This window comes from Nicotiana tomentosiformis, chromosome 11, assembly GCF_000390325.3.
Source record: "Nicotiana tomentosiformis chromosome 11, ASM39032v3, whole genome shotgun sequence".
NCBI classification, from domain to species: domain Eukaryota; kingdom Viridiplantae; phylum Streptophyta; class Magnoliopsida; order Solanales; family Solanaceae; genus Nicotiana; species Nicotiana tomentosiformis.
In genome coordinates this window covers 64,591,512-64,663,600 of record NC_090822.1, presented here as the reverse complement: position 1 = coordinate 64,663,600, position 72,089 = coordinate 64,591,512, and the positions used below count along the sequence as shown (strand labels likewise).

The following is a 72,089-nucleotide window of genomic DNA, read 5'->3' as shown; positions in this document are numbered from 1 at the left end:
AAGGCTTCAGCATCATCTTTGAGTTTTTTGGCCCTTTTTATCTCTTCAGCAAGGTCGAAACCTCGAGCATGTATCTCCTCGAGGGTCTCCCTTCGAGACCGACACTTAGCAAGTTCGGCAGCCCAATGTGCTCGAGTGTCGGCAGTATCCGCTGCCTTTCTTGCCTCCATTTGAGAATCCTCGGCATCGGCCCGATACACGGCAATGGACTTGTCCGCCATGACTTTCGACGACTCAATTTCTGCCTTGGCCTCAGCAAGCCTTGTTTCAAGCTCCTCGAACCTCTTGGCCTGAGCCTAACCTTTTTGCTTGACGCTTCGAAGCTGAACATCGGCCGATAATAAATTGGCCAAGATGGTTTCTTTTTCTGCAGCCAGGCGGTCGATAGTCTCCTTCCACCGGTCACATTCGGCCTTGATTTGATCGACTTCTTCCCGAAGCAACCCGATCTTTTCAACCTTTTGTTGCAGCTGAGATAACGAAGGGTTAGCTTCCACAGTTGGGTCAAACCCATACTCTAACAGAACGAGGCTCACCTGTTTATCTAGTTCGGCCTCTTCTTTACGAGCCTTAGCCAAATCTGCTTGGAGGTCTTTTATAACCTCGTCCTTTTGGCTGCAAAGAAGTCACATAGCATCTCTCTCCCCCGAGACCTTCTAAAGCTCAACCTCACACTGGCTGAGGTCGACTCGAAACTTACTAATGGCCTACACAATAGGGAAAAAACACAAGTCAGGTTTAGAAAAGAACGAAGAAACCAAGTGCAATAAAAACATTACCCGAGAAATGAAACGTTGGGCCTCTTCTAGGAGAAGAGAAGCGTCACTAATATTGGAGGCATCATCGACTCCAGTAAAGCAATCCCGAAAAGGGTCCCCTACACTAGAGCCTCCGTCTATATCGGGGGTCTTCAATTCTCGAGCTTCCTTTAACGCATCCTCAGAAAAGTTCGGAAGAGAAGGCAAATGACCCACTATCATGGTCCCGAGCGAATCGCTCGGGATACTATGATCGAGACTCGGGGTATCGGAACCCGCCCCGACCGGTATAGCCGTCATCGGCTCAGAAGGTCTGGCGACCTCGATAGCTTTCGCAGATCGGATCACCAAAGCCGAAGCATCATCTTCTTCTTCTCTCAGTCGTTGGACTGAGTCCGTCGAAAGAGCGATTGCCTTCCTCCTCACCCTTCGAGTTTTGGGTTTGGGGTCCTCAGACCGAGAGATAGCTTTTCGCTTTTTATCTTTCCCCGGTTCCGGGACCGGGGACTTGGTTCCTTCCTCACCACTCAAAGGCCTCAAAACGGCATCCTTGGTTACACCTGCATGAAAGGAAGTCGGTAACGAATGGAGCATAAAAACCATTTCGAAAAACATGAGAAGTGACCCTTACCGTGATTCTTAGCCTCCCATCTACCTTTCGCTAAATCACGCCAAGCGCGTTCGGCATAAGAAGAAGTCGAGGCTAACTTCCGAACCCAATCCTCAAGGTCGGGTACCGATTGTGGCATCCAAGGGGCAGCTGTATATCGAAGAAAGATATCAGATAGAATCAGAGAAAGACACGAAAAGCAACGCCTTATGAAAATCACTTACGGTCGAAATTCCATTCCTCGGGGAACGGCATTTTCTCTTCCGGGATGAGGTCACGGGTCCTCACCCGAATATAATGGCCCATCCAACCCCGATCCTTGTCTTCGTCGATGCTCAACATTAAACCTTTCAATGCCCGACGATGGAGCCTGATTAGTCCTCGAAAGATTTGAGGCTGATACAATCGTATGAGGTGATTTAGGGTGAAATCCAGCCCCCCGGCCTTGTTGGAGAAGAAGCGAAGTAAGATTACTATGCGCCATAGAGAAGGATGAATTTGACCGAGGGAGACCTGATATCTTTTACAAAAATCAATGATCACTAGATTGACGGGACCCAACATGAAGGGGTAAGTATAAACACTTAAAAACCCCTCCACATGAGTGGTGATGCTCTCTTCGGAAGAGGGAATTTGCAATACAACATCGGGACCTCAGTTGCAGTCTTTCCTCACAGTCTCGAGATTGTCCTCTGTTATCGAGCACTTATACATCAACACGTGCTCACATCGACCCAGAACCGACGAAGGATTTTCAACCTTAAAATCGAACTTTAGAGTACACGGGCCAGGAACATACTCGTGGGGAGGCGGCTCTACCGGTGCCTTGTCGCCGGACGACCGTGAAGAGGAAGCTTTCTCCTTCTGAGGTACGGTTTTTGAAGTTTTTTCCATTGACATAAGAAAAAGAAAAGCAAAGGAAGATGAAAGGCTGATGGTGCCAAACGCTGGTGAAGGTAGCTCTACGAGCGGCGAAAAAGGCTAATGATGCCAAACGCTGGTGAAGGTGGCTCTACTAGCGGCGAAATAGAGGCAGAAAGAGTAAAGAAAATTTGGAAGATTGAAGATATAAAAGTGGTAAATGATAAATGGAGGGGTTATTTATAGGTTTATACCATGGAGGTTCAGTATCAGCGGTGGCCGACCACCGTCTGACATGCATTAAATACCTTGAAAGACTAAATCGACGGGATAGCTATCACGTACGTCATGATCGAACCTAGTAAAAACGTCATCTTATAACCCGATCGAGCCGTTGAAAATCATATCGCTTCTCACCACATTCTTTCTGATAAACGAGGGGACTATCTGTATACGGTCGAAATAGATTTCGGCCCTCGTACGTTTGATCGAGTTTGAATGGTAAGCGACCGAAGTGAGACTTCGAGATGAGTTCCGAAGATAGTACAAACAAGCTTCGAGCTCCAAGACCGATCGAGGAGTCGGCTCAGTATCATTATCGAGCCCATGACCAAATCGAACTGCAAGGCAACGTGAAGGTAGTCGGAGACGCACAAACCGATTGACACTCATCCCGAATGTCGAACTCGAACCAAGGCCGAGGGCTCGATCCAATACCGAGCTCGAGCCAGTATCGAGTTCGCAGACAAGAGCCGTTGCAACCGCACTAGGGGGGAGAATCTTGGCGGGAATCGAAGAAGAGACAATTCATCATGGGTTCTCTACTATATATATTTTATTGTAAATAAAGTAAGATCCATATACTATAAAAGGGGAAATCTCCGTAAGCACAAAAGGGGGACATTGCAAGAAAATGCTACTTATCCTATTGAAGAATAAATCTCTTGAGCTTGTTTTACTCAGCATACTCACTCTCCTTATTCAATAATTCATATCCCGTTTTTATAGCCAAGAATCTAAACATTTCTACTTCTAGTACGATTTATGTCAAGCTATATCGCATATCCTTAGAACTACTGATAAATTCAACTATATCCGATTTTCCGGGTAAACACAACTAATCAAGAATCACATCTTCGAAAGTTTGTTGCCTTCGTCAAGGTACTTCCGCAATTGCAGATTTCATTGAACATATTCTTTTTCCTCAAGTCTGTTTATTTACAGTGTATTTATGTCAGTTTATCCATCATTCCCTTGCCTTTTATTCGAGAGTTTTTGGTCTACAATCAGCATTATTTGCATATAATTCTGGCATCATCTCTAGGTATCATTCTCCGTGTCATAGATTTCTGACGTGTGGCAAGTTGTTTTTAACTAATAAAGAAGATGCCCATGGCGTCTTAATTGTTTTTAGAACTCCTATTAGAGAGGATGAAGTAAAGGATAACATTAATTTTTTAGGTAAAGAATCTATATAAATCACTGTCAATTAAATTTCAAACATATTTCAATATTTTAGACATAATATTTTAATAAGGGCAACAATCTCAAACATATTCTACATGAGTTATTTTTTTATTCTTTACAATTTGATGTAGTAATTATTATGTTCTTAAAATTTTAACTAGGTAAGTATATAGTCTTCCCACAATTTTATTAGTAAATCATTCCTTATTTGAATTAGGTAGGATATTCTAATATTTAAAATTTAAAATTTAATTAAACTTTGTTTTATAATAATCGTAAAAAAAAATAGTAACTAACTTCGAATTGATGCAAAAGCATTCAAACATGAACCAGAAGAATTTCTTTTCATAATACATGTTGAACTTATATATTCCTCAATCATGACTGGCAACAGGATTATCGTGATATGGTTACGTAATATGAAAATTCCTGGTGAACACAGTAGAAACTACTTTTCAAATGCATTAAGGGCATGCACGCCCAACGTACCCATATATTTACGGTAAAAATATACTATTGATATCATGCAGGTTATTTTTATTAGGAACAGTTTTCTATGCTGAAATAAAGTACAAGTGAAATTAATAATGTGGATTTTTCATAGAAAATTACAAATTAAAAGGTTGTGAATCTGTGCTACTATCTATCTATTTTTCTTTGGTTATTTATTGTAATTGTTGAATAAATTAAGTCATATATGAAATTCGCCAAGTCCAAAATATCAATAACTGATAGAGATCTCATTATCCAACTTCATATTATTTTTTAATCAGATTAGTATATGTAAGTTGTACATATTAACTTTCCTTCAAATTGTAAGTAAGATCCCAACTTCTTAATAATTTTCTCCATAGCTTTTGATCATGTTTCTGTCACCGTTATTGTATATTTGGCTCCTTTACTAGTTGCAATGGATTTAAAAGAAGAATAGAAGAGTTTGAGACCGAAAGAGTTTGTTTTGAGATTTTTACATACTTGCTCCCTTTTTAAAAACTATTCTCATAAATGATAGTAGGCTTTGTTTATTTTATAAAACAGCACATTTGTTTTTATTTTTTTTAGCATTTTCACGTTGGTAACTCCATTAACTAAGGGATCCCTCTACATTAATACATTTTTTACTTCATTTTCTTTTCCCTCAGTCTTCCATAATTTCTTTTTTCTCTTTCATAAATAACACTTACCCAAATATATCAAAGATTCTGAAAGAAGAATATCTCAAAATTAATTCCCTCGGCACAATGAGAATTTTAGTATTTTTTTCTTTTGTGTTTTAAACTTTTTTCTATACAATTTTATTTTAACTCAAAATATACCTTTAATATATTTCAAGTATATTATATTGTGATAATTTACAATGTAAATATTCCATCAATATGTCATTTATATTTTTTATATGTATTTATACCACATATATAACTTATATATATACATCATAATACATTATTATATTGATATTATTCAAAGTATACTGCTAGCATATACCTTACATAAAGTTTAATCTAAAATATTAACATGCCACTAATATGTATATAGAAGAAAAAAATATGTCACATACAGTTTATATACGGATAATTTATACAAATATGCATGTTATATTAGTGCAAAATATAAATGGCATATTAATAATATCTATTTAAATATAAATAAGTGTATAAATAACATATGCATATATAAATGATTTTTGCTATAAAAAAAAAACATGATTTATAATATACCATAAACATACATTATATATTTTTTCACGAAATATACATTGGAATATACAAATATATAATTTTGCTAGGATTAAGTTGAATAAAAAGGTCCATGTATAAAAAGGAAAATAATTGTTATGGAATGGATCGATGATATATATTTAAATATAAAGACGTATATAAACAACATATGCATATATACATGAATTTTTCTAAAAGAATACATAATTTATAATGTATATATACCACAAACATACATTATATTTTTTTCATGAAATATATGTATTTTATTTCGTCAGAATATAAAGATGTATAATTTTGCTACATTACATTATATAAAAAGGTCCATGAATGGAAAGGAAAAAATCTGTTATGGAATGGATTGGTTTCTTACGAAACATAAAACATGTTATGGAATGGAGAAAAAAATAGGGAAAGATATTAAATACTAGGACTGCCTCTTGATTCTTGTTGATTTGAATTGAATTAAATCTGTTATATGTATAAATATTTTACTGCCATATTTGTTAATCATTAATTAATGCTAATCTTTTATATTATATTTTTAATGGTGTGCTATTAATGAAAGTAGCCCATTTGTTTTTCTGGCAATATAGAAGAATAGAAGAGTTTGAGCCAACTCTAACTAATATGTTATAACAGAAATATAAAGAGATTTTTACCTAGGTATACTATAATAGAAACTTATTTACCACTTTTATTTAGATTCCTTATTAATTACTTTGTATATCTATATTTACAAGTTATATACAAAAATAAAAAAAGAAAAAAATTCAAGATCCCTTAAATTTAGCCTATGAGTTACGTGACACACACCCCCATTTCCAATAATCCCTACATTTAAGATTATGTTCCTTTTCCAAAGGATTTCAAAAATATTTTCCCTTTCTTAATAATCACCCAAAATCTCTCTTAATTTTTTATACCCACTGTTATCCCCCCAAAGTGCCGATTGTTTTCCTTTTCCAAAGTTTTTCAAACCCAATTTTCCTCTTTCTTACTAATCACTCAAAATTTGTCTTTCTTATTGATACAATGCAGACGAAATTCGAAATATTGCTTTAGAATCAAGTTGTAGGTAAGTTTTGAATCTTGTTTTCTTTCTTTCTATATAAAATCTTTATTGTATGTGACTTGTATATGATACATCAATACCCAAAATAATACTTGATACAATACTAATATAATTATAATACGATTATATTAAATTTTTAGTGTAGAGTTGTGATTGAAACTTAAAGAAGATGAAGATCATAATTGTATCACAAATTTCCAGAAATGTATCGCGATTGTATTATAGTTATATATGTATCATAATTGTTGAAGGAATTGTATTACAAATGTATGATAATTGTATATTCATTGTATATTGTTACGAGAAATTGTGAGTTCGTGACGAATTTCACAGTTTGTATCACAAATATATGATAATTATATATTAATTTATCAGTATTGTATCAGGTATTATTTTGGGTATTAATGTACCATATACAAGTTAGATTCAATTGTGATACAAGTATGATACAATTACGTTTTAGGCATTGATGTATCTGATACAATTCAAATACAATTATGATACATTTATCATACAATTATCATACAAATCCTGAATATTTCTTTATTTTCAGTGTTGTCCAGTCTCTCAGTAAAAGAATGATACAATTGATAATTTTTAATAATATAAAGCTGTCGACAATGGTGGAAAGAGAGAAGATGGAGATTCTGGGCCTAGATTAAGGGATTTTGATGGGAGGAAAAAGGAGAGAGAAGAGGATAGGGGAAAAAAAGGAAAGGATGTAATTGAATCCCTTAATTGAAGGTACTAATAATGGGGTGGGAGCCTTTTAAGGAGCAATCTACATAGTTTGTAAGAAAACCTAAGATACTTATTAAAAACTATACAACATAGAGAACATAGGTAAATAAGCTTCTAATATAGTATAATTAGGTAAAAATCCCAAATGTAAATACAAGTGGGCTTCAGGCCCAAATAGAAAAACAAACTCAACTACCAACTATCCAATACCACAATCTGATGTATTAACTCAACTGTCCCTATAATGAGCACAATAGATAATCTTAAATAAATTACTTTTTGTAACCAATGACAAAACTGAGCATGTATATATTATTTATATTGCTGTAAGTATAAATTAAATAAAAAACCTCCGAGCAAATAATTTATCACAAGTAATTTACAATTTTGAGGGAGGGCCCGGGCCTTGAGTGTTAAATAATTGGAGGAGCAATTTTGTTTTAAGAGGGTATTGCCAATATCTGTCTATTCAAACTGAATTCTCCGTGAAGAGATGGTATCAGCGAATATTGTCACATTGGTTACGAGTTTCGGTGGACGCTTATGCTTTTCTTTCATCTATCGTAAGTTTTGGATGATAGTGTGATAGATTAAAAAAAAAGGTGAATTGTCAATTGTGCAGACTGCAGTACCTCTTAAAGTGTACGTTTGTGACTGTATAATTTTTTGACCACTAAACTACATTTTCTTTCCAGATCATTAACAAATGTGTGCTCTTAATGATCGAAAATAACCTAAAAGTGGGCTGCATCCCCTTAAACTTGTCTAATTTTTTCATTTAGTAACAAATAAATGATATAATGAGAGTACATACATATTCAAAATTTACATAAAATGAAACTATAAAATACAACTTGTAAGAACTCAAAAATAAAGTGTCTGTACTATGATATCAGCAGAAGAGTAATAAGAATTTAGTGGGCACACAATGATCAATATTAGAACTTTAAGCTAAAGAAGCAAATGTAGTTTCACGGGGCCACTTGTATTTTGGGCCTTGAAAAAGCATCAAAGTTCTATTTATCTATACTATATTAAAAGCATGAAACTCATATCGAAATGTTGTTCGCCATTTTTACTCTTTTAGAATAAAGTTCACACTAGACAAAATAGTTATTTGATTATTCTCCTACCAAATATTTACGAGCTTGAAATTAGTTAAATTTTATTTATTTAATCTTTCCGTATTTGAATTAAGTTAGAAGTCCTTATTTAGGACTTTAAAACCATTAAAACTTAATTTTATATAAATCTTAAAATTAAAGCATGATTAAATAAAGCTGGAATCCTTATGCTTATGAATTATCCCGACCAATCCAAATCTCAATCCAAAAAACCTATGAATAAACAGGAGGAAAGGGAAAATTTAAAATCGATCAACTTGGACCTTATGACTAGAGAAGGACAATAATGTGTGAATATATATATATATATATATATCTATCTATCTATCTATCTATATATATATCTATATTATTATAAAAGTATGAATACAATGCCGGTTTACAAAAATAACCTTATAATATTAAGCATAATAACTCATAACAAAAGGACATAACTAGAATTCTAGATATTAGTCTTATAATCCTATTAGTTTTAGGACATAATACTATACGTTAGGAATTCTACATGATTACCTTTAGGAATCATATTAGTATAATTACTTTCGGGTTGTCTAATTCATATAAAATTGAACACGTAAATATCTTTAGTCATGTAATCCTATTACTTTTAAATATACTTCTTAAAAATTTCTATTACTAATTTAATTTGAAAACGTATTATTATGTCCTGTTACTAATTTAACTTGAGAATGTATTATATTGTCCAAATTCATTTAGAAAAAGGAAAGCTTATATTATTATAAAAGCATAAATACAATATTAATATACCAAAATAGCCCTAAATTATTAAACCGAAGAACTCATAGGAAGAGGACATAACTTCAATAACCTATTTTTTGGACTACGATACCTTCTATGCTAATTTTTAATATTTAATATTTTTAAAATAATAAAATTTTATCTATTAAATTATTATTAAAAATATGTAGGAAGGTTTAATAAAATTAATTTAATAAGAATCCTCCGTATTGACAATACATTACCACTCCATAATGTCCAATACTAAGAAAATATTAAATGGATTGCATAAAGAGTTGAAATTGAGAAAAAAATACCCCACGATAATATATTTTTATATTATATTTGAACTATTTTTCTACTCAAATAATATTTTGTACTGTGAGGCCACCCACTTTAGATTTGATATACCTCTTCAAACAACTTAATAACCATCACAAATACATCAAAGTAGAGCAATGGTGCTAAATTTATAAGGAAAGAAAAAAATGATAATATGGGATGAAGCACTTATGGCTAAGTGTCAAACGATCGAAATAATTGCCCGGAGTTCTAGAGATATATTGGATATTAATGAACCGTTTGGTAAAAAATTAATGGTTTGGGATGTGGTTTATGTCAAGTACTACTAGTAGTTCCAAAATCGACAAAAGCAGAGACTGTAAAAGCTAGCTTGCCAAAATTATACTTCTAGCCTCAAATGAAAAAGATTCAACTGACAAGAAATATAAAGTAAAAACAGATTCAGTATTCAATATTTTCTTGCTTTGTGTCAGAAACGAAGAACAACATCCAATAAAAGATGATTTGATTTTTCGTGAACATTTGATTATCAATCTCAATGGTAATAATAGTGCATTTAATAAGAGAAAATATTTCTATTATTATATTAAAATGCAATTTGTGCAAATCGCATGATAGAATTAAAAAGATATCTTAGCTAGCAGAAATAAATATGTTGATTAACTAAATAAAAGGTTGATTGCAAAATTTTATAGTAAAAATAAAATATTTTTCTATTTTTGACTCAGCAGAAAATGATACAAATAATTACTACCAAGAAGAATATTTAAATACTTTAATACCAAATGACCATCTACCATACATGTTTGTTGCCAAGTTTATTATTTCTTACGTATATTAGTGTCACCGTTTATATAATAGACTAAGTTAAAATTGATCTTCCATTGTATATAGGTTGATTTTGAAGAAAAATATGCATGTCATGCTACTGAAAAACTTAGATAGCCGAATAGCTTATGTAATAGCACACAGATGGTATATAGAAGTTTTGACAATTACGTCATACCTGCAAATATTATGATACTTTTCAATATGCTTCTAAGTATATTCTTATCCCTGAATTCAACTTCCGTCTTCCGAAACTAAGCTTTTAAATTTGTGTGAAAATAATTTTAGTATATTTATGTTTTGCAAATATAATAAATAAAGCAGAGCAACCAAAGCATTGGGAGAAAATATACACAAAAAAATATTGTCCACAAAGAAGTGTTGGTTAAGATACCATCACATTAAATACTTTTAAATTATAATACATAATTATCCAACTAACACGACAAATTTAATTATTTGTGTAAGTTTTGATGATGTTCTTTATTTTAAATTCATGTATTATGCTAATATAGTAATATTTTTTGGCATTTAGACGATTGTTGTATTATTATACATAAAATTTCTCTCATTAATTAAATTTTATTGTTCCATCATATAAATAAATGTTTAAATCATCACGTGTCATTATTAACGTGCAACGCACGTTCATAGATGCTAGTAATATATTAAAAGCACGAATACCCTTAGCAAAATGTCTTTCGTCATTTTTACCCTTTAAAAAAGAGTTCACATTGGACAAAATAGTCATTTAATTATTTTTTTAATAATTAAGACTTTAAAATTAACTAAAAATTTGGTTATTAGACCTTTCCTTATTTGAATTGTGTACCTAATAAATCCTAAAATTTAGAATTCAAAATCAAACAAAATTTTTCCTTATACAAATTATTCTCTTATTACTTGAATTTGCACTATCGTCTATTAACTATTACTATAATTTTCCATCCTATATGATTCTCTTTATGTAGTACTTTTACTCTATTTTGAAACTATATAAGAATAAGAAACACTTCCCAATATGAAGGCATATGAACGCACATACATGCCATTTAAGAATTTACTTATCCTTTCTATCTCTTGTTTCTTCCTTCTAGGTAGCTGGAAGCATCGGGGCATATCAATTTGCAATAGGTCAAGTTTGTCTCAATTCGGCATGTTCAAGAAGTGCAAACCTAAGAAGTAGTAAGCTGTAAAATTTTCTCATGCTCTCTCACTACCTTTTGTCTCTTCAAATACCTTTTTTTGATAAATTTTCAAGTTTTTTTTTTGTGTGTGTGTAATTTAGTAAAAGTAAGCTATAATTTTAAGGTAAGTCGTTGCTATCTTGGTTCTTTTGTCAATCTTCTTATTCAACATCTAAAGTATTTTTCTTATTTAATTGACAATTCTTTCCTAATACATATTGAAAATACAAATGCTATGTAATATATTCGATGTTCTAATCTAAAGGAAGAATTAGTTATTCTCATTTATCGTGGGGTTCTTTTTTTTTTTTTTTTGTCTTTTTTTAAGTTTACTGTAGTTATTAATGGATAAGCATAAAAAAATATTCTACATATTATATATAGAGATCCTTTTTTATATTATAAATGAGTTAGTATATCATCAACTACCCAAAAAAAAAGATAGTTAAGTTTGTATGGACTAGCGTCCTTAGTTCTTGCATTATTTGGTGGTAATAGCTGATATGTGTTAAGTTTATACACAATACTATATTTTTGTTAAAGTTTATTATGCAATATATCCTTATGAATGTAATTATTGCTTTTAGATACAAAACTCTCAACAATTGTCATAGAGATCACTGTAATAAAGGAATAAATTTTTAAAATAAAATTTCAATCACAAAAATAATATCAAATTATTGATTGACTAATAACTCGCGCCATATTTGAGAGTGATTTAAGTATTCACTTAAATTTAACAACAAAGTATAGATTATTTTGGTAAATAAACTAATTTTCAAATTTCTCTAACAATTTGAATTATTACTTCAAATTTATAATAAGCAAGCTTTCCTTTTGATTTGATATTCTGCTTATTGAATCATGACCACACTCAATCACGAAGTCCAAGTCGGGATCTAATATATAAAAACTTCAATCACCGTAAAATATTGATTATGGAGTCCAAGTCACAACTGTACAATTTATAGAAAACACTCTTTTTAGGGATAGATCCTCTCTCCTTGATGAATACAAAAAAGTAATTTGACCAATTTGGTATCATACAACTTAACATTTTCTCAAAAGAGTTGTTATTACCATCAAATCTAAATTATTTTCTTTACTTGTATACAAATTTTATTAATGGAGGCGGAACATATGTGATGGCAATTGATGTAATAAGTTACAAAAGCGGCGGCAAGAAAGACGTTGATTAAAGCAGACATGGCCTGACAATTGGGCCTTGAAATTACCTCAAACGTTCCCTTTATTTACTAAACTGTACGATGGCATTAAACGTAATTATATAGAAAACAGTGGCAACTATATTATTGCTAAAGCAGGCATGTCAATGAATTGCTGTCTGCTTCAGCTGTTCTTAGGCACTTCTTATATAGGAGAATTTTTACCTATTGAACATTTAATCTCAAAAATAATCAGCCAGAAATGTAAAACGCGTGTTTCACGGATGGATGATGTGAGAAAAAACACCAATCAAAAAAAGACAGATCAGAAAGGTAAGAAAGAAAAACCTTGAGACCATCGTCTCCTCCAATTTCACCGGCCGCCGTCTCCTCCAACAATTTCAAACAACCAAGTTATACCTCCAAATTCTATGAGCGTTTAGCTCACAAACAAAATCCAATTAAATTTCAGGTTCAAAATTAACTCAACTTCGATTTCGAACTCACAGTGAAGCCTTCAAGTTTCAGCAATGGCTTCTTCTATTTAAACTCAAGTTTGAAGTTCATACAAATACCGGTGATAGAATTTAAGGGTCCACCAAACTGTATAGAGAATCAGGTTCTCTATTAGTTCCCACAGAACGCACGCACACAGCAATATGTAAATGACACAATGGAATTTTACGTGGAAACTCTCAGCTCACGGGATTAAAAACTACGACCTACCCGTGTAAGATTTCAACTTCACTACTGAGCAAACTTTAGATTACAAGTAACCTAGGAATTAACCTCTTAATCCCTCACTAACTTGTAACAACTCTATTACAAGCCACTTTGTAATAACTCTATTACAAAGACTTATAACTTGACTAACTCTAGCCAAGACACAAACACAAGGCTTATGATTTTACAAAGATTTCCTACACAATGCTTCTAACTAAGCTAAGTAGGAATTACAAGTAAAGTGCTTTAACAAAGGTGCAACACAACTAAGGACATGTAATGACTCAATACAGGAAACTAGTCCTTCGATATGTTGTTCTTTGTTCTTGATGCCCTTGAGAATCACTTGCAAGATTGACACAGACTTGAGAGAATGCTTCTTCGATTCTGAATGTGCAAATGGTTTGTTTTTCCTTTGCTTGATGTTAATAATTCATTTGTGGCATCACTTGGATGATGCAAGCAAGTTAGGTAAAGGGCATTCCCCATAAAGTTGACTGTTGTACTATTTTTGCACTGTTGCGTGTGCAGGCAACAACTTTACAGTGTATCAAGAAACAGAAGAATAAGAGCTTAAAGAGAATAATAATAATAATGTATTGCTTTGGAATGCGTGTTACAATGTCCTCTATGAGTTATCAGACCCTCCCTTATATAGTAGAGGAGTCCTACTTTAGGTACAATTCTATAAAGGGTAAAAATCCCTTGATTTGCTGATTGCCGGTTCCTTACTGATACGCGCCGAGATTTCCGCCGTAATATCCGACCGGTCACGGATGTTTCGGTCTTCTGTTGTTTATGCTAATAATGTTTCTTCGAGCTCGTTCGGGGCTAGGGTCGATTCCGAGATCACGGACTCAATGTTCTCGAAGGCAGGCCTTCTGACCTCGGGTTCTAGCTCGGTGGGACTTGGGGTCAATCTTCAGCCCTTGATTGTCATGTTCTGAGCCTAACCTACCATGTCGTAGGCAAGTTCGATTTCGACCGTATGCAAATAGTCCCCTAGTTTTTTGGAGAGTAGACGACGAGAAACGACATGAGCTTCTGATTCTCACTTCGATACCCCGCGACATAAACGACAAAACAAGCGAAACGTTTCGTCAATCAAATCTTAATGGCATTAAATGCTTGTCAGTTGCCGGTCGGCCACTTCTGGATGCGAACCGTCGCTGAAGAACTATAAATACCCCCTCATTTGTTCATTCAAACTTTTCATCCAAACCTTATGTCCTCGTACTTTAGAAATCTTAATACTTTTTGGCACTTACATCCTGGTTATTTGAGATCTTTTATAAGAACTTTTGTTCATCTTCATCCCAAACCATCAAGCGCACTCCTTTAACTTCCTCTTTTTCCTCATTTTGCCTTCATTTTCAAAGACATGGCGAAGACTTCAAAAATTATTCCCCAAAAAGAAACTCCTTCTACCTCGCGATCGGCTACCGAGGAGACCATTTCGTGTACTACTGTCGAGGAACCAGTACCGGAACCCCCATTAAAGATGTTCGTCCCTGGAGGATGCTCAGTAACCGCCGATTTCAAGGTCGAACAACCTTCCCCAGTACAAGGCCGGTGTGAGGAGGTCTCGAGATATATATGCTCGATCATTGAAGAGGTCCTCCTTACGGTCAAAAAGGATTGCAATTGGGTCGACAAGTACGTGGTGGTTCCCGAGCCCGATGAAGACATCACCACCCACGTCGAGGGATATTTAAGTGTTTATACTTATCCCTTTACGCTGGGCCCATTGGATCCGGTCATCATCGACTTCTGCAAAAGATACGAGGTATGCCTCAGTTAAATTCACAATTCATTCTGAAGGATTGTGATCCTTCTTCGGTTCTTCATGAGCAAGATCGATGGATGCCCGTTCACCGTCGACCACCTCATGCACCTATACAGTCCCCGAATCTTTCGGAGATGACTGATCAAGCTCGCGCGTCGGGCTAGTAAAGCCCCGTTCTCGAGCATTGATGAAGATTTTTGTCCGAGTGAGGACCTCGGACTTGATCCCAGCTGATCGCATGTCGTTCCCCGAGAAGTGGAATTTCTCACGTAAGTAAAATTTTAGTTACAAAATTTTATTTTATGCTTTTTTCCTTCCTTCTTATCGGTGTTTTGTGGTTGTGCAGTTGCCGCTCGGGTCCCAAATGCAGTCCCTCAACTCAAGGAGTGGGTCAAGGGCATCGTGTTATAATGGTCGTATTATGAGCGTTCATGGCGCGAACTTTCAAAGGGCCGGTGGGAGGCCAGTTCTCATGGTGAGATTCCTTTCCCGTGTAAGTAACATTTGAGTTCCTCTCATGTCGTTAAGTTTTCACTTGTTTTATTTCCTTTTGCAGGTTTATCCAAGGATGTCACACTGAGGCCTCCATCCGGTGGCGAGAGCGTACCTACCGAGTCCCCTGCTCTAAGACAGGACGAAGAGAAGAAAAGAAAGAGGGCTTCGAGTTCTCCGAGCTCTGAGAAAAAGAAAACAAAGAGAAGGCTGGTATGCAAGTCTAAAGAAAGCACCAACGCTCGAGCACCATCTTCAGATTCACTCTATCGGTTGAGAGACAAATCCGAAGAAGAAGATGAAGCCTTCGATCTGATGGCCTGCGTGTCGTCGCGACTCAAAGGGCAAGGGGCCTCCGAATCGGAGAGAGGCGAGGCCGATCTACCTCAAGTTAGGGAGGCCGACGAGGAGGCCGTAGCTGAAGCTTCCCGGGATGTGGGCGATGCCCCAAAGGAGGCACTCGGTGTGATATACATCACCGAGTCGCCTTCGTTCACTGAGTCCATGTACAATGAGGCTAATACGGTGAAAGAACGTCCCAACAAGGGGGCCGACGGAGCAGACGACCCCTTCCGCGGATTGTTTGATGGCATGGATTCTACCGCCACAGAGGATGTCACCGGGTTGGGTGACTTTGAGGTGACGAAGAAGAGTCTGTCTTCGGGAACAAGCAGGCCTTCTTCAAGCCCGAAACTGGTCAACCGGTTCCCAGCTCCGAGTGTGGATCCCGACCAGAAGCGGTAGACCATCATCTCCATTCCGGAAGATGTCTGGGTCCTCTCTGCCCCTGTAGGGATGGCCAACTATCTTCGGCGTTTGGTGACCGAGGAAGACCAAGCTAAGATGAACGAGGTGGACGCACCCTGCCTATTCAATGAAGCACAACAGGCGCTAAACCGGATAACTTCAAATATCTCTTGATGACTTCAATTCATACTTAGACTAATTTGTAGATAATCCTAACATTTTTCTTTGTGTCCTGTAGGCCTTGGTGCTTCATCATGAGACCTTTCTCCGATATCGGGACGAGCTGAACCAGCTTGAGGCCGAGGTCTGAGGGCTCACTGAGAAGAGAAACACTTACAAACTTCTCAGCGAGCAACGCGAAGGGGAAGCTAAGAGCCTCCGAGCTGAGCTGGAGGTGGCTCTGAAGGAGCATGCCGACCTGTCGAGCAGGTAAAAATATTTAAGGTTAGTGACGACAAGCTAGACTCGGGGACTAACGGTCAAAATCCATAGGTCCAAGAGAAAATCGACCAGATCGCCTAACTTCGAGCTGAGATGGATGATGTCAAGGTCGAGACCGATGAATGGAGAGGCAGGATGGACCGTCTGGCCTCGGAAAAAGAGACTGCTCGGGTGCAGCTGACCTCAACTGAGACCCAACTTCGAGCGGCAAAGAAGAAGGCCTAGGTGCAGGCCAAAAAGGTTGAAGAGCTCCAGTCTCAACTAAGTGCGGCCGTCTCTGATCTAGAAAATCTTGCCAAGGAGCTCGAAACGGCCAAGTCGGTGGTTTTGGTGGTTAAAGCCGATGCCAATGAGATGGTGGCCCAATATAAGGCCGATGCCGAGGTGGCCCAAAATCGAACGAAGGATATCGTTGAGCATGCGAAGCGGCAATCCCGAAGAGAGGCCCTCGAGGAGATTCATACTCGGTGTTTCGACTTATCGGCCGAAATCGAGAGTGCTAAGGGGCTCGAAGCCGAGACCAAGAAGCTGGCTTATCTCGAGGATGAAGAAGGCTCGTAGGTTTCGAGCGAATATGAGGGTGAAGCAGACTTCGAAGACCTTGGCGACGAGGCGGGCTCCGGTGAAGATCAGACTGTTTAAGTGCCTTGTACATTTTTTCTTTGTTTTTTGTATTTTTGTACTTTTGTACTTTTTTGTCAAGGCCGTTTGGCCTTTGTAAAGACTTCATATATATATAATACAAGGCTTCCTTTTTCCTTAGACAATTTCTGAGTTTTGTTTTCCTTTGCTTTATTCTTTATGTTCGCAAAGATCGAAATGCCTTAGCATGAACTATTTAGGTCATGTTCGTGGTTCGAACAGGCCTTGCCTTTGACATTATTTTGTTTAAGGCATCGTGGGGGTTCGGTATGACCAGAACTTTTCCCCAAAGTACTTATAATTTTTTAGATTATAGTTTGACGAGGGTAGCCTTTAGAACTGGTTTAGAAATTTTTCAAGGCCTTATTTTTTGTTACGGGTCTCGGATGTCTCCGGGCAGTTTTAATAGGGTCGTAGCCTTTTAGTTCGGGTGTTGCCCTGTGGGCTTGTCACCTCGAATTATCCGGACTTGCCTAAGATAATAGTCCCCGAATGGGGATGGCCGTAGCCTTTTAGTTCGGGCGGTGCCTAATAGGTCTTGTGCCCCCGGGCTCTAATAGCCTAGGCCGTTCGAATTTGTTTCTGGACGGCAGTCCCCGAGTGGGAGCGATCGTTTGAACCAGGATAAAAGCGACCCTTGGGATCGATACCTTTAGGGGATCGGATGTAGGAAATTTATAAAGAAAAGAAAAATTTAAGGGACAAGATATTTATCCGTAAGGTAGAGACTTCCTTTTATTTCTGTGCGTAATATATATGATTACACATGTATACAAGCTTTATGTCAGGGCTCGAGCAGTCTATGTGGGCACGGTTCATTCGACCATTTGGCCCTTACAATAAATCCTATCGTCCGAGGTGAGACCATTCAATCAAAAAGTTTCTTTCCTTGCTAAAGTCGCTAAAGTCGTTATCCGAGGGTGATACCCTCTAGTGTTCGGGACCGATCGTAGAGAGGCCTCGAATATTGTTGTCGTGATCTTCGATATCGGTTCACAACCGGCCTTCATGTCTAAGTTAGCACGATTTATTATTGCCTCGTTAAAAACCTTACCGGAAAACCCATTTGGGACAAAACCGGTTCAAGGGAAAAAGAGTGCAACACGTGCTTTTCAGGCCTAAAAATTATGTTGTTCTTTGACGGACACCTGCAAGTGTTAGTTCAAAATGCAAATAAGTAAAAGTAATGAATGGGGTCGTACCTTAGCAGTAATATCACTTCAAGTGAATTATGTTCCAGTTGTTTGGTAGTTGCTCACCGTTCATTGTTCCGAGTTTGTACGATCCCTTACCGGTGATCTCAATAATTTGATAAGGATCCTTCCAGTTCGGTCCTAACTTCCCTTCGTTCGGGTTCCTGGTACTTAGCGTGACCTTCCTTAACACCAAGTCCCCGACATTATAATGTCGAAGGTTAGCTCTTCGATTGTAACACCTCTAGATCCGCTACTTTTGGGCGGCCAACCGAACAAGGACGGCTTTACGCCTTTCATCTAATAGCTCCAAACTTGTATTCATGGCCTCGTCGTTCGATTCCTTGGTTGAATATCGGAACCTGAGACTTAGTTCTCCGGCTTCAACCGGTATTAGAGATTCGGCACCGTAAACCAACGAGAACGGGATGGCCCCGGTATTGGACTTTGAGGTCATATGGTCTGCCCATAGGACTTCAGGCAGGATTTCCTTTCATTTTTCTTTGGCGTCAGTTAACCTCTTTTCGAGGTTTTGCAGTATGGTTTTGTTGGTTGATTCTGTGGTAGGGTGTTGATAGGATCCTTTTGATCTTATGGTCTTCGAGAAACTTGCTCACTTTGCTGCCGATAAACTACTTCCCGTTGTCGCACACGATCTCGGCCGGCATTCTGAACCGACATATAATGTGATCCCAAATGAAGTCGATGACTTCTTTTTCTCTGACCTTCTCATATGCCTGGGCTTCCACCCACTTAGAAAAATGGTCAGTCATAAATAATATAAATTAAGCCTTACCGGGTGCCCATGGAAGGGGGTCGACGATGTCCATTCCCTATTTTATGAACGACCATGGCGATAAAACCAAATGCAGCATCTCCCCGGGTTGGCGAATCATCAGAGCATGTCTTTGACATTCATCACATTTTCGTACGAACTCCTTCGCGTCCTTTTCCATATCGATTCAGTAGTAGCCGTCTCTGATTATTTTTCGAATCAATGATTCGGCGCCCGAATGATTTCCACAGGTACCTTCATGTATTTCCCTCAGAACATACTCGATATCACCTGGTCCTAGACATATCGTGAGTGGGCCATCGAATGTTCTTCTGAACAGGGTTCCATCTTCGGATAGACTAAACCGGGCTACCTTCATACGCAAGGCCCTCGATTCCTTTGGATCCGAAGGCAGTTTTTCGGCCTTCAGATATTCTATATATTTTTTTCTCCAGTCCCAAGTTAGGCTCGTTGAGTTAATCTCGGCATGGCCTTCTTCCACTACCGATCTCATGAGTTGTACGACTACCCCCGAATTGAACTCGTCGTCCTCGACCGATGATCCTAAGTTAGCAAGAGCATCGGCCTCACTGTTTTGATCCTGAGGTACGTGTTGCAAAGTCCACTCCTTGAACCGATGTAATGTTACCTGCAACCTATCCAAGTATCTTTGCATTCGTTCTTCTCTGACCTCGAACGTCCTACTTACTTGGTTCACCACGAAGAAGGAGTCGCACTTAGCTTCGATCACCTCCGACCCCAAGCTTTTGGCTAGTTCGATACCTACAATCATGGCCTCATATTCGGCCTCGTTGTTAGTCAATTTCACAGTCCTAATAGATTATCTAACTACATTGCCCGTTGGTGGCTTCAATACGATGCTCGTTGGTGGCTCCAAGTCCGGACCCTTTTGCGTTCGAGTCATCGTTCGTAAAGAGGGTCCAGATCCCCGAAGACGTCCCCGAGTTCACCAATCTCTTTCGACCTCGGGTATTAGGGCCGGAGTAAAGTCGGCCACGAAGTCTGCCAATATTTGAGATTTAATGGCGGTCTAGGGTCGATATTCAATATCATACCCGCTGATCTCCACGCTCCATTTAGCCAATCGTCATGAGAGCTCAGGTTTATGCATTATATTTCGCAATGGGTAAGTAGTCACAACACATATATGATGACATTAAAAATATGGTTTCAGCCTCCTAGAGGCGCTTAGCAAAGCGAGCACCAATTTTTCTAGGTGACGGTACCTAGTTTTGGCCTCACCTAGAGTCTTGCTAACATAGTAAATTGGAAATTACGTACCTTGCTCTTCCCGGATCAGGACTCCACTTACCGCTATCTCTGATACAGTCAAGTACAGGTATAATTGTTCGTTTGTCTTCGGCGTGTGAAGCAGCGGTGGGCTAGATAGATACCGCTTGAGTTCCTCCAAGGCCCGTTGGCACTCCGGGGTCCATGAGAAGTTATTCTTCTTCTTCTTCAATAGTGAGAAGAATCAATGGCTCTTATTGGAGGACCTCGAGATGAATCATCCCAGGGCGGCTATGCGCCCGATTAATCTTTGCACGGCCTTCACGTTGTCCACAACCGTGATATCTTCGATGGTTTTGATCTTGTCGGGGTTGATCTCGATTCCCCGATTGGATTCCATGAATCAGAGGAATTTACCTGATCCAACTCCAAACGCATATTTCTCCGGGTTCAGCTTCATATTGTATTTATTCAATATGTTGAAGGTTTCCTACAAATGTTTTAAATGGTCCTCTGCTCGTAGGGACTTAACCAACATATCGTCAATGTAAACTTCCATTGATTTTCCTATTTTTTCCTCGAACATCCGGTTTACTAGGCGTTGGTAAGTGGCACCAGTGTTTTTTTAATCCGAATGGCATCATGTTATAGCAGTATGTGCCGTATTTAGTGATGAAGGAGATTTTTTCCTGATCACCCGGGTTCATCCGTATTTGATTGTACCCGGAGTAGGCATCGAGAAAACTGAGGATCTCATGGCCGGCCGTGGCATCGATCATGCGATTGATGTTGGGCAAAGGGAAGGAGTCCTTGGGACATGCCTTATTCAGATCCTTATAGTCTACACGTATTCTTAATTTATTCCCTTTTTTAGGGACCACCACTACGTTTGCTAACCAATCTAGGTATTTAACCTCCCGAGTGGACACTATTTTAAGGAGTTTAGATACCTCGTCCTTGATGAAAGCATGTTTGACCTCAAACTGGGGCCTCCTCTTCTGCTTGACCGGGTGGAACTTCGGGTCCAGGCTTAGCTTGTGAGTGGTTATCTCCGGCGGGATCCCTGTCATATCAAGGTGGGACCAAGCGAAACAATCTTCGTTAGCTATAAGAAATTGAATGAGTTTTTTCCTGAGCTCGGAGCTTAACCCCATGCCCAGGTATACTTTTCGATCAGGAAAATGTTTGGTCAGTACGACTTGTTCCAGTTCCTCGACCATTGATTTTGTAGCGTCGGAATCATCGGGGGCTATGAAAGATCTGGGGACTCCGTGGTCGTCGTCCTCGTCTACTCTTCGTTCCTCCGATTCTGTCGAGGCTGGTATCAGTAATTTCTATTTGGCCATGTTTTTGACCATCCGATTCGGATCCTCCGATGTCGAGAATGTGGATGTTGGGATCACCTCATCAACTATGAACATCTCCTTGGAGGCTGGTTGTTCCCCATAAACTGTTTGGACTCCTCCGGGTGTTGGGAATTTTAGCACCTGGTGCAGTGTCGAAGGTACAACTCTCATGTTGTGAATCCATGGCCTCCCGAACAAAACGCTGTATCTCATATCCCCTTCGATTACATAGAACTTTGCTTCCTACACGATTTTAGCGACGTTCACCGGTAATGTTATCTGCCCTTTAGTGGTCTCGCACGCCATGTTGAACCCGTTCAGGACTCGGACCGTAGGTATGATCTGATCTTGTAGGCCAAGTTGTTCCACGACCCTTGATCTGATGATGTTGGTTGAGATACCTGGATCAATTAACATATGCCTAATTCGAGATTTATTTATGAGTATCGATATTACTAGTGCATCGTTTTGGGGCTGCACGATCCCCTCAACATCTTCGTCGTTGAAAGACAAGGTTCCTTCCGGTACATAATCCCGAGTCCGTGTCTCCCTTGTGATGGATACTTTGGTGCGTTTCAGCATTGGACCCTGGGGAATGTCGACCCCACCGATGACCATGTTAATGACGTGCTGAGGCTCTTCCAGCTGGGTCTGCTTATTAGAATCCCTATTCCTGAAGTGGTTCTTGGCCCGATCACTCAGAAACTCTCGGAGATGCCCGTTGTTGAATAGCCGGGCCGCCTCTTCTCTTAATTGTCGGCAGTCTTCCGTTCTGTGGCCATGAGTGCCATGATATTTGCACATTAGGTTGGGATCCCTTTGGGATGGATCGTACTGTAAAGGTCTAGGCCATTTGGTGTCTTTGATGCGTCCGATGGCAGATACAATAGAGGCGGCATCGACGTTGAAGTTGTACTCCGATAATCTCGATGCTTCTTTAGGCCCGACGGGCCTGTCGAAGTTGTCTTTACTCATGAGTCCCCAGTTGCTCTGCCATGAGTCCCCGACCCCCGGTTATGGACATCGTCCCAAGTGACAATCGGATATTCTACCAAGTTTTGTTTCAACTGATGTGAAGCCAACGAGCTCCGAACGTTGAGTCCTTGGGTAAAAGCCTGAACGGCCCAATCATCAGCGACCGATGGCAGGTCCATCCGTTCCATTTGAAACCGGGACACGAACTCTATCAGCATCTCATTATCCTTCTGCTTTAATTTGAAAAGGTCTGACTTCCTGGTCTCAACTTGATAGCCTCGGCGTGTGCTTTCACGAAAGAATCTGCAAGCATAGCAAATGAATCAATCGAATTAGGAGGTAAGTTGTGGTACCATATCATAGCTCGTTTCGACAGGATCTCTCTGAACTTCTTCAACAAGACAGATCGATCTCATCATCCTCCAAGTCGTTCCCTTTGATGGCACATGTGTAGGAGGTTACATGCTCATTTGGATCGGTCGTTCCGTTGTACTTAGGAATATCGGGCATGCGGAACTTCTTAGGGATTGGATTTGGAGACGCGCTCGGAGGAAAAGGTTTTTGCACGAACTTTTTGGAATTCATGCCTTTCAATATTGGCGGTGCTCCTGGGATTTGGTCGACCCTGGAATTGTAGGTTTTCACCTTTTTATCATTAGCTTCGATTTTGCTTCTCCCCTGATTCTACCTGTTTTGTCAGTTCCTCGAGCATCTTTATGATCTCGGAGTTAGTCCCTGATTCATTTTCATTCGACCTTTCTGTGACCGGTTCATCCCTGCGGATGACTACTCGGGACGGATCGGGTTCAATTCTGCTCGGTGCGCGGCTTTGGTTCTGTAACTGAGCTATCGCCGCCTGTTGAGCCTACAACATTTCGAAGATCACCCGTAAATTGATCCCGTCACCTCCAATGTTTTGTGTATTTTGAGCTGCCGATCGGGCTCCACCACGGACGTTATTCTCGGGATCGGTAGGCAGATTTGTATTGATAGCCACATATGAATTAGCGTCAATCGGGTTCGCGATCGGAATTCCGATGGGATCAACGGGCGGTACCTCGTCACCGGGCGCTATGATGTTGTTTTCACCATGATGACCGAACTCATTGTCAACATGTAGGGGTGCTGATTAAAAGTTTGACATTTTGAGTTTAATCTGAAATTAGAGACACTTTAAAGAACAAGTGTAAAGTAGTGTGTGTTATGGAGATTTGTATCAAATAACCACTATTATCCTTAGCCCCACGGTGGGCGCCAAACTGTTTACCCTCAAAATCGGATAACAATTGAATTTGTAAGTGGTTTTAAGGATACGCGGGTTAACTTGACACAAAATGATAAATTAGATTGCAATTGAAATAAATAGTGATAGAGTAAATGCAAACTGCACGAATTGGACAATTTCACCCTTGGAAGGTTAACCACCCTCGAGTCGAATGCACTTCGATCGGTATCAAGACATGGAAGAATAAGAGCTTAAAGAGAATAATAATAATGTATTGCTTTGGAATACGTGTTACAATGTCCTCTATGAATTATCAGACCCCCTCCTTTATATAGTAGAGGAGTTCTACTTTAGGTATAATTCTATAAAAGCTAAAAATCCCTTGATTTGCTGATTGCCGGTTCCTTACTGATATGCGCCGATATTCCCGCCGTAATATCCGACCGGTCACGGATGTTTTGGTCTTCTGTTGGTTATGCTAACAATGTTTCTTTGAGCTCGTTCGGGGCTAGGGTCGATTCCGGGATCACAGACTTAATGTTCTCGAAGGCATGCGTTCTGACCTCGGGTTCTAGCTCGGTGGGACTTGGGGTCGATTTTCAGCCCTTGATTGTCATGTTCTGAGCCTAACCTACCATGTCGTAGGCGAGCTCGATTTCGACCGTATACAAATGCTTATCATGATTGTTATACAAGATATGCATTGCAGAGGTACTTAGAGGATAAGCCTGACTAGGAGACTTCAGGAGTTGAATTATTATCCATAGAGGTCGTTTGGTATGCCAACAAATTATTCCAGGATTATAGTCCTAGAATTATAATTCCTATACTAATTTATCTCACTTGAGATGTAGGATAAATAATCCCAAGTCGAATGGGATAAGATGAGATAAGATAGGATATCCAGGATTAAGTCTGGGATTAAATTTATATTATGTTTGGTTGACGATATAAATTTATAATGTCAATCAAACACAGTATAAATTTAATCACACACTTTATCCCGCCTAGTCCCGTATACCAAACGACCCCTTAATGCTTAGATGTGTATGCTAAGATAGGATAAAACTATTGGATTAGTAGTTGCTTACAAGAATTATGCAGGCCAGGGGCCATCCCGTATTTTTTTAATGTTTTGTGAATATTGCTTGGTAAATAAAATTCTTTTACTTACAAAAAACAAAGATCTACTGTGTACGATACTTTTTCTTTGTAATATTGCAAGCTTATTCTTTATATTATTGGTGATGAGATGACGGCAAACAATACAATTTATCCAAGCATTATATTGATCAAAACTGTACAACACAATATAATACAATATAATATAATATATTATGTAGCAACCATCCAAACAAGTTGTATGTGGAAGTTGGGCAAATGAAAGTATAGTCATGGATAATTACCGTGCTATATCATAAACCAATATAGTAACAATAGAAAAAATAAATTCACCGTGAACCTGTATAGAGCTTTTCAAACAGCAACACCAACCTTGAGAATTTAAGATTTTCTTGTTTTCCCCCTATTCTCCTTTATTTATCTTCCAAACAAGAATCTCCAAAGCCCCAACACGCTGACATGTGGAGTTGAGTATTGAAATGCAAGAGAAAGCATGATTCATAGGCTGTAGTTACTCATATTCACCAGCCTCTCCATAACCCGCAAACCAGCAAGCATCTGGATGCTTAACAGTTCCATCGTCTCCTTATTGCATATCCTACCTTTCTCTTTTGGCATATTTCAGAGTCATCTTTGAGTATTGCTTATTCCCTTCGGATATGCACCCATAACTATGGCGCACAACTTTCATGGCATATATATATCATAACTCATGGTAGATAGAGGAGCCAACACTAGTTAGCATCACAAACAGTGATGCACTAACCAATTAATTAGTACCGGCATAAATATTCATGAAGCATCAGTAATGTCCATAAATTACAAAGTCGATCACGTATGAAACCAGAACTATTTACAGAATAGCGACATGCTCAACAAGTTCAAGGCTGTTGATGCAAATATAACTCTTAACGTTTCATGGTCCGTGCATGTCTTGAAAGGGACAAGCTGAAGCTCACAGAACTACTTCCACAGTTGTTGTGGCTGCTTCGGGATGGTAATGTAGTATTTCCTTCCACATCATTTCCCTTATTGTCTGTTCCATCTATGTCGAGGTCGATAGCAACCTGTGCTGGGGGATCACATCTTGGATCATATAGGGGAGACATGTATGGATGTTGAAGCGCTTCTGTAACGCTTATTCTTTTTGAAGGATCAAATACAAGCATCTTCTGTAGCAGATCAATGGCCAAAGGATGGGCATGGGGATAGAGTCAGAAAAAGAGTGCTCCGGAAGAGTATGGAAGTGATTTTAGGTAGTTTCTTGCCTTCTGGTTATCAATAAATCCAAGATCTTCTTCCCTCTGGCTGCCAAGGATGTTGATGATCAATTTAAGTTGGTTAAGGCACTCCTTACCTGGAAAGACCGGTTTCCTTCCAAGGAGCTCAGCAAAAATGCAACCAACAGACCATACATCAATGGAAGTTCCATAGTTGTCACAGCAGAGCAGGAGCTCCGGTGCCCTATACCAGCGTGTAACAACATACTCAGTCATGAACTGGCCCTTGCCACTGCTTGTACGTGCAAGTCCAAACTCACAAATTTTTAAATCACAGTTAGCATTGATAAGTAGGTTCCCAGGCTTCAAGTCACGATGAAGAATGTTTGCAGAATGGAGATACTTCACACCTCGAAGCAACTGCATGCAAATGTCAATTTAGTTTTCAGAAGAGAAAAAGGTAAAATCGGCAAATCTGATATCTAGGAAATTTTATTTTTCTTTTGAGTAAACTCCAATCCCTTCCCCCCCCCCCAAAAAAAAAAAAATTAGCTCCTAGTTCTGACTTCTAATACATATGGCATCCCCTTACAAAATTCGTAAGATTGATCTCCAATTTATCCATTTAAGAGCAGAATGAGAAAAGAGAAGGAGCAGATGATACATTCTGACTCCAGATATATATCCCCATCAAATGTCAAAACTGCCCCATCATGGGGCATGTGTTGGGCAAGCATGAAGAATTAACCAAAGAAAGCCATATGGTTGTTCACTTCGAAAAATTCTATTGCTCAAAATGAAGCTAAATTAGACATGGAACTCAAGAAGCAAATTTAAAATACGGGAAAGGAGTAGACTACGGATTAGCAGAATTTTGCAGAAGTGTAAATGGACCAAAACGACAATAAAGTTAGAGATAACTTTTGACACGTTTTGAGTTCTTCAAGGTGTAAGGAGAGACAAAAAAAACTCTTAAAACAAGGCCACAAGGACCTCACCGGAATCTTGGCTTGAAAAGATGGTACTGCAAAAGGGGGGAAAACTTTTCCAAACAAGGCCACAAGGACCTCAATGACAAATTTCTTAAAGAATTGGTTTTGGTCCTTTACTGTAAGATATGGATGAGTGGCATCGGAAAAACGCCATGCCACAAGAAGTTTGTTCCGAGAGAAAGTAGGATAATCTTTTCCTTTATTTTTTAATGACCTAATCTTTTCCTTTATTTTTTCATCAGCAAACATAATTAGAAGGTAATATCAGGAAAATAACTGCTAGAGACGTATGAGCGTAATCATAACTTAAAAAAGCTAGAGTAAGATATAACTGCTAGAGACATGATTCTACTTAGTACTGTAACTACTGCATATCCAAGTTAGCTATAGATAATGCCTATTTCACTAATTTATCAGACTAAATGAGACAAGGAATATGTTTTAAAGCATCATTTAGATATATTGGGGAAATGTGCTTTTCTTTTCATAGTGAATTGAAATCAGCTACTGCAAACAATCACGTCATTTTTTTTAAGGAGATGCATAGTATGTGCTAGATAAAGTTACAAACTGTGCTAATTTAATTTAAGATTCAGCTTGTTATCCATGTTCATACAATTTCATGGCCGATTCAACTGACGAGTTTATTTCTTTTGAAGTGCTTCAAGTTATTTGATTTATCAAGCACGAGAGTTCTCAGTTCTAATGTTCCTTGATATGTCCAAGGCATGACAAATTTCACCTCTTTTTGCCATTACAAATGGAAGGAGTGAGTATAATACTTGAAAGTATTTTCAGCAGGCAACATAAAACTTTCATTTAGAAACAATGGGGAAACATGCTTGGTAAGAAAATACTGTTTTAGAAGGATTCTCTACCTACTTGATGTATTTGTTGTCCATTCCATCAAAGGTGGAGAAGAGAATTAACACTTTGGGAAGGTAATGCTACTAACAGGAAGATGCACTTAGTTAAATGGCAAAAGATCTCTAGAAACAAAAAAGGGGGCAAGTCTTGGAAGCTAAGAGATCTTAAACTACACAATAGGTGCGTGTTATTTAAACAGTTGTGGAAGTTGAATGATGGTAAAGATGTTGTATGGAAATCTATTGTTATCACTAAATATGGCAAAGAAGGCTCTTGGGATCCAAAACCTGTCTCCTCACCGTACGAGGATGACTAGCTGGTTGGAAAAATCTTTTTTTTTTGGGGGGTGGGGGAGGATTTTAAGAAAATAATCCTAAAAAATTATTCGGTTTTCTCATGTCTAAAAGATGAAGGTGGCTAAAATGAGTATATTGAGATGGATGTGCGGGCATACCAGGCTAGATAGAATTAGAAATAAAGTTATTCGGGATAAGGTGGGCGTGACCCCTGTGGAGGACAAGGTGCGGGAGGTGAGACTTAGATGGTTCGGGCATGTGAAGAGGAGAGGTGATAAGTGGGGATTTTGACTACTTACTAGCGCCTTTTTGCTTTTGTTTTAGTCTAAAAGCATTGAATTGTATTCCCAAAACTAATGAAAAGTGCAAAATTGCAGGAATGTTGGAAATTGGACTCCCGAGATGAAATCCGACTCAAAAAGAAGTAGTCCGAGCCCAAGGCAACAAAAGGGTACAGAAGCATACAAAGCGCGGTCCGCAGAAGAAATTTTGCGGCCGCAGAAGAAATTCCTGTGCGGTCCGCAGAATTCCATCTGCGGCCGCAAACAACGAAGGAAATCCCAGTAGACTTTCTAGAAAACTGCGGACCGCACAGGAATTGTGCGGCCGCAAACGAAGAGCTTGAGATCAACTTCAGAGGGTGTGCAAATTTTCAAGTTCCAAGTCCCTCAGAATTGCGGACCGCACAAGAATTATGCGGCCGCAGGAGAAGTGCCTTGCGGCCGCAGACATAAAAGTGCGGACCGTAGAAGACTAGGTTGTGGCCGCAGTTCTAAATCTGCGGACCACAGAAATGTTGTCTCGCGGCCGCAGTTCAGAATTGTGCGGCCGCACAACCCCAGCTCATGCAAGATGAAGAATTGTGCGGACCACACATGGAATTGTGCGGCCGCAGAACCTCCCGAAGGGCGTTTTTGTCTGAAATTTCCAACCCTGTATAAATAGACGAGTTTCATAGAATTAGGGCAACTTTTAACATCAACAAATCCTGTAGCCGTTTTTCTTTGCCTCTTTTGGAAGTTTTCTATATTTTAGAGTATTTTACTATAGATTTTATCATTGTAACTTTACAATATGCGTTTAATTAGTATTTCTTCAATTTCAAGCATGAGTAGATAGATTTTTACTAGGGTTGTGATCCAACCCTAGTGTGTAAACCTTATGGGTATCTAATTTACTGCTTGTTTATGATTGGGTGATTATTATTTAGCCTTGTTTATGTTTAATTTGTGGAATTAATGGTTGCAAACATTAGTTTATGCCTATTTGACTTAGTCTCTACTTGAGGAAGAGAGACTTAGTCTAGGAAAACTTGGCTAACAAGAAATTGGGTTAATCGAGAGATTGATTTACCCAATTAAAGGGTTCAACCTAGAGATAGTAATAACCCGACTTGAGCTTTTATCAACCGTTTTGTGTGATACCCATTTGGACTTGAGAAAGCCAAATTGGGCAAAAACACTCTCTGACCGAAAGGTATTGAGTGGGTATTTGAGTGTTGATAGCTATAATACACCCCGATCAGCAAAACAAGCATTAAAATTTGTATCCCATTAGGTGAACACCTAGGTGATGGTCATAGCCCTAGGCTTTTTACAAACTCGAAAAACAACAAAAACAATTATCCTAGTTTTATTTCTTTACTTTGCAATCTTTAGTTTTAAAATAGAAATAGCAACAAAATCATTTTGTGGAAGTGCAAATTAAGATAGTTCAAATTCATGCATTAGAATATATACTCCTAACTCCCATCTAGCTTCCTGTGGATTCGATCCCAACTATTCGTTGGGTTACTATAATTGCAATCGACCGTTTCATACCTTGTTTTGAGGTGTGCATTGTGCGCGATAGTCAAGAGGCACAGATGCACCGGAGAGGAGGTGTGAGAGGTTGGCCCTGGAGGGCCTAAGGAGAGGTAGAGGTAGGCCGAAGAAGTATTGGGAAGAGGTGATTAAGCAAGATATGACGTTGCTCCAGCTCATTGAGGACATGATCATGGATAGGAAGGTGTGGATGCTGAGAATAAAGGTAAAGGATTAGGATAGGTCGCCTAGCGTTGTCTTTGTCTGTAACAATAGCTTTAGTATATGAGTTAGCATTATTTACGTATTTTCGTATTCCTTGACTTCTGTGATTACTTGCCGTTGCTTTCGTTCCGGCCTTTTGATTACAATACTCAGTTTTAGTTTTGTATTTTTGTATTTTTGCTTTGGTTTTCTAATTGGTGTGCTTGCTGTTGCCCTTCCTTTTATCTTTCCTAAGCCGAGGGTCTTCCGGAAACAGCCTTCTTGGAGGTAGGAATAAGGTCTGCGTACAACTCAAATCAAAAGAGAATTTGATTCTGACTAACAGATGGTGCGAAGAAAGGTTGTTTAAGGATGTTTTTCCGATATCTATTCAGTATAGTCAGAAATAAAGATTGCCTGTAGGCAGAATGGAAAGAAGAGGAGTGAGCCACTTAATGCGACTTTTGATGAAAAATCTGAACACTATTTCTGAAATATTTCATTGGTTGATGCCTCAGAGTTTCAGCGAATTACTTACCATCTGGCAATCACAGAGCACTGACAAGAGATTCAAGCTGATCTGGAGGGAAATTCCTTTATGCATTGCATGGGAAATATGGCTGGAACGAAATAGAAGATGGAGTTCATAGGAGTTATAAAACTTAAATGTATTCAGAATTTATTGTATTGGCACAAAGGGATTGTTGCTACTGATTTGGCAGAATTTATGGACTTGTTACTCTTACAAGTCCAAAATTTTGTTTCTTTGTCAGTACCCTCGTGGTACTGAAAGAGTGAAAGTTATAAAAGTTAAAGAACTTAACAGCGAGAGGACCCTTAAACTTGGCCCTTCATGAAAAAGCTCAAACAGCATATGGAATTTCAGAGTACCTATTAGTACTATGTTCACTCCAAAACCAAAATTCAAAGATTACTTGGTTATATGTTTAGTTGCTTCAATGATTACACTAGTCATAGAGCTAGTAGAAGACAACCATAAATGAGAAAGAAGGAAAAGAAGAAACATCACAAGGCTGCCAAGTAGCAACCAATGACTATATATTGGCTAATATCCTCATATTCATATTGGCTAAAACTGGAAATCTCCTTCCGACAACCAAAACATCAAAATATCGCACTTATCCGATCTAAAGCAGAAAAGTCAAGTTCTACGAACCAATTCCTCATCATAAACTACTTCAGTATGACAAACTAAATCATGTTGAAGATGCACTAACATTCCCTCAAAAGATTGCAGGTAAATATAGCTAGTGCTCTTGATGGGGTGGTATAAAGGTACCTGGAATAGGAAATACTGGCAATGGTCGTTTGTGAGTGTTTGAGGGGATTTGATGATCTGATGTAAATCTGTATCCATTAACTCATAAACCAAATAAACATCTTTGAAACTTGTCTTGTGGATTGGCATCATAACATCTTTCAAAGCAATCACATTTTCGTGCCTAAGATGGCGAAGGAGCTTTATTTCACGCAAAGTTCTCAGGGCGTCAATATGATTATCAAAGGCATTGTTTATCTTCTTGATTGCAACCTTCTCACCGGTTTCCTTGTTAACAGAAGAGCAAACAATTCCATATGCTCCTCTACCAATTGGTTTGATGGGAACATACTTTGTGTCAATCTCAAACAAAGATTGCCACATCGAATAGTAATGCTTCCCTGGGGTCCTAATCCCATTTGGAGGCTCAACTGGAGTTGCCATATTCCTAAATCTGTTGAAAACCAGGCCAAATATTTAAGAGAGACATTCTACGAAACAACTTTTTATAATTTACACACAAACAAAAAGGGAAAATGCATTTTAAATACCTATTCACTCAGAAACATTACAATACCTCCCTAATTCTGAAGCTGTTCCTTCAAAATTAGTGGATAAAATTTAAATCTAGTTACTAGACAGCTTAATTTCTAAATGCTTACACAAATAAGGTCAGCACATATGACAATTTTCTGCTTTGAGCATTTTCTGGAGCAGAGTAACACAAAGATCAGAAAAGTTGTGTTTCCCAAAAATTGGGGGATAACATTTCTAAATGAATATCTCCTGCAGTTGTACTAAATTTGGCAATTACGTGTGTTTACCCGAAAAACGGATAGAGTTGAATTTATACGTAGTTCTAAGGATGAGTGGTATAGCTTGGCACAAATCGGAAAAGTATGTAGAAAAATATCGAACATTGCCCTTAAAAAAGGAATGAAATACAAACCAAAACTGAGTAGAAAACGATTTATGAACAAGCAAGATGAATCAATGTACAAGGCTCACAAAAGGATAATTTCTCCTATATCTATATGTGAATATCAATAATCTTTTCAATAAGGGAGTGTGTAGATGCGTTAATGTTCAATTCCCTCAATACAGAAATGATAGCCACTCTTTTATAGTGGAGGGATCCTACTTTGGATATAATAAAAAATACATAGTGGGGATCCCATGATAGATTAGTTTATTTAGCTTTTCCTTCATTCCCGCCGAGATTCTCTCCCCAAGTGCGGCTACAACGGCTCTTGTCTCTTAGCTCGATCTTGGTCGGACTTGATATTGGTCGATCTCCAGATTTCGAGTTCGATACTGACTCGAGCTCGATATTGACTTGGGCTCGGTATTGACTCGGGCTCGGATCTTGAGTTCGATAATGCCACTTCACATCATAGTTCGATTTGGGCTCGAGCTCGAGCTCGATAATGACTTCGAGCTCGATAATGACTTCGAGCTCGGTATTGATCGGTCCTTGAATCTTGAGCTTGGTAACCTGGCTTATGATCTCATCTCGGTATTATGAAAACGACCCTCGGTCCATCGTGTTTCAATCTTGACTAATTACATGAAGGGCAAAACCGGTTTTGACCGTATATAACGTGAAGAATTAACGAGCCAGCTTGGGGAACCCTATTAACATTTGGAATATCTTGCACATTATTTTGTCAAGTACTCCTATAATATATCCCACTTAAACAAAGGGGGATCAACCGACTCCAAGGCCAAAACTTTATGAAATACAAAGCGAAGCAGGAAAGTAAAATACTACTTAGAAGGCAAAGATATTACTCAAAGGACCTCATCAAAACTCTCCACCCTACCCCCACTCCCAAAAAAAAAACCAACACACCACCCCCCACAAAAGGAAAAAGAAAAAAAAGAACAAAAATCAAGTATGCACCCACAAAAATAAGAAGTTTAAAAGCAACAAAAGAACAAATATCCAATATGCACCCCTAAAAATAGAAACTTCAAAAGCAGTAAAAGAACTATAATCAAATATGAAGCCATTACTATAAAAGCACTAAAAAGAAGCAAATCCAAATATGCAACCATAACAAAAATAGAAACTTTACGCAGAAAGCACTCACCTTTAACTATCCAACACCTTTCTTCTCCTCGAGTCACTTCAATAAACAAAGTACATCTTCAATATCTTCAACCCCATCTCACAAATTTGTAACAAATCTTCATCTAATTCTACAATAGGAAACAGCAATCCTGTTTTCAAGAAATTCCCATCATCCACTTGGGTTGAGCAACCTCACTATTCTGCCTCGAATTTATCCAAACCCAATAACCCGAGTTAGTTCAACTACTACAACACAGCTTTCTATTAATATATATATCCTAGAGGTATTAGATCAGGAAAGATCCAAATTAATATGCCTCGCTGTTCTGTGATTTCTTCATAAGTGTAATAATAATACATATAGAAGGCAAGGTATAAAATATAGTATACAAATTTCCCCGTTCGTTATCTTGTCAACATCTCTGAAAGTGAATCAGCAGAGGACACATATACCTAGTAGTTGTAAAAGAAAATATATTTCCATAATTTGTAACACTTAAAGACATTTTCACTCTATTTTGGACTCTCTGAGTGTGCCCTATTATAAGTGCCAATTTTGTGTTGGATCCACATGGCCATCTTATGTGGGGCTAAGTTTACCGGTAGCCACTGTTTGGCCGAGTCTGGAACCAAAATGTGATTCTTTCGGACTCAAAGAATCAAAATGTATGAAAAAAAGATTTAGTGACATTTTTATATATAACGCCCATTTAAAGGGCGCTATACCTTAACGGCCGTTTACCCAGTTAAGTATAGCGTCCTTTTAAAAGGCGCTATATTTGAACGCAAAAAAGCGAGAATGTATAGCGCCCTTTATTAAGATGCTATAGTATAGCGTCTTAGGCGCTATACGTATATAAAGGTCATCCCTTTTCCCTTCCCCACAGAACAAAATCGTCCCCCCCCCCCCCCAAAAAAAAAATTAAAAATCTAACAGCGGTCCCCCTATTTTTAATCAAAAAAAGCTCGAGTGGAGCCCACCGGTTCCATAAAAAGTGTAGATTCTCGATCCCACGTCCTAACTAAGGCGTTATCTCGAAGTGGGTTGCTTGTTTCGGCTCCAAATCACCAAATCTTCAATTTTTCAAAAACTTTGAATCGAGGTATTCCGACTTTGTTTTTTAAAAAATTCGTATAAAAGATGCATATTAGTTGTTTTTAATGTGCTCTATGTTATTTTGTGATTGTTTTGCGATTTGACTAATTTGTTGTTTTTTATCCGGACTATAATATTAGTGTGATAAAAAAATTAGTAAAATAGAGAAATTGTTATTAGTTGTTAAAAAAATATTAATTAGTTACTTTTTACCGTGGTATATGTATTTTCGTGATTATTTTGTGATTAAATTTATTTATTATTTTTATCCGGTTTAGATTATTTATTTGCTTAAAGACTAGTAAAATAGATAAATTGTTACTTTAGTTCCCTGTAGTGGTATCTTGTGGTGTAATGTAGTGCTCCTATTTGTAATGTAGTGCCCTTTTAGCGTAGTAAAATGTAGTGCCATTTAGCGTACTATCCTTATAGTTATTGAAATTAATCATTTAAGTATCTATTATACCCAAAAATACGTCAAAAAAGTTGATAGTTCAAACACAAACTCTCTCCAATTCTAGTCAACAAACGTAAGAAAATAATATGAGAAAACAACAATATTTGTCAAACTAAGTATTGTTATATAAATATTTAATAATTAAATCATGTATAGTTATAAAAATTATTTATTTAATTTTATTATAGTAAAAAACAAGTGAGTCATAACAAAAATATAAAATAATAAAACTAACATATAAACTAATAAAACTAACATATACAATCATACACTAACATTTAAAATAACAGACCTGTTGAGTGATAAATCGAAAAAATTTTCTCATCATGAACACAAGAATTCAGGATACCTTGGTGCTACTGGGCCTCAAATATCGAGCCCGGAACCAATATGTGAATATTTAATAATTAAATCTTGTATAATTATGAAAATTATATTATAGTCAAAAATAAGTGAGTAACAAACAAACATATAAAATAATAAAACTAACATGTAAAATAATAAAACTAACATATTAAAGTAACATATAAAATATAAAATTATAATATTGAAAATGTATCAACCTAATTAACAATATAGTAACAATAACATATAAAATTATAATATTGAAGGTATTGCAATATATTTAAGCAATGAAAAAGAAAAATAATGTAATTAATATTGTTCAATTTACAGTAGTCGACATGGAGGTTCCGCCTTTGCATCCCGGACCTGCCTCGCTAGAGCTACTATTGCTACAGGCCGAGCATAGGTCTTCCCACATATGGGAGGGACAGTTACTGGCCCAGACGTTTCGCGCCGGGAGAGTAGACGAAATGTGGGACTTTCTTAGGCCCCACCATCTCCATCCCCGTATAGTCAGACGCCTCCATGATACGTGTTTTTATAGGATTGTGGAGATCGGTCGACTGCAGCTGGATTGGTCGTTGATCACGGCTCTGATAGAGCGGTGACGACCGGAGACGCACACATTCCATTTGCCCATTGGCGAGGCCACTGTCACGCTTCAGGACGTGGAGGTCCTGTATGGGCTGCCCGTTGATGGACACCTTGTTGCTTTACCGAATTCCATCAGAGAGTATACGGGTTTGCAGTACCTGGAGATGCTGCAGCGGCTCAGCAGTTTCCAGCCACCGGATGAGACTGCATTGATTGGGGCTAGTCGTCTGCAGTTGACGCCCACAGCATTTGGAGGCGATGCACGCTGACATCACAGATGATACACCGAAACTTCATATTCACCGGTACACGAGGTTGCTGATGCTGCTTATGTTTGGAGGGGTTTTCTTCCCGAACACTTCGAGGAACCTAGTCAGCTTGAGATTTCTTCATCATCTTGAGCGGCTAGATGATTTACATCATTACATTTGGGGTGCTGATGTTCTCGGTTACTTGTACAGCCAGATGTGCCGGGCGAGCATGGGCACGCAACGAGACATTGCATGATTTTTGCCGCTGCTGCAGGTGAAAACATAGTCGAATACTCTCTTCATTAGAACATACCTAGTAAAAACATACCTTAAATTTTATGTCCACGTTGTATATTAGGTTTGGGCCTGAGAGCGGTTCCTGCAGTTGCAGCAACCTTTACCACCCTTAGCTCCTAATGCACCACCTCCATTTCTCCCTTTAGCTAGGAGGTGGGTTGATAGGCGAGGAAATGGATGGGAGTATGATCATGCCCAACTATGCCTTATAAAAAGGACTAAGCGGTCGTTGCAAATATATTCCGGCTAATAAGTCCGGAGTCGAATCCCACAGGGAATTAACCTATCAAACACAGCTACTAGACTCGCACGAACTCACGCAATCAATCTTCAGAAATATTTAAGTGACAATTTGGATGTTTACTAACTAAATATTACGTAATGAAAGTGCAACAATTAATAACTAACTAATACGGGTTGTAGACAAGAATTGGAATGATCTAAGGTTGTGATTTCCCCTATTGTCGGAATCTTTTCACTATGTTTTCTATAAACTTGCCTAAGTCTTCTCTATCGATCATGAGCACTCTGACTGTCGTAACTCTCTCCCGAGTAATTACTACAATTTACTAGACATATTCTCCCGAATTAAGCTAGCTGGCATTAATTACGGCTCACTCGGATCGCACCAAAGTTTCGTTATCCCTAATCCCACCTTTAAACCCTTCGTATTGATCCCTCATATACGTTAGGAGTAATGTTGTTCAACAACTACCTAAATATGCACTCTCTCCCGAGTAATACACACTAAATAGGCACAGTCGATTGAGGGCCCTTCAATCAACAACAATAATAATATAGTTGAACAAATAGAGAAAATACTATGGCAAATCTATATTAACGTAACAGGAAAATCATCCTCCAATAGGTTCTATCAAAACCCTAGATTATGAGTTTAGCTACTCATACTCATAATCACAATATCCAAAGTATTTTGCATAATTAAATTACTAAGTAAGGATAAAGGGATGTAGAAATTGATGAGTCTGACTCCTAACGGTTGTTCCACGAGCTATCCTCGCCTCCGATTGCAAAACAATCCTCCAAAGTGGCGTTTTTAGGTCTATTTATATGTGTAGGAAAAGACCTAAATGTGTAGGCCAAGTCCTAGACAAACCAGGAGACGAAATAAGTATTCAAAGCTCGGAATGTGCACGCCTAGACCTAGCCTCGCGAGGCATAATGCCTGGTGGACCTCGCCCCAGGCCTGGCATCGCCAGGTATAAGGCCTGCTCGATATCGTCTACTACTTCACCTCGCCAGGTCTCTTGCCAGCTATAAGCCTGGCGTCGCCAGGTATCTCGCCAGCTACAAGCCTGGCTTCGCCAGCTTCTCCTATTCAACTGCTCCCGCGCACGCTTTTGACTTGTAAGTATCCTTTTTTCTCTACTTTCATCTCTAATTCACCTACACATAAAATAGACTCCGTTACGCACAATTAAAGTGTCATTAAAGAATATAAAATGCAAGGCAAATAATGTATGAAACTATGAAATTATAGCCACACATCAATACCCCACACTTAAACATTGCGTGTCCTCACGCAATCAAACCACACTTACAGACACAACCTCACTAAGCAATTCTCTTAACTCATTACACCAAGAATATTTAAAATAGTCTACGCACCAAGGTGTAACATCCTCGCCTAAAGATTTGACTCACAAATACCATGACTTATTCACAATTCACTTACTTACTCTAACATGGAGGTCAACGACATTACCTTTCCTTTATGAATCACGTGCCCTCACCCAACAAAGAGCTCAGTTCCACACACAATGAATTTTAAGAGCGTAGGAACTCAAGATAGGCAAAAAATTCACTTGTTCTCGGAAATAACGTTCATATGCCACAAATGATGCACCATAGGCTTGCCTGTAGTGTAATACTCTACTAATCGAGTTCATTTAGTCTAAGATCAAGTAAGACTTGATTGGTTGTAATGTAGGTTGCGGGTCGGGTAGGATACATTTGGATATAAGTGGCTACACCCCCCTTAAGCACTTTAATACATACACTTTAACATTCAAGCCCATACTTATGTCAAACCAAAACTCCATCTTAACTTCACTTTATATTACCCCCTACTTCTTTAAGCACCATTATATCACTAGCCACCACCATCAAGAATTATTTTTCATACAATACAACTACTATCATTTTTTTTAAGTGTTGTGCACCTTTCTCCTTATTTCAATTGTTCCACTCAAAAGCCAACCCACCACCCCACACTTTAACTTTTTCATACTTCATCACAATTCAAGTGCTCATGAGAGGTGACAAGGTTCGAATATATGGTCGATTCAAACAAAGGGGTACGACTTGTAATGTGGTTACCAAAGAAACATGATTATAGGCTCAAAGGGGTTAACTACGATACATAACTTTTAGGTGGGTAAACTATATATATCTGGCTTAACAAAGAAACACCTATATCACTTCTCAGACTGAACAAGACTACTATTTCGCTTTGCACACACACAAGGCAAGTTCTAGACATCAAATGCAATGCAATGCAATGCACAAAATACATACAAACCTCACACAAACATGGCACATAATTCACTCAGGATTGGTTTTACCATGACACTCCAGTCAAAGCAGTTAAGCAAAATTAAGAATCTATGATTTAAGGTACTTATACTAGAGTCAAAAATCGAGCCTAAGCGTCACAACCATAGTACTAACTATTCTCAAGGCATAACAAATCTAAGAGATATTGTTGCAATTAAATGCATAGCCCCGTGGTTCCTACTCCTAAAGATTAAAACTAACTACACCTGGTTCAACTAAAAGCCCTTGGAAAAGAATCGCAACCCAAAGAAAAACCAAGGGGGAATTACTACACTACCTAAAAAAAAAAAAATCTTTTTGGTATTTTTCTCTAGACTTACTTCCCTCAAGAAAACTGTCTAGGAGATCCATCATCGGGAAGAGTCCAGTTTTTCTATATATATATATATATATATTTTATTTTTTTTCTACTAAAACAAATAACAAAAACAAATTCTTAAAACAAATAACTAAAACAATTATCTAACGAAAATGACACTTACTAAAACAACAAAAACAAGCAACTACAAGTTCCCACCCCACACTTAGATCATGCATTGTCCTCAGTGCATGCACAAATTGACAAAACAAGAAAAATGAGTAGGGTGCAAGGAAACTCCCTGATCAAACTGCGTCCTCATCCTCTGAGGCTCTCCACTCTTCATCCTGCGTTTCTTCCTCATCATCATCATCATCGTCCTCATCATCTGACTGCTCCGGCTCGGCCTCATACTGATCAGGTGTGTTGATATCCTCATCATCGGGGAGTCTGTATCCATCACCTATCCCAACCAGCTGCCGGGCATGAGCATTGAGCGGGTACCGCTGCTTCAATAAGGTCCTCTCCTCATATGTGGCCAGCCAACCCCCTATCCTCAGCTGCAAATCCATCATCCCATAGAGATGGGCCATAAAAATATCATCACGAGCATTGTACTCGGTACCTGCCAAAGATGTCATGGCAATCTCTTCTTTCAGCCGGCGACTAGTGATGTCCGTTTGTCATAGGGGCTGATCGATGGTGTGGTCAAACTCTGGATCCTCCGTAACCTCCCCGTGTCTTAAGAACTGAGTTATTAAATTGGCAAATGGCATTCGATCGACCTTTTTACTCATTCTGACTAAAGACATCTAGTAGCGGATCAAATGACCTACATTCACCCTTTGACCCGTCATGAGGAAGTAGAGTGCACAGGTCCTCTTACGGCTAATGAGCGTGTCATGATTGCATGGTAGGAGCCGTGCATTTATCAATTTAAACCACACTTGAGACTCAACCCTCGTCTTCTTCTTGGGGAACCTCTTGTGCCGATTTGTTTTCTTATCCCGGACCCATGCTGCCATAGAATCGACACCACAAAGCGTGTATCTCAGCTCTCTATATGTAGGCCAGCGAATGAAGTGGTCCAATGGCTCCACAGGAACATCCGGAGCACCTAAAACGTTACATATGGCCGTGGCTGAAAATTTTATCAGTCATCCACGAATCAGCACCAGCTGTTCAGTATCCTGTGGATCAAACCCTGCATAGAATTCCTGGACTAGATTAAGATTAATATCCCCTGTGTTCTTGAATACATAGCTCAACCCCAAATCCTGGACGCCCCTCCAAATTGTCTGATACTTTGCTCTCAATCTGCATTCATGGATAGCTGCTTCCGGGTGTACATGTTTAGGCCTACAGCGCCTGTACCAATCCTTAGTATGCGGGGGTATGCTGTTGAGGCCAAACTCCCGTTGACCTTGGGGTTGTGGATGCATGGCTGCTACAGCTGCCACAGCTTGTGCTCTACTTAGACTGGAAGTAGATTCCCCCCCCCCCCCCCTTTCTCTTCTTTGGGGGAGGTGCGGAGGTAGCCTTTGCTTTAGCCGGAGCAGTGGAAGTAGCCTTTCCTTTGCCTGTGTCTTTTCTCGAAGGCATCTTCGTTCCTACACAAGTAATCATTAATCAGTTAAAACTGTATTACATATTACACACATAGTGTTGCCCAACATTCCGAGGTTACTCAGACTTCACCTCGTATTTTCTTAACATTAGAATCAAACAACAACACATGGGCTACCTGTGAGCCACCCCACACTTAAGATTTTAACGTGGTGCACGACGACATAACACTAGTCTATTAATCCCGGAGACTCGGGCTCCAATAGGGACAAGGAATGCCATTGAAGCATTATACCAAACACTTAGCATGCACTAGTGCCATGGGAGTGCTTGTAGAGGTAAGGGATTGCCTCACCCTCCTAAATCGGCTTGGGAGTTTCTTACTACCACTTGTTTACACAATAACAACACCATTCCTATGGGGTTCATGGGGTTGGGACACAGAAACACAATATTACAATGAAGAACAACCCCAAAATTTGTGGATAATCTCGTACCTTCATCCAACTCGAAATGAGAAAGAAAGGAGATAAAAAATCATAACTTAGATGTTGTAAGATGTGGGCTTTGCCTTTGAACTGTTATTTCCAGTAAATGGAGGAGGAAAAAAACTTGCTTGACTTCAATGGGGTTGGGATGGGGATGGATGTCAGTGTATGTGCGTGAGTGTTTTGTGAGGAGTGTAGTGATTTAGGTTAAGGTTTTATTCTATGTTACTTTGGGAGTTTAAGTTAGAGTCCAAGAAGGGAGGGGTTAAAAGAAATAAGGGACAAAAATTAAAATAAGCTGAAAAAAAATACTTACCTGGCGACGCCTGCCTATATCCTGGCCTTACCCCATGCAGCGCCAGGCTTAGCGCCTGGTGCACCTGGCCTTAGCCCAAGAAATGCTAGGCTTAGCGCCTGGTATGCCTGACCTTACCCCAGGCGAGGCGAGCTCTCCCGCCTGGTTTCCTTCATGTGATGCTGAAAACTCTGCTCGACTTGCCCAAAATCACCTGCAAACTTGTTAGTACCTAAAAACGAAAAGAAAAAAAATCGAACTACACTAAAAATCAACTATGAATTGGGTTGCCTCCCAACGAGCGCCTTACTTAACTTCGTGGCATGACAGATACAACAGTACAACGGGTTGCCTCCCATGAAGCGCCTGATTTAACGTCGCTGCACGACGTAGGTAGTCACACTTAAGGCTCGCTTAACATTGGTGGCTCGAGCAGATGAGCCACCGACACTACTTTCACATCATCCATACCCAAATAATGTTTTAACATGTGCCCATTGACTCTAAACATGCGAGAGTCATTTTTCGCAGCAATCTCCACGACACCAGTGGGGTGAATCTCTACCACACGAAATGGTCCAGACCATCTTGACTTTAATTTGCCCAGAAATAACCTTAATCTCGAATTGTATAGCAATACCATATCTCCGGGTTTAAAACTCCGCTCAAGAATATTTTTATCATGCATCATCTTCATTCTCTCATTGTATAGTCTTGTGCTCTCAAAAGCGTTGTAGCGAAACTCATCAAGTTCATGCAACTTTGTGACTCTACTTGTACCCGCAACTTCTATATCGAGATTCAGCTGCCTCAATGCCCATAAAACTCTATGCTATAACTCTACTGGTAGGTGACACGCCTTCCCAAACACTAATTTATATGACGACATGCCAATCAGAGTTTTGAAAGCGGTACGATAAGCCAGAGTGCATCATCTAACTTTATCGCCTAATCCGTTCTTGTAGCATTCACAGTCTTTGTCAAAACACTCTTTATCTCTCTGTTCGAAACTTCCACTTGCCTACTTGTTTGTGGATGATATGGGGTGGCAACCTTGTGGCATACATCATACTTTTTCTAACAACTTTGCGAAGGCTCGATTACAGAAGTGAGTGCTTCCGTCACTGATTATTGCCCTTGGAGTGCCAAATCGGGTGAATATATTCTTTCTCAAAAAACCAATTACCCCCTTTACATCATTTATAGGGAGCGTTGCAGCCTCCACCCATTTGGACACGTAGTCCACAGCTACGAGTATGTACTTGTTGCCATATGAGCTGACGAAAAGCCCCATGAAATCGATTCCCCATACATCAAACACTTCTACCTCCTGAATTAGTTTCATAGGCATCTCATGTCGGTGGGAAATATTCCCAGTTCGTTGGCATTCGTCACAACCCTTCACCCATAAGTGTGCATCTTTGAACAATGTCGGCCAGTAGAAGCCCGACTCCAGCACTTTCGTAGCTGTCCTTACTCCCCCGAAATGGCCACCATATGGTGATGCGTGATAAGCCTGCAAAATAGAAGATTGGTCTACCTCGGGGATACATCTCCGGATCATGTTATCAACATAAATCCTGAACAGATAAGGCTCATCCCAATAACACATGTGACAGTCACGAAAGAACTTTTTCTTTTGAATAGAGGAAAGGTCATAGGGAACAATACCGCTTGCCAGGTAGTTTGCAATGTCTGCATACCATGGCGCTACCTTAAGACTCGTGGCTAGTAGTTGTTCATCCGAGAAGGTCTCCACAATCTCTTCCCCCTCATCCTTCTTTTCGGCTCCTTCCAGCCTAGACAAGTGATCAGCCACTTGGTTCTCCGTTCCCTTTCGGTCACGGATTTCCAAGTAAAATTCTTGCAGCAGTAGCACCCATCGAATCAGGTGCAACTTTAAATCCTCCTTATCAATTAGGTACCTGAGAGCAGCATGGTCAGTATAAACAATTACCTTCGAGCCTATCAGGTGTGACCTGAATTTGTCAAATGCGAACACCACTGCTAGCATCTCCTTCTCGGTCACTGTGTAATTTAGTTGGGCACCACTCAAAGTTCTACTTGCATAATATATTGGATGCATGACTTTGTCTTTGCGCTGCCCAAGCACTGCTCCCACAGCATAGTCGATTGCGTAACACATCAGCTCAAATGGTTGCTCCCAGTCAGGTGCAACTATGATAGGTGCTGTCACCAGCCTCTTCTTTAATTCCTCAAAAACTACCCCGCAGTCATCAGAAAACACAAAAGGATGATCTTTTTCAAGCAATTTACACAAGGGGTTAGCAATTTTGGAAAAATCTTTTATAAACCGTTTATAGAACCCGGCGTGGCCAAGGAAACTTCTTATTGCTTTGACGGAAGTGGGTGGTGGAAGCTTTTCGATCATATCAACCTTTGCACGATCTACCTCAATGCCCTTACTCGACACTAGGTGCCCCAAGACTATACCTTCATGTACCATGAAATGGCACTTTTCCCAATTGAGCACCAGATTAGTCTCGACATATCTCTTCAGCACTCTTTTTAAATTCCTTAGGCAATCATCGAATGAGTCTCCCATAACTGAGAAATCATCCATAAAGATCTCCATGATGTCCTCTACCATATCCGTGAAGATGGCCATCATGCACCTTTGAAATGTAGCAAGTGCATTGCATAGGCCGAACGACATCCTCCGGAAGGTGTAAATGCCATATGGACAGGTGAATGATGTTTTCTCTCTATCTTCCGGGGCAATGGAGATTTGATTATACCCGAGTATCCATCCAGAAAGCAAAAGTAGGACTTTCCGGACAATCTATCTAGCATTTGATCAATGAACGGCAAGGGAAAGTGGTCTTTTCGGGTGGCCTTGTTCAATCTTCTGTAGTCAATACAAATTCGTCATCCCGTGACTGTTCTTATTGATATCAACTCATTGTTATCGTTTTGCACTACAGTCATCCCACTTTTTTAGGCACACGTTGGACTGGGCTGATCCAGTTGCTGTCGGAGATGGGGAAAGTGATCCCCCATCTAACCACTTTATCACTTCCTTTTTCACAACTTCCTTCATGTTGGGGTTCAGCCTTCTTTGATGTTCTCTGGAAGGTTTGTGGCCATCTTCCAGTAGAATTTTATGCATACAGAAGGCCGGACTGATCCACTTAATGTCTGCAATGGTACAACCAATTGCAGTTTTGTACTTACTCAATACCTGCAAAAGCTATTCTTTCTGCACATCTAACAAACCAGATGAGATAATAACAGGTAAAGTTGAGTTAGTCCCAAGAAAGCATACCTGCGGTGAGGTGGTAGCGGTTTCAATTCCAACTTTGGTGGCTCTTCTATCGATGGCTTAGTTGGAGGAATTTTTCTTTCTTCTAAATGTAAAGGCTCAAATACGAGCTCTCTTTTCCAAAACCCTTGGCTTTCAAGAGCCAGCACCCACTCTGCCAAGTCCTCTCCATTTACTTCATCTAAGTTCAAGAGACAGGCTGCTAGAGGGTCTTTAGCATTCAAGGTCTCATCTTCCTCCTCCAAAATTACATTCACGGCTTCTATTAGAGAGTAGTTAGCAAATTCACTTGGTTGCCGCATAGATTTCTGCACGTTGAATGTTATCTCTTCATCATTTAGTCTCATTTTGAGCTCTCCAGTTTCACAGTCAATTAAAGCTCTCCCAGTGGCCAAGAATGGTCTTCCCAAAATTATGGGAATCTCTTCGTCAACTCGGCAGTCTAGAATGACAAAATCTGCTGGGAACACAAACTTCCCAACCTGGACTAATACATCATCAAGGATACCAGAGGGCCTCTTCACTGTCCGGTCGGCTAGCTGTAGTAACATGGATGTGGGTCTAGCTCTTCCTATGCCTAACCTTTTGTAGATAGTCAAGGGCATCAAGTTTATGCTTGCCCCTAAATCACACAATGCTTTAGCAAAAGCATAGCTTCCTATCGTTCATGGGATTATGAAACTCCCTGGGTCTGATAACTTCTCAGCTATGAGTCTCGTCACGACTGCACTACAGGTCCGTGTCAATGTAAAAGTGGACAGGTCTTGGAAGTCAAATTTCCCAAACATTAAATCTTTCATCATTTTGGCATATCCAGGCATCTCTCGTAATGCATCAATCAGTGGAATGTTCACCTGTATTTGTTTCAATATCTCCATGAATTTCTTATATTGCTCATCCTTCTGATATTTTGCTAATCTCTGCGGGAATGGTGCTGGAGGTCACTTCTTTCCTGTGATTTGAGTTTTATCTTGCTCAGGCACTACTTTTACTGTCGTTTCTTGTGCTACCTCAGTCTCCTTCGCAACCTCTTGTTCTTTGCTTGTGCTCTCTTGTGCATGTTGTACCGTCACCTCAGTTAACCCTGTTGAATCATCAATCTCAATGGGTACTAGCACAAGTGTTTCAGTAGGTCGGCTTTCACGAGCAATCTCTTGCTCTAGATCTAGGTCTTTACCATTTCGTAGACTCACTCCCATAAGCTATTTCAGGCCCTGATCTTTTGGATTGATTTATGTGTCTGCAGGTAATGTCCCTTGGGAATGATTGTTTAGAGCCATAGAAATCTGTCCTAATTGAACCTCAACACCCTTTATCGCTAATTCATGTGAGTCTACTCTCTCTTGCATTTTTCTAGAGGACCCAATCAGTTGTTGTAACATTTTGTTGTTGCTGTCCAGCATTCCCTTAAGTTCAGTAAACCCATGATCTCTTCTCACAATCTGTTGTTGTTGAGGTTGTTGATAAGCCAGCTACTGATTTTGCTGGTTGTAACCTTGTTGCCTGTGGTAAGGCACCACTTGACCCTGTGGTTGCATAGCTCCAGGATTGTTGCTAGTATTGTACTGCTGTTGTGCTGGTCTATATTGTTGATTCTATTGCCACCAATTCTGACCACCTTACCTCTGTCCCCCATAGTTGGCCACATAGTTCATATCTTCCTGATAGTGCTGGTTGTCACCTTCCGCACTCCACGAGCATGCATATGGTTGGTTAATGCATGGTGTACATAAGCCCCCATTAGTAGTATCAACTATGTGTACCTGCTGCTTCTGGCCTGATTCATTGATCTTCTTGGTGAGGATACTCATTTGTGTCATTAGAGTGGCCATATTTTCGGCTATAGAGTTGTTTGGATCCAAAGCCACAGAGTGAACCACAGGAGTGATCGTAGAGTCTCTTGTCATCCATCCTGAGTTTTGAGCCATTTTATCGAGTAGGATCTTGCATTCTCTGAATGATTTGCTCAAAAATGCTCCACCCGTTGAAGCATCAACATTGGCCTTTAAGCTGTCTACCAATCCCATGTAGAACCTCTACCTTAACATTTGCTCTGGAATGCCATGATGTGGATACTTAACCAGCATACCCTTGAACCTCTCCCACATTTCTTGTAATGTTTCTGTTGGTCTCTGCCTGAATCTCAATATCTCATCAATTTGTTTGGAAGTCTTATTGGGTGGGTAGAACTTGTTTACAAATTGCTTGACTAATTCCTCCCAAGTAGTGATGGAGTTTATGGGGAGTGAATTAAGCCACGTCTGAGCCTCTCCCGTCACCGAGAATGGAGACAATAACAACTTTATTGCTTCCGGTGTCACATTAGGTTGTCTTTGTATGACACATATCGACAGGAAACTTTTTAGATGTTGTTAAGGATCTTCAATGTAAGACCCTGAAAACAGTCCCTTGTTCTGCAACAAATGTAGCATGTTGTTTGTGATTTGAAATGATTCCGCTTGTATTTGAGGGACTGCAATTGCGGTTGCCAGATTTTTGACGGTGGGTTGTGCCCAATCATACAAGGCTGCTTCTGGCACAAGAGGCACCACACCCTGATTTTTTGGGTCATTCACATTATTTCTGTTATTTGGATTTTCTATTACGTCATCCATGTCTAGTTCGATTCGTTCTGTTGAGTTCTGTTGCTGTTTGTCCTTCTTGTTTGCATGATTCAATGCCTTGAAAACTTTCTCAGGATCTAATAATGCTTCGAACAATTCACCAGTTCTCGAGGAATTCCTAGGCATGCACCTGTAACACCTAAGACTACAAATGTTAAAATTTCAATGTATTTGGTTTAAAATAAAGAAAATTGACTACACTAAGAATTCTAGCAATTCTTTTAGCTGCAATTAATACACCGTTAATTCCCCGGCAACGGCGCCAAAATTTGATCACGCCCAACTATGCTTTATAAAAAGGACTAAGCGGTTGTTACAAATATATTCCGGCTAATAAGTCCGGAGTCGAATCCCACAGGGAATTAACCTATCAAACACAGCTACTAGACTAGCACGAACTCACGCAATCAATCTTCAGAAATATTTAAGTGACAATTTGGATGTTTACTAACTAAATATTACGTAATGAAAGTGCAACAATTAATAACTAACTACTACGGGTTGTAAACAAGAATTGGAATGATCTAAGGTTGTGATTTCCCCTATTGTCAGAATCTTTTCCGCTACATTTTCTATAAATTTGCCTAAGTCTTCTCTATCGATCATGAGCACTCTGACTGTTGTAACTCTCTCCCGAGTAATTACTACAATTTACTAGATATATTCTCCCGAATTACGCTAGCTGGCATTAATTACAGCTCACTCAGATCGCACCAAGGTTTCGTTATCCCTAATCTCACCTTTAAACCCTTCGTATTGATCCCTCATATACGTTAGGAGTGATGTTGTTCAACAACTACCTAAATATGCACTCTCTCCCAAGTAATACACACTAAATAGGCACAGTCGATTGAGGGCCCTTCAATCAACAACAATAATAATATAGTTGAACAAATAGAGAAAATACTACGGCAAATCTATATTAACGTAACAGGAAAATCATCCTCCAATAAGTTTCATCAAAACCCTAGATTATGAGTTTAGCTACTCATACTCATAATCACAATATCCAAAGTATTTTACATAATTAAATTACTAAGTAAGGATAAAGGGATATAGAAATTGATGAGTCTGACTCCCAATGGTTGTTCCACGAGCTATCCTTGCCTCCGGTTGCAAAGAAATGCTCCAAAATGGCATTTTTAGGTCTATTTATATTTGTAGGAAAAGACCTAAACATGTAGGCCAAGTCCTAGTCAAACCAGGAGACAAAATAAGTCTTCAAAACTCGGAATGTGCACGCCCAGACCTGGCCTCGCGAGGCATAATGCCTGGTGGACCTCGCCCCAGGCCTGGCATCGCCAAGTATAAGGCCTGCTCGATCTCGCCTACTACTTCGCCTCGCCAGGTCTCTCGCTAGCTACAAGCTTGGCATCACCAGGTATCTTGCCAGCTACAAGCCTGGCTTCGCCAACTTCTCCTATTCAACTGCTCCCGCACACGCTTTCCACTTGTAAGTATTCGTTTTTCTCTACTTTCATCTCCAATTCACCTACACATAAAATAGACTCTGTTACGCACAATTAAAGTGTAGTTTATCATTAAAGCATATAAAATGCAAGGCAAATAATGTACGAAACTATGGAATTACAGCCACACATCAGAGTTCGAGGCTCGACATAATCTCCCCTATTGCAGGGATTTGTTGGATTTGTTGGAGGGCGCACAGGTAAATGTATACCTAAGTTTACTTGGTCTGGCTTTATATGTATTGCGTATACTCACGTTTACTATTTTTACTTAATAGTTCATTTGGAGGCCATACAACGACGAGCTAATAACTGGTTTGCCCCGATTATTGCTCGACCGGCCGAATTATGTGGAGCTCTTCCATCTCGTTGATGTGTCTCAATATTGTCGAGCATCATGCCACCGAGCGAGTACTTCGCCAGTTTGGTCGCCCGCATCTTGTACCGCCACTGCCCGCTTGGCATATGACACATTACCAGTGGGATGATCGTTCCAGGGTGGACCAGACATATGTGGCATGGCTAGAGGTGCATATCGATACTTGGGACCAGCGACATGACCTGATTCCTCCCCCCTCCACCTGACCGGCCGGATGGTGAGCATGAGTATATGGGCTGGTACTGTAGCGTTACCCGACTTTTCATCGGGAATCCCGTTTATCGCGCTGGCGGTCGGTACGTTCCATACGCCGGGAGGCACGAGGTACTGGTATGTTATTTGGTATACTTACTTATAACGTTAACCTAGCGTTCCGTAATTTATATTTTACATGTTGTGCAGGCTATTGGCCTACATCTGTTCCACCAGTTGAGACTGCAGATGTAGCAGCATAACGATGAGGGAGCAGCTTCTTTGCACGAGTATGGCCGGCAGTTTACCGATCTAGCTTCCCAGACATTGAGGTGATCCCGAGATGATGAGCACTTAGGATACGAGGCTGAGTATGTGGCACCAGAGCAGTACCATCGTGGGACACCAGTGGAGTCGAAACGTGGTCGACGTGGCAGGTGTGCCCACAGAGGTAGGGATATCCCATGAGGTAGGGGTGTCCCACGAGGTCGTGGGGGTCGGCTAGGAGGTGCTCCCCAGCAAGGGGCCGTTGAGGCACCTGTTGAGGATGTTGGAGTTGATCAGCCGGGTGACCTCCATGAGCCAGACCATGCTCATAGTGATATGCCATCATTCAGCCTTCAGCTTACTCTAGGGACTTTGCAGGTAACCCCATCAACTCCATTATTGATCGCGGGCACGACCATTACGCGAGAGGATTGGGATCAGTATTTTCCTGACCCATCGACCGTTGCTGATGATCGTCCGACACGAGATATGGATAGTGGGCACTGACTGAGTTATGGCTCATCATCGAGGGATGCTGAGGATCTTTCACAGGTGTAGGTTTGTTTGTATTACTATTATTTATATTTGTTTTTATCTCATTGATTAGTCATAAATATCTAAATGTTTTTATTTTTAAGGCTTCATCCTCGCCCGTCACGGAGGCCACCTTGTGCGATACTGACATGGCTGCGACGGATGATTATATTCATGAGCCTGAAGAGACCATGGTAAGACAATTTAAATTTATGTGACTTAACACGTACATTACTAATACATATATCATATAATAAAATATCTTATTATTCTGTAGGTTACTACTGGACCGACGACCCCTTCTACCGAGCCTGCCAGCCCTATTGACGATCATGCTGTAGCGCATCCTCTGATAAAGAGGCGACGTGATGAGGATGATCCTAATAACGGGCGGGATGGGATGCGCCTCAGGCCAACGACTGCTTTAAAGCATACAGGATGTGGGACACATTGGTTTTTTTATTTTATTTTATGTACATATGACATTCAGTAAATAATAGCAACAATTTTTATTGTTTATATTATATGAGCATTATGTTTTTATTTCTCCGGTTCTTCATTATTTTAATACTACAACACAAACATAAACATAGCAACTTAACATAATTTAAATTCAGTACAACTAATGAAAATACATGACACGGAAAACATAAAGATAAAATACTACACTCAACACATACATGTTTTGCTTAGTCACTACCTATTATTCTCTGCTCCAACCACTTAAATTCTCTTCCAGCCTATTTTTTTCTTCTTGCGCCTCTTTTAGTTTCTCCTACACTGCCGTAATTTCTCATTGCATTTTAGAGATCTGGCATTGGTATTCACCGTTCATATTCCAAACATAATTTGTAGTATTCCTGGTTAATGGGTTCATCATACCATTCCTCAAACATACATTGATTTCCGTCATTACGTCCAAACAATTTTTGACATATCCAGTATCTGCGCCCAACATTATCATCTGACCAACATGCCTTCAAAATCGCACATTTGCCACAATAGCACCTTGGTTGGTCATTGCGTCTAGACATTTGTTAATGCAAGAAAAATGAAAAATTTATGGAAAGTTTTGCTATTTGTTTTGGTTAAGCGCAGATAATAACTAAAATGCGCTAGTTATTTATAGGCAAGACAACACACATAACGTAGTATTTCACCGCGCTATGCTTCGCGTGTTAAAGATTCTTTCGGGTACAAAACAACTTTTCCAGAAGATAGCTTTTGCAGGCGAGCACCTTTTTAGGTCGACAAGACAACACACATAACGTAATATTTCACCGCGCTATGCTTCGAGTGTTAAAGATTCTTTCGGGTACAATACAGCCTTTCCAGAAGTTAGCTTTTGCAGGCGAGCAGCTTTTCAAGTCGACAAGACAACAAGCATAACGTAGTATTTCACTGCGCTATGCTTCCCGTGTTAAAGATTCTTTCGGGTACAATACAGCTTTTCCAGAAGATGGCTTTTGCAGGCGAGCAACTTTTCAGGTCGACAAGACAATTATTTTTTTTAAATGGGTTTATGTTAGACTGTTGTACTGAAGTATTAATGTTAAATATCAATAAGATTTAACGGCAATGGAAACATAATTTTATTTCATACATTCTGTAAGATAAACAAGTACATACACTTATTATAACGACATTACGGAAACAAAACACTACATGTATCCTTGATAGTTGGGCACATTATATGAACTTCCACCAGGAGCTGGATTACCACCGCCACCCAAACCAGCCGAGGGACATTTACGACGGTCGTATCATGTTTGCGAGCATATGCCACATTTGCGCGCATAAACGGTATCACCAACATCCATTTGGTTTCATATATACGTTCGTTTTTCCATTTGTCGTTGACGTACATAGTCTTTGTTACACACCATTTTAAATGGTTCCGGCGGCCAATAATGCTTAGCACCCACTGGCTACAACTGCCCACTATAGGTGTTTAAGTATGCAGCAACACTATATTCTTTATCAACGTAGTTGGTTTCCCCTAAACTTGTATGTTGAAAGCACTTGATGGCATGTGAGCACGACATGTGGTAGATGGACCATTTCCCACAAGAGCATAACCTTCTGGCTTCATTTACAGTGTGTGTATTATTCCCCCGGTTTTGATGGATAGCGGTGCGAACTTCAAATATATTTCGCTCGTTGCAATACTATAAATCTGAATGCCAATGTGCTCGCCGCCTGTATTTCTCAAATCTTTTCATTGGTATTGGCATAAATTCAACACCCCTTTCCATCAATGATGATGAACCTCTAGCCCTTTCAACAAACCTCTCCGCCATCTGCTTGAATGACATCCGCACCATAGCAGTGATATGCAATCCACGTGCAGACTTCAATAACCCATTGAAAGACTCTGACACATTTATAGTCAGAATTCTCCATCTTCTGCCACCATCCGCATGCAAAGTCCACTTGTCAAGCTCATGTCGCATCAACCAATGATAGGATCCCTCATCGTCCTGCCTGATAGATTCCATGTGCCTCATGAATTTACACTCTTGGTGATCTGTTGCAGCCATCCACATTAAATCATGCAAATCCTTGTTGGGATATGCCTTCTGGAAATTGTCCTTCAGGTGCCTCACATAGTAATGGTGGTAGGCATACGGTTCCTTCCATGCATGCAAATTCTGTACAGAACTTAAAATACCACCATGCCGATTAGATATTAGACAAATACCTAAACGTTGTTTGATAACGTGCTCTTTCAAGTGGTTCAAAAATAGTGTCCATGTCTCTTGGCTTTCATTGGTACAAATAGTAAAAGCTAAGGGAAATATACTTGCATTAGCATCTACTGCAACGACGATCAACAACTTAATATCATACTTTCCATAGACATGAGTGCCGTCTATGGATATTACCGGCCGACAATGCAGAAAATCATCAATTGCTGGTTTAAATGCCCAGAACACATATTTGAATATATGTTCTGGTATTCCCGGACTCCGCTCAAGCTTTCATTCAACAACAGTCCCGGGGTTAAAGTGTTGTAATGCAGCCATGTACCTGGGTAGAGATGCAAAGGACTTATCCCAGTTACCATAAACAATTTCAAACGCACGTTTGCGCCCGAGAAATGCCTTTCTTTTGGTAATGGTGCACCCATATTCCTGGTGGACGGATGTTATACACTCTTTGATCTTGTACCTTATGGACGCTTCAATGTGTGGAATCAAGACAAGAGAAATCAAGTCAACATTCAAGTTAAAATGATTCCCACTGAATGTGTCCATTTCACAATTGTGGGTGCAAATGTATTTACCCACAACCCACATATTTGTTTTCTTCTTCCTCGCACGCAGCATCCAATTACAACCCGTAAACCATCTATGATAGACTACCTTGTATAAATCTGGAGATGACTCGCGTACCGTGATCTCACGATACTCTTTTACGCCGTACATTAGCACCGCCCTAGTTAGGCGCGCTTTATCAGAAAAAGGCATGCCCTTTGACAGCACCGTTGCTCTAGATTCATCCAACATTGCTGTCCGAATTTCGTCAATATCCCTTGTGAGGTTATCCATATCCGGCATACTTGACAAATGATCAAGGTAGGGAATCTCCCTTGAATGAAATGCCATGTGGGACTCGTACACTCTTGGTCTAACGGGGGGTGGAACATGCTCCCTCGTCAAATCAGGTCCAGCATTCTCTTCCTCCTCCTCATCACCCTCATCAGGGAAGGGTATGTCATCTCCAGACTCATCGACATTGTTGTCATAATCACTATTCTCTTTCTGACTCTGTGCATCTACCAGATTCCGATTAAATATGTCGTCTTCGGGAAATTGAGTAAGGACAGGACCTTCGGGATGCTCGTTTTCACTGCACAACCAACAAAATAATGAGTTACTCAAATTGATAAATACTTTACATATAGCTATATCACTTCAATTACAAATCGTAATGTGTTAACATCCCATGATGGATATTATCCTGTTGGTTATGACTCCCGGATGGACCACCATGATCCAACACACCAGAACTAAGCATATTCCAACTAGGCGTTGGTTCATAACTTGTAAAATTCATATCTGGCTGGTACCCCCTGTGGAATATATGAGTATTAATACAAATTCAATACATCAAAAATAAATATTGTAACACAAAGGAAAATTGAAGTTTACCACCCGTCTTGTGGATTATGTAAACTAGGAGAGAAATTATTTCCTCGCTCCTCATTCGCCCATGGAGATAAGTTTAGATCAGGCCAAACTCTTTTAGCCGAAACCTGTTCGGCTAAAATTGTTCCAAAATAACCACCCGATGATTGAGGGATATCCCTGCTTTGCGCAAACTAATTATTGCGAACGTCTTCAACCTTGACGTATATTTGCAATATTTTTATCACCAGAAATTCCTGGTATTCATCCGGAGTCCTCAAAAAATCTCTCAGAGTTTCATCGTGCTCGATGTTAAACTCAGTATAACAAGCAACCCCTTGCGGAGTGACAGAATACTGATATCTTCCGGTTATTTTAAGGTTCACCGAACATTTACTCACACTCATTTTTTTACATAACAATGATACAAATGTATCGTACTCCATTGTAAGTGGCAACTTAATATGATACTATGGAGATAAACTATAGGTTACTGAGTTATTCGCCATCACAACCTCACCCCCGCCCCAATATAATGAAACCCTTATTCTTCGCTCTTCAGACATTATGACAAAATGCAAAATAACTTAACGAAGAAATATTTCAGAAGACTTGAGAATATTTATGAATGTATTTTTAGAAAATCCTTAACCTTTTTAAATAAGGCAAAAACCAATCCGGGGGTATAATTGTTTTAGGTATAGCGCTTTAAATAAGGGCGCTATACCCAGTTGAATTATTGTTATGTCAGTTAAGCCCAAAAAAATTATTGGTTAGCCCACATAATATATAGCGCCTTTCAAAAAGGCTTTATATATATAGCGCCTTTTAAAAGGGCGCTATACTTAACTGGGCAAACGGCTGTTAAGGTATAGCGCCCTTTAAAAGGGCGTTATATATAAAAATGTCACTAAGTTTTTTTTCATGCATTTTGGTTCTTTGAGTCCAAAAGAATCACATTTTGGTTCTAGACTCCTTTTAGGCCTATTAATTTATTATTCAATATTTACAAAGTATTTAAATGGTCAAATACATAGACAACCACCTAAAGTTGCCATTTTTTTTTTCCACTTAGACACTTTAACTGAGGTCGTTTCCTATTGAACACCTAATGTTAGATATATAATCTTCTTGACATACAACGATCTTAATTGCAAATGGATGTGACTGTTCTTTGACCAAATCCATTTCTTCCAATAAGCAAATTTTGATCTTTCTTCAATGAAGTCCCATTTTCAAAAGACCCCATTTAGAGTCTCGTAAAGAAAATCACATAAATTTACACGCACTAACTCATATAAAGAGAGTAACGAAAATTTCAAGAGCAAATTATCCACTTCTTCTAGTAGTATTTTGAAGATGGGTTTCAATTAGAGCCTTAAAAATAATGCATTCTTGTGATGTCAAAAACAAAACTCACAAACAAATAATGCATTCTTGTGTTTAACAATAAGCTTATGTAAGTAAGAGATTATATCAGGGTCAGGCAACTTGGCACAAACAAATTTGTCATAAGTCTCGGGCGTTAATAATTTGTAGTCATCAGTAAGTATAACAAGAAAATGGGCATGTGGAAGACCCCATTTTTTAAATTCTATACTATACATAAAGGCTGCAACTTTTCCAAATATGTTTCTTTTTAATATATCTGTTTTCATCTCTTCTACCTTTGCTCTGAATACTCGACTAATTAAATCATGCCTATTTTAAGTATCGTCTGTTGGGAATAGATGTTCCTTTATTTCAGGCCAAGATGGATTACATGTTATGGTCAGAAATATATCAGGCTTTCCAAAATGCTGCACTAACGTAATAACATCCATATAACGCCGACGCATATCTCTCGGACCACCCGTAAAACTTGTTGGAAGAAAGTTTTGTTTTCCTATCTTAGAAGCTTCTCTTTCGCCAAGTTTTAAAATATCAAAAAGTACTTGTAGTACATCAACCCAAAATAAATCTTGGTTAAATGAGGCAAAATCTAATCTCTGAGTTTCTACTTTTATGAATTCATCAACTGAATATTGTTGAAATAATCTACCAAAATGTAAAACTCCGTTTTCCTTATTTTCTCTCATCTGTTGTTTGTAACAGTAGTATTCACGACAAGAAGCATTATTTCTTTTTCGTTTCCCCTTTTGCAAAATATTCGCTTCCATATCAAGTAGTCCATCAATTGAAAACATGTTAGAGACACTCGGAAGCTGCTCGGTCTCATAGTAAGCTCGCTTTCTCAATTTATTTCTAGGTTGTACGATTTTTGAAATACCGCAATGCCAGTTGTTTTGATCATAAGGAAATAAAAGTAGATATTGCAAAGGATCATAGAAACCATAATAGTAATTTACTAATTGGCTTTTGTTACTGTGAGTATAAATTCGAATATGGGGTGCAGAACTATTATTGTTCGTTTCTTGTTCTAGCCATAATGCTGCTACTTCTGACACAATTGGCAAGTTATATACTCGTTGATATAAGCCAGAGCCACATCTCAATGCAATATAAAAGTTTGATAATTCTGGAATATGTATTAGAGATTTCAAGAAGATACAATAAGGATTTATCTTCAGTATATTCATTAGCTTCTCAACAATCAATTGTCGAAGTATATCTGAGGAAGCCATTCGATTCAATATTTCTGCATTCTCATCGTAAAAATACAACTGTAAATTTCTTGACCGCCAATTTGTTGGAACTAACTCATTTATAAAGTGATACATTTGACCTTGTACTCTAAATATATAAATTCCTTGGTTTCTTTTTGCTAGTACTTTGTCATAGTTCACTCCAAGCGAAGTAAATGCAAACATATTATTGTATAATCTAAGGTAGGTACAGAAGTGTTCAGATTCTTCGGTACTACCTAAATATAAATTCAAGAGTTCATTAGGCATTTCATGTGACGTCAACTTAACTGAACCATTGCAACAGCAAAGTGCTGGCGGCTCATATTCAAACTTTTTTTCTTCACAATATTTACAGTTTGGTACAGTTTTTAAAATAGTTGCATCAGTGGGTAGTTCTCTAATGTTCCAGTTCCAACCTATTATTTTTTATTTAGAACCTGTGTATATAAGTTGCAAAAATATATCCTATTAGTGTTGATAAGAGAGAGGCAGCAAATGGTGTTATAAGATTAAATTGAGACAAACCTTTGTTTATGACAGTAGATATCTCTGCATGATGTTGTTCATACTTTTGTGGAGCGGGCCGAATGCCTCGGTAGCAGATAGATGCATCTATGGTTTGTGCCGTTCGACCCTCGGCAGTGCACGGTTTAAATATTATGTTGGATCGGGCCGTACGACCTCGGCATGATTTGCACATGATATATTTTTGGAATTGATAATAATTGATATTGCTTTCATTGGCTCGAGGTACAAGAATGTTAAATGACGAAAAATTAAATTTGGAAATTTCTTGTTAACAAAAGAATTGTTTACTTATTTCATGATATTGAGCTTACAGCCGTTCTACGTAATCTATGCTAAATTATATCATTGGTATTTTATTTATAGCCCATAGTAAGTGTCAGAGCCGACCCATCGTCACTACTTCTTCGAGGTTAGGCGGGATACTTGCTGCACATTTTTGTGCAGGTGCATATATGTCTAGTAGCCTTGTGGGAGTTGAGACTCATGCACTTGTGACACCGGATTTTGCGGTGATTTGGGTTGTCCTGTATTGAAATTGTTAAAAATATTATTATTTACTCTGTAAATTCCATCTTTTACTATTTAATTGAAGGAAATATGATTTCAAAAATATTAAAATGAGAACCAAATTTAGTATTTATTTTTGGCTTGCCTGACAGTGGGGTCCAGCGCCATCACGACCTTAAATGTATTTGGGTCGTGACAACTTGGTATTAGAGCACTAGGTTCACTTAGGTCTCACGAGTCATGTGCAAGTCTAGTAGAGTCTTGCGGATCGGTACGGAGACGTCTGTATTTATCTTCGAGAGGCTACAGGGCTGTTATGAGCACTTCCCTTCTTGATTCCACATCGTACGATTTGATTTCCTGTTAGGCTTGTGCCTTCATTTCCTTCCTATTCGATCTTATGCGATGTGAAGCGCTTGTTATAAATTTGGAATCGAGGAATTTTAATGGTACTACAGATGCGGTGCAGGATGTTTCTCCTGCGTATTTGCTTTGGGCGATTACCGTTACCTTGTGGAATGTCGTTCTGTCATTTCAGCTCAGTATCAGTATTACCTAAGGTTTTGAGATTAGGCATTGATTGTTATGACGATTCGTGCGTTGCTATCGCATTGTGGTTGTGTAATAGTAGGATGCTTGTCTATGCATCGAGGTAGTGAATGACTTGGAAGGAGATTTACTCAGTGCATGATTCAGAGATTCAGTATATTATTTCCGGCGGAGGAAAGGCAATTAGACTATAAATGCTCAGGTTTGGGTTGATGGAGTAACGGGACTTGGTATTTTCGAGCGTGGTGGAATTTTCATCCGAGATCTGATGTCGTCGTCCTTGATTGAATGTGTTAAGTTCGCCAGTGTTATGGCCTTCTTCAAATCGCCTTTGGGGGTAGAGTATTGTGAATGGTGCCAGGGAAGCGGCTGTCAGATGTCGCAGTGTGCTGTGGTTCAGAATCGAACTAGTAATCCTAATGTTGATGGCTCGAGAAGGATGATCTGTGGAGAGGTTTAAAGTTAGTAGCAATCGATTGGTTCAAGTTCTACAGAGATAGATTTTGATTTAAGGCAACAACTAGGTAGCGAAGGAGGAGGAAAGACATGTGGGAGGTGTCTTGTCGCAGTTAAGTTTCTAGAAGGCCAAGTGTGAGAAGCAGAATTCGAGTATTTGCTTAAAGGAGAGGGTTTAACCAAAGTGGGAGAGTGGCAGAGTATCAGATGGGTTCTGTGGTAGGATAGCTACACGCGTTGAGGAAAGTTTAGAGTGATTTGGAACTCATGGTGGACAGTGACTAAGTCTACGAACTTAATTTGGAATATTGGCTGTTATACGGAGAAGGGTTGGATACGACGGAAAGGAGTTGCATGATATGAAGAAGGATACAACATGACTTTGGATTGGAATGTATTGTCGCACCTTTAGTTAATGTCCATGAGAAGTGAACGGACTTGTACGACTGGTGAACGAGCACAGGCTTAGGATGGGTTATTGGTTTCATGGTAATTGTACTCGGTGCAGCGTTGTTGGAAGATGTCGGCATGGAATTTCCACATGTGGGTTATTTTCGGTGAGCAGGTTAACTATTGCGTGGTGTTGATGAAGCTCCTACGAAGAATTTTACTGGCTATCTGGTAAGAGGTCAAATATATAAATGTGGCTAGTGATTCAAGGCATTCATGAAATGGTTAATAGGAAGATTTCGAGGAATTTGGCGGGTCGATTGCGCAAGGTCATGTCAGTAAGGAAGAAGGAATCATGGTAGGTTCCAGGGTCATGTAATGGTAGCTTCAAGCTTAAGTGGGAGAGCCTCACCGCCTACGATTGGATTGCATGGTTGTCTACTTGTGAGGTTTCTGGTTATTGGCATATTGATGGGTTACTACAACTAAGGAAAGAAAACATCAGTGGCAATTTGAGCAAAGGATTTGAGGAATGTATGATATAATTGGCCTTATCGATTCATGTTCAGGCTTTGGGAAGACTCGGGATTTATGCTTCGTGTAGAGGTAAGTTACAAGGAACATGATTCAGCCGGGTGCTTCTTTGAGAGGGTGTTGATGTGCCAGTCGGGCCTTGGAGTTTGATCATAATTGGGAACAAGTCAGAGTGGGCGACTCTCAATAATGGTTCTAGTGGGTTCAAAGTGCGGTGCCTAAGGATATCGAGCCAGTAGTATGGTTAAGTATTGAGCTTTTGCAGCGGATTATAAAAAGTGGATTGGAGTGTTATACGTTATCTTCGGTCTGCAGTGTGGCATTGGAGGAATGCGAGAAAATAACTTTGGATTCATATAGGGATTTTTAGAATGGGTGTACCAGTTGAAGATGCGAATATGCGCATAAGGAGGGTATGAGATGGTTCGTGGGTTTTGGAGACAACGTGGTCTCGTGAAATAAGGTCACTCAGGATGAGTGCAGATTTGGGTTCATGATGTTTTGAATAGAGCTATTATTATTCCGAAGGCAAGTCCGAAGTAAATTAGAAGAAGTGGCTCGGTTGGTAATGGTTGAATTAGCACGGTTATGGCAGTGACCAGTTTCTCCAGCGTGAAGTTATACATGTGGTTTGTTGTTGTACACTTGGGCTTGAGTGCCACCACAACTTGGTTGATTTGGGAGGTATTCGATTCATATGGCCTGTTGTGTGAAAATGGATCCTGGAAGGGACATGGTAGATTAGACCACTACTTCGGGTTGTATTTTCTGCGGTTATGAGAATTCAGTCACGTGTTGCAATAGTTCTCCTGAAATGAGTCAAGTTAGAGGTTCCTCTCTGATGAAGTGTGTATTCTATTAGTGGTTCAGGAGTTATGATGAAATTATTGTACTCTTGCGCATTGGCATGATTAGGTGCAGGGAGTAGCATGGGAATTGGAAGTTGAGGATCAAGGTTACGGTTCGGTGTTGACAAAAATGTCACGAGCTCGGATGATCAGGGAAGAATTCAGATGTTTAGAGTGAGCTGGTATTGTCTTTAGCGTCACCTGAGATCGGTGTCCTGTGTAAGAGGCTCGGTGTACTGATTTGCGGCTTCTTGATTTTCTTTACAACATTAATGTGGCCGGTGGTATGGATGTGCAGACTTGTTACCTGGTGCGGAAGGTCGTGGGAACGTATCCCACGAGAAGATTGTATAAGTGTGACATGTAGTCACTTGATTGATTAAAGATTGGAACCAAGTATGGAGATTTGGTACTATCGCTAATGTGAGAGTTTAGGCCTGCAAGGCGCTCTATTCAGTTAGTTGTGAATTGTGGAAGTTTGTTCCGGATTTGACGATTGTTCTTATGTGTCATGGGAAAAATTTCGAAGTAATTAAGTGTAAAGCCCGGTTAAATTTGCAAAGAAAATAATATTTCATGGTGCCGGACTAGGCTTACGTGTTGAGTTTGGTTGAACAATGCACGGGAAGTAAAGGAAAATATTTGGTGGAAAAGTGCGTTTAAGCGGTCCATTATGCGACCGCATAATCACTCTGCGGGCCGCATAATGCCGCAAAAGTGAGCAGGAGAGGGCCATTCTGGAAGCAGCTATGCGGTCGACTATGCGACCACATAACTGTTATGCGGTGCATTATGCGACCGCATAGTGACCGCATACACAGACAGATTTTTGATCATTTTTGTCAGCAATTATGTGACCGATATGCGGTCCGCATATCCATTATGTGGTTGCATATGCGACCGCAGAAATGTTATGGAGCTCCTTTTTTGGGTTTTTAAAACCTAACCCTATTTCGTTAAATACACTCTTTGGGCCATTTTTGAGCAATAATCTGACACTTTAGAGTGAGAGAGAGTGCCCTAGAGTGAGAAGGTGTTCTTCAATAATTGTTCTTCAATTCTTGCTCAAGTTTTGGAAGATTAAGGAGGGAAACTCACTAAGTCTTCATCCTAGATGTAAGATTCTACACCCCAACCCTCAATTTAGCAAGATAATACTCGGGCATGAGTGTTGTTAATTTTACATGCATGTGTTATCAAAGGGTGTAGGAAGATTTTTGAGCTAAAAATGGTAAAGATTGGGTTGTGGGATGATGGAATTCTTCATAAAAAGGACCTTGAAACCTTATGCACACCTAGTGTTTGATAAAAAGCTCAAGTGAGCTAGAACCATGATCATCTTCGTAATTTTGGTGCAATTTGTTATATTTCTAAAATAGATTGAATTTGCTAAGAATTTCGGAACATTTAGAGTGTAAGGAAGCTCAAGTGAGGTATGCTGGCTAATCTCTTCTCTTAGAATTGAATCCCACGATATTCATGTAAATTATGTAAGTCCCGAGTGATTCATTATGAAATTGGCTATTCCGAGTAAGATTGGGTTGAAAGATATATGTTCAGCAAGCATCCCAAATGCTCTATTCATTTTATGTTACCAATTGAGGATGTGTTAAAATATGGGTTGTGCATTAATAATGTATCGACTTTAAGTCAAGTTCAAATGAAGGCTTTTATGCCAAATTTTGTGAAATATCTCTATGTGCATTAGACTCTAAATTGCTCACATGTGTACTATACACTTTGATTTGAATAGTGTTTGTTGTTGATGATGAGGATGATATTTGAAATTGATAAGGTGAGCATGAAATACTGAATATGGCCAACGTGCCAAGAATGATCTTATAATTATGGCCACTAATGCCAATGAAATGAAAAGATGTAAAAGAAGTATGAAATGCGATGGTTAAGGTAAAAAGGTTAAGGTCTCGAATAAGACAGCCTAGCCGATCGGGTCGTGATCGGACCTCATGCCACACACATGGAAGTGATTGTGTTGGAAATTGTAATTGAAATTAAGATTTTGGTTGATGTCTTTAAATAAGACAGCCTAGCCGATCGTGTCATGATCGGACTTGTTGGAAATTGTAATTGAAATTGAGATTTTGGTTGATGTCTTTAAATAAGACAGCCTAGCTGATCAGGTCGTAATCGAACTCCGTACTAAATTTACGGTGGTATTGATATTGACAGTAATTGTGGTTGATTCTCTAATGAGATAGCCTAGCCGATCGGGTCGTGATCGGACTTCGTACTAAATTTACGGTGGTATTGGTATTGATGGTAATTATGGTTGATTCTCTAATGAGATAGCCTAGTCGATCGGGTCATGACCGAACTCCGTGCTAAAAGTACGGTGGCATTGGTATTGTGAACACTGGTATTGTGGACACTGTATTGTCGATACTAAAAATCTCCCAATATGAGATACGGAAATTAATTTGAACACTGTCTTGATCCTAAATTGAGGTTTGATGTTGATTAAGGCTTTCATTGATATTATGATAATCTTGTTTGTATTAATTGTCATTCTATTGAGGGGGTGTTTAGTTATACATACTAATACTATTCAACGGTATTAACGTCCCTTTTGCCGGGGCGCTGCATCTTTCAATGGATGCAGGTGGTTCTAAAGCAGGAGATATTGATCAGTGATAACAGTGCACCTTCTTCCCAACTGACTTGGTGAGCCCCACTTCATTCCGGGGTCATAAATCTTTTGTACTTAGTGTATTCTGTTTGAGGTATAGCCGGGGCCTTGTTGCCGGAATTATCATTGTACTCTTCTTTATCTATAGAGGCTCCATAGATATAGTGTGGGTTGTGTATTGGTGCTGGGAAAGTCAAAATATATATTATGTTGTGGTTGTATTATTTATCCATTTGAGACTTTAAAAATGGTGAAACTATTGAAAATGAATTGGTATTGTAGACGTGAACACCTTTTTGTCTAATTAATGAAAATATGTATTATCTCCATTCGTGGATGAGTTTGGGTAGAAGAAAATCTAACAGGCTTGCTCGGTCGGGTTTTTTCAGTTGAGCACCGGTCGCGCTCCTCGAGTTTGGGGCGTGACAAAATTGGTATCAAAGCCTAAGGTTTTAATGTGTCCTAGGATGTCTCGGAGCCGTGTCTAGTAGAGTCCTTCTTATCAGTGTATTGTCGACCACATCTATAATGAGGAGGCTACTTGGACATTTAGGAATTTCACACTTCCGTGATACTCCAGATCGTGCAATAGAAACTAGTTGTGAAACTATTCTTCCTCCAACTCGTGCGTTGAGGTTCAAGGTAAGTTTAAATACTCTTTTGGTTTATTCCAAGTAATATTGTCATGTGACATGACAAAAGGGTAAAGGCTTGAATATTAAACAGATGGCAGATGTATCATGTTGAATGAATAGTATGACATATAAGACAAGTATATCGTACCCTGAGCATAGAGAAAAGAATGACATATGAGACAAGTATATCGTACCCTGAGAATACTTTCTATGAGAAGAGTGCTAGAAGTGATTACCCACCTCGAAAGAGGCAGTGACATGATAAATGAGACATAAGCTTAACTAGTACATGTGGATAGTGTGAGAACCATGTATATGATTCTAAGATGTAAACATGTTACATAGGCACGTGATATATGAAAGGCATGGCCTAGAGAGTAATGATAAATGTGTAGGTCTCTCACAGGAGACAAGAAGTTATGAAAGGAGAGTTGATTGAACCCACAATGAGAAGACCCTAGCACTATGAACATTATAAGAATCCTAGGAATGTGTGAAGTGGTGTTACACTCCAAAAAGGATATTGACATGAGGGAGTTGGATCCCAAGCCTATGTGGCTGAATAAGAGTAGAGAACGTATGAGGTTAATACCATGGTGACTTAAATCTCCCTAATAGTCGAACATATATATGAGGGATAGAGACATGAGACATATGTCCCTGAAGTTGCTAAATTCAAGACTTGTGTCAAAATGTGAATCATTCACCCCAAGTGGGGGAGGAAGGGCCATAGAGAGGCCACTTAAATACAATGAAACAAGAGTAAGACTATGTAGCTATGATGTTTGAATATTTTGTTGAAGACAAGTGTAGTCTAGAAAAGAGATACTGGGTAGCATGATTCTCTGAAAGGATATGCTAATGATAGACCACTAGTACCCCAAAAAGGTGGAAGGTTAAGGAAGGTAAATTCTTCATACATGGCAACGTGAATGACAGGGTCAACAATCCTAGAAACTAAGAGTATGTTTACAAAGGGATTTTATTCTTGTTAGGGGGTCAGGAACAATGGAACCCAAGGAAGTAATATAGGTCAAATGTGAAAGGTTGTGAGTTTTTAAAATGAGTTAATCACGGATTTGCGATTTGGCTAAACTTCTAAGGCTTTAAGAAAGACAGAACGAGTGGGAAAGATAAATGTGATGTTATAATAACCTAAGAGTGCATTGGTACTTGATGGAGAGTCTCTTAATAATCTTACAAGCAAGGAAGTGTTAAGTGCTACACGGATGAACACACTTTCCCACGGATATTCCAACAAGTGTCGAGAGGCGAGCAGGATGAATTCCCAACTAAGGGAAAAGACCACGTAACGGATGGAAGGGCACATAGCTATTCAATAACTAGGGAGAATGAGGCGAGCAAATTGGAAGAAAATCTATAAATTGAGATGGTCATGGTTATCACAAAATAGTTTGTATCAGAATGGTGGGCTCGCCTAGAGCACAAGTGTTAATAGAATATATAAAGGATCAACTGTAATGCAGCCGACTTGAGTGACGTTGAATATCAACTAAACGATATAGAGGGAGTTCATGTGTACATATTACATTCGAAAGTGAGACTACTGGTGATGAAGTGGTGGTGTGATAAACTCAACAAACCAGACACAATGATAGTACGAGTTCATGGGAGGCAAATAAGTGTGTGGCACAATAAGGTCGTCAACTATGAATTAAGGGCAAAATGGGATGTGAGTGAATGCTCTAGTCACAAAGGAAATATAGTATCAACATATTGTCTAGACCAAAGGTGAAATGATTGAAACAAATTAAGAGAGGATGAACACTTGTTACGAACCAAACATATTTAACATGATAGCTCTTAGGTTGCAATACCAGGAAACACTATTGGTAACTACAATACGGGGAATAAGGTGAGTTACTCATTGAGGATGGAATCAGGTGGACTAAGTCCTACACTTATAAGGAAAACAAGAAGTCATCGTTAAAGAATTTAGGAGGATCTCAAGTTTCAGAAAAGGCCATATTCGGGTTAAATATATATGAAGAGTATCGATACGTGTTTTGGGAAGTGTTTAGCAGTAAAGAGGAATCGTGAGAATGTTCACCAGGGAAGTATAGTGGTTTCTTAAAATCCTATAAGACTTATAATGAGGAAAGAGGATGGCTAAGAAAGGTCTGAGCACGATCTTACTTCACATATTGAGTCAATGCCATGCAGGTTGATGTTATCAGGGTGTGCGCGCAAGCTAGTAGATGTTATTCATTTGAAACAGATGGTCCCATAAGAAAACTGGCCTAGTAATGTCTTTTGTTGAGAAATTTGGAAAAAATAAGTTGCAAGTACTAATAAGATCGTAACCGTATCAAGGAAATTTTTGTAAAACTCAATTTCTAGGAGGTCATATGAAAGAGAAATCTGATATAGATGTTCCACTAATGATGAAATATGTCAATATGATCATTTATACCTCTAGGCAACTCAAGAATCATGAGAAAAATAATCCAACACATGACTTAGGACTTGCAGCTGTGATTTATACATTAAAGGTTTGGCATCATTAATTGTATGGGGTCCAGGTGGATATATTCACAGACCAAAAGATCCTTCAATATATTTGCAAATAGAAGAAATTAAATCTAAGGTAGAGAAGATGTCATGAGTTACGTAATGATTATGATATCAATATTCTATATCATCCGGGAAAGCCAATATTATGGCGGATGCTCTTACCCGGAAATCTATGGGTAGCTTAGCACACTTGGAGGCATACCAAAGGCCATTGGCCAAGGAAGTTCACTGATTGGCTAGTTTAGGAGTTCGTCTTGTGGACTCTGGTGAAGGAGGGGTAATTGTGCAAAATAGGGTTGAATCATCGCTTGTTGTGGAAGTCAAATAGAAGAAATATAACGATCCATTGTTGGCACAATTGAAAGAGGGTATTCATAAACATAAGACTATGTCTTTTTCTCTCGGCTTGGATGATGGTACACTAAGGTACCAAGGGTGGTTATGTGTTCTAAATATGGATGGTCTTTGGGAAAGAATCATGACCGAGTCTCACACTTCTAGGTATTCTGTACATCCAGGTTCTACAAAAATGTATCATGATCTTAAGGAAGTCTATTGGGGGAATGATATGAAGAGGAATATGGTGGACTTTGTGGCAAGATGTCCGAATTGTCAGCAAGTGAAGGCCGAACACCAAAGGCCTGGTGGGTTGGCACAAAACATAGAAATTCCAATATGGAAGTGGGAAATGATTAATATGGACTTTGTGGTAGGATTACCATGCACTTCGTGCAAGTTTGACTCAATTTGGGTGATTGTGGATCGGCTCGCGAAGTCATCACACTTTTTGCCGGTTAAGTCTACCGACACAGCGGAGCAGTATGCTCAGCTGTATATCAAAGAAATAGTCAGGTTGCATGGCACCCCAGTTTCCATCATTTCTGATCGGGGGGCACAATTCACTGCTAACTTTTGGAAGAAATTTCAGCAAGGTTTGGGTACTCAGGTGAATCTTAGTACAGCCTTTCACACGCAGACTGATGGGTAGGCAGAGCGGACTATTCAGACGCTTGAGGATATGTTGCGTGCTTGTATTCTAGACTTCGAAAGTAGTTGGAGATCCGACACTCATTGTTCCGGTTGAGACTATTGAGGTAAATAAAAAATTGACTTACGAAGAGATTCCGATTTCTATGATTGATAGCCAAGTCCGAAAATTGAGGAATAAAGAAATTACCTCCGTGAAAGTGTTGTGGCGAAACCAACAGGTTCAAGAGGCTACTTGGGAGGCCGAGGAAGAAATCAAGAAAAAGTATCCTTATTTGTCTGAATGACCATGTTTTTATAAAGTTGTGATCTAGGAAAATTATAAGACTTACTTTCGATGAATTATATATGATTTGTACATTTGATGTTGAGGGTGTTCTGTTCTGGAAATATATTACTTATGAGGCCACAGTTGGTGTTGTTTCGTATTATGTTACGTCGTTGGATTATGTATATGCTGTTAGAATGTGTTTCTGGGGCTCTCTGACAGGTGGATAGGCCTATTTACAAGGGAAACTCTGGCGAAATGTTTTAGAAATTTTGGGAGTTAGTCAAAATTTGGGGCTGCTCGAAAGTGGTATGAAACAAACTGAGTTGCATAAGATGCTAATGACGGATTTGTTTACCCTCATTCGAGGACGAATGATTTTAAGCGGGGGAGAATGTAACACCATGGAAAATTTTAAAGTACCTAAGTGTAAGGCCTGGTAAAATTTGCAAAGAAAATAATGTTTCATGGTGCCGGACTAGGCTTACGTGTTTGAGGATTATAGAAATTCTTATGAGGCTCAAACTTTTTGGGTTGAACAATGCACGGGAAAGTAAAGGAAAGTTTTTCCGAAAATGTGCATTTATGCGGTCCATTATGCGACCTCATAATCACTCTGCGGTTCGCATAATGGCCGCAGAAGTAAGCAGGTGGGGGCTATTCTGGAAGAAGCTATGCGGTCGACTATGCGACCGCATAGTGACCGCATACACAAGCAGTTCTTTTGGATATTTTGTAACCAATTATACAACCGATATGCGGTCCGCATAACCATTATGCGGACCGTAGAACCTGTTCCGGAGCTCCATTTTTGGGTTTTTAAAACCCGACCCTATTTTGTTAAATACACTCTTTGGGTCATTTTTGAGCTATTATCTGATATTTTAGAGTGATAGAGGGTGCCCTAGAGTGAGAAGGTGTTCTCCAATAATTGTTCTTCAATTCTTGCCCAAGTTTTGGAAGATTGAGAAGGAAAACTCACTAGGTCTTCATCCTAGAGGTTAGATTCTATACCCTAACCCTCAGTTTCGAATTTTGTGTAGAAATGGATAATAAGAAAGATAATTTCTGGGCAAGAGGGTTGGTTATTTTACATGCATGTGTTATCAAAGGGTGTAGAAAGATTGTTGAGCTAAAAATGGTAAAGGTTGGATTGTGGGAGGATGGAATTCTCCATGAGAGGACCTTGAAACCTTAATGCTCATCTAGTGTTTGATAAAATGCTCAAATGAGCTAGAACCATGATCATCTTCCTAATTTTGGTTCAGTTTGTTATATTTCTAAAATAGATTGAAGTTGCTAAAGATTCCGGAACATTTAGAGTGCAAGGAAGATCAAGTGAGGTATGTTGGCTAAACTCTTCTCTTAGAATTGAATCCCACGATATTCATGTAAATTATGTAAGTCCCGAGATTCATTATGAAACTGGCTATTCCGATTAAGATTGGGTTGAAAGAAATATGTTCAACAAGCATCCCAAATGCTTTATTCATGTTATGTTACCAATTGAGGATGTGTTAAAATATGGGCTGTGCATTAATAATGTTTCGACTTTAAGTCAAGTTTAAATGAAGGCTATTATGCCAAATTTTGTAAAATATCTCTATGTGCATTAGACTCTAAATTGCTCATAGGTGTACTACACACCTTCATTTGAATTGTATATTTTTTAATGATGAGGATGATATTTGAAATTGATAAGGTGAGCATGAAATACTGAATATGGCCAACGTGCCAAGAATGATCTTACAATTATGGCCACTAGTGCCAATGAAATGAAAAGATGTGAAGGTATTATGAAATGCGATGATTGATATTGAGAGTAATTATGGTTGATGTCCCTAATGGATGGCCTAGTCGATCGGGTCGTGATCGGACTCCGTGCTAAACTTACGTTGGTAATGGTAATGATAGTAGTTGTGGTTGATGTCCCTAATGGATGGCCTAGCCGATCGGGTCATGATCGGACTCCGTGTTAAAAACGGTGGTATTGACATTGAGAGTAATTGTGGTTGATGTCCCTAATGGATGGCCTAGCCGATCGGGTCATGATCAGACTCCGTGCTAAACTTACGGTGGTATTGGTAATGATAGTAATTGTGGTTGATGTCTCTAATGAGATGGCCTAGACGATCGGGTCGTGATCGGACTCTGTACTAAATTTACGGTGGTATTGGTATTTATGGTAATTGTGGTTAATTCTCTAATGAGATAGCCTAGCTGATCGGGTCGTGATCGGACTCCATGCTAAAAGTACGGTGGCATTGGTATTGTGAACACTGGTATTGCGGATAATGGTATATAGATACTAAAAATCTCCCAACGTGAGATATGAAAATTAATTTGAACACTGTCTTGATCCTAAATTGAGGTTTGATGTTGATTAAGGCTTTCATTGATATTATGATAATCTTGTTTGTATTAATTGTCATTCTATTGAGAGGGTGTTTAGTTATACATACTAGTACTATTCGACGGTACTAACGTCCCTTTTGCCGGGAGCGCTGCATCTTTCAATGGATGCAGGTGGTTCCACAGCAAGAGATATTGATCAGTGATAGCAGTGCACCTTCTTCCCAACTGACTTGGTGAGCCCCACTTCTTTCTGGGGTCATGAATCTTTTGTACTTGTGTATTCTGTTCGAGGTATAGCCGGGGCCTTGTTGCCGGCATTATCATTGTACTCTTCTTTATCTATAGAGGCTCCGTAGATATAGTGTGGGTTATGTATTGGTGCTGGGGAAAGACAAACTATGCTATGTTGTGGTTGTATTACTTGTCCATTTGAGACTTTAAAAAATGGTGAAACTATTGTTAAGAAATTGGTAATTGCAGATATGATCACTTTATTGTTTAATTAAGGAAAACATATATTCTCTTTATTCATGAATGAGTTTGGATAGAAGGAATCTAAGAGACTTTCTCGGTCGGGTTTACTCGGTTGAGCACCAGTCGCGCTCCTCGGTTTTGGGGCATGACACCCGCCATACCAAACAATACACATCTAAATCATACTGACCAAACAAGCAACTCCGGAGCAAATGGAGTGCACCAACATCTTCCACTGAGCTGATCGCCTACTTGGAGGACTCTCGACCTGTCTATCAAGACCTGCGGGCATGAAACACAGCGTCCCCCAGGCAAAAGGGACGTCAGTACAAATAATGTATCGAGTATGTAAGGAATGAAAATTAATAAATAATAGACATGAGAGAAACATGGAGTAAAAGACTCGACATGTACGTCTGCATAGCTCTGTGAATCATTTCATTTTTATAATGTCATGCATATGCATATAAATGTCATACCATGCATAGGTATATGCGTTCATAACATCATCAAGCCTCTGAGGGCATCCCATCATATCATTTCGGCCACTGTGGGCAAATCATCAACGTATACCAGTTG

At 39.3% G+C, this 72,089-nt stretch overlaps 1 protein-coding gene, 1 non-coding gene and 1 pseudogene across 2 annotated transcripts; 1 reads left to right on the top strand and 2 right to left on the bottom strand.

Annotated features, from left to right (window-relative positions):
- Positions 1-25,485: 25,485 nt before the first annotated feature.
- Positions 25,486-34,512, bottom strand: LOC104111348 (mitogen-activated protein kinase homolog NTF3-like; annotated as a pseudogene).
- A 13,121-nt stretch (positions 34,513-47,633) lies between these two features.
- Positions 47,634-47,740, top strand: LOC117280357 (small nucleolar RNA R71). The gene has a single exon (XR_004510893.1). It is a non-coding gene; the product is annotated as a small nucleolar RNA R71 (small nucleolar RNA).
- Positions 47,741-56,611: 8,871 nt separating this feature from the next.
- On the bottom strand, positions 56,612-58,363 carry LOC108947693 (uncharacterized). The gene is made up of 2 exons (XM_018775919.2): positions 58,323-58,363; positions 56,612-58,234 (listed from the first exon to the last, which is right to left on the bottom strand). Exon 2 carries the CDS (start codon positions 58,062-58,064, stop codon positions 56,877-56,879), a length of 1,188 nt encoding a protein of 395 aa, XP_018631435.1. The 5' UTR covers positions 58,065-58,234; positions 58,323-58,363; the 3' UTR covers positions 56,612-56,876.
- Positions 58,364-72,089: the final 13,726 nt, after the last annotated feature.

Bases quoted from the DNA above. Each gene is read 5' to 3' on its own strand.
- LOC108947693 (XM_018775919.2), bottom strand. From the start codon at position 58,064: ATGCCTAATGAACTCTTGAATTTATATTTAGGTAGTACCGAAGAATCT.